Source organism: Protomyctophum parallelum (assembly GCF_964188405.1).
Source record: "Protomyctophum parallelum genome assembly, chromosome: 2".
NCBI lineage: Eukaryota > Metazoa > Chordata > Actinopteri > Myctophiformes > Myctophidae > Protomyctophum > Protomyctophum parallelum.
Window position 1 is genome coordinate 53622306 of NC_139699.1, and position 71777 is coordinate 53694082.

General features: G+C 41.7%; 2 protein-coding genes across 2 annotated transcripts; one reads left to right on the forward strand and one right to left on the reverse strand.

Annotated features, from left to right (window-relative positions):
- Window positions 1-19017: 19017 nt before the first annotated feature.
- ca7 (carbonic anhydrase VII) lies at window positions 19018-28952 on the reverse strand (the record flags this gene model as incomplete). Its single annotated transcript, XM_083760159.1, has 7 exons — window positions 28832-28952; window positions 27905-28102; window positions 24205-24323; window positions 23019-23114; window positions 22650-22712; window positions 22396-22551; window positions 19018-19140 (listed from the first exon to the last, which is right to left on the reverse strand). The coding sequence occupies exons 1-7, from the start codon at window positions 28866-28868 to the stop codon at window positions 19018-19020; spliced, it is 792 nt and encodes a 263-aa protein (XP_083616285.1). The 5' UTR covers window positions 28869-28952.
- A 1248-nt stretch (window positions 28953-30200) lies between these two features.
- nae1 (nedd8 activating enzyme E1 subunit 1) lies at window positions 30201-40789 on the forward strand. Its single transcript, XM_083792391.1, has 20 exons — window positions 30201-30326; window positions 31695-31798; window positions 32191-32251; window positions 32338-32368; window positions 32530-32601; window positions 32845-32924; window positions 33225-33334; window positions 33609-33718; window positions 33809-33871; window positions 33969-34032; window positions 34490-34581; window positions 35389-35448; window positions 35673-35806; window positions 36111-36186; window positions 36274-36313; window positions 36625-36711; window positions 36900-36992; window positions 39282-39396; window positions 39535-39584; window positions 39694-40789. The coding sequence occupies exons 1-20, from the start codon at window positions 30277-30279 to the stop codon at window positions 39801-39803; spliced, it is 1602 nt and encodes a 533-aa protein (XP_083648517.1). The 5' UTR covers window positions 30201-30276; the 3' UTR covers window positions 39804-40789.
- Window positions 40790-71777: the final 30988 nt, after the last annotated feature.

Sequence of the window (71777 nt, forward strand, 5' to 3'; positions counted from 1 at the left end):
TATGTTTTCATTGTTTAATTCGCCGTTTTTGATAACTTTTACGTTTTCCTCGATGACGGCACACGTTTGGATCACATGACCGGAAAAGATCACTGATGCTGGCTTCTCAGGGCTTGTGGGTAATTGAGGCACAATGCCTATGTCTATGGAGCATAATGGTGGCATCCATGTCGCTCTGTTCCTCGTTGTTTGTTGTTGATCGGGACCGTGGAATATTTTTGGACACTATGACAAACGATGGCATCATTTTAAAGGGCCTTTCAAGCGGGAAGCGAGGAACGTCCACGTTGTTGCTTGGATCAACGAGGGGTCTGCTACAGGTCTTCTCAAGAGGGGCGTGACAATGCAAGCGTAAAACAAAAGCGAAACAGAATCCAGGTCTGGTGAGTCGCGGGCGACCGGGCGTGTGCATGAAACAAGCATGCACGCAACAAATTCACATAATCGCGCTCACGTAAATAAAACGCAGGTCTCATTGGAAATAAACTATACGGTAGGTGTGTTCACTCAGTGAAACTATTTGGACGATAGTAAACTTAAAGCACTGTAAGTGTTGTCCTATAATAGATGCAAGTGTTAGATCAGCTATTTTAAAATGTATTTTAATGTTTTAAATATGTAATAGATTTTTTTTACATTACTTTTTACAAGTCATGTCAGATTGAAAGTGGTAAAAGATTCTGCAAAAACACGTTTCGGTTTCTCTCCTACTTTGAGTGGCCATCTCGCCAACTTCTGTTCAGATTACTAGCATGAGATACATAAGATATGAGTCAGGAAAGTCTCCCTCCATTATCCAGTAGTTGGAATTTAAGCATTAATTAAATAATACCCATGCCTGCTGTGGATTTTAGAGGCATGATAGGCATGAAATTCAATTTGTTGCGATTCCAATCTTCTATAAGAGGCTGAACGAAAGGTCACCACAGAACATTCAACCTTTATCCTTTATTCTATTACATTTTCACAAGAAGCAAATTAAATTAAGTCATTTAATACACAAATGCATATAAGTCTGTAGAGTTCAGGGGATTGTCTTCGTTTAATGTTCTACCCAATATATTGTGATGCAATATTAACTATGTTGAGCATCATAGAATTTCCACTGAAGCCTTCCCCCTTGAAATGACCAGAAGAAAAGTTGCAACCAAGGGAGAATAGCATAGGAGTGAACTCACTGTTAGTTATCAGGCTTTAATAGCCCTGCTTGCTCTTTCAGTAAATTAAGTTTGACAAATATAAATTGCCTGCAATTACTGGCATTTGGGAAAGGTCATGGGCCATTAGGGATTTCCATGACACAGTAAATGGAGGCAGTGACAGCAATAGTGTTGTAAAAACAAAAAAACAAAAATACATGGTCATTACATTGCGTCATTGTGGCACTGTGCACTGTACTGCATCTGTCTTCATTAATTTGACATACGCGGTAGTACAGCATAAGAAAAAGCTTTGATAATACTGTAGCTTTCATTCAATATAGGCTAGTATTGATTCACCAAAATGTGTGAAAAATTTACATGTGAGCCGCAATTGGTGTAGCAGCATGGGATGGGAACAGAGATACTGTACATACAAAGATAGAGACAAACCCTGTTTTGATGGCAAGGCCCTCTCAGCACCATGCTGTGAAAACACCGCTATAATTTCCAGGGGGATCACAGGGTAATGAAAACAAAGAATGGAGGGTTTTGCATGGTCAAGCCTTCCCATCGGTGATTTGAAAGGGCCTTGTGGTAGGAAGAGATTGCAACGCTGCTTCAACCTCTGAACCTCGTGCTGGCAGCTTGAGAAGGTGTTAATCTTCTGTTTACTACAGCCTGTTCCAAAGTTAGATCAGGTCCAGGTTCCCAGCCCCTCACTATTGTTATAGCATGCTGTACACTACAGCAAGGTCACTTTTACTTCTCCATTAGCTTTTATAATGCAGCTTTGGTATTCGGAACATGGAACAGGTCGTACAGCCTCTAACATGGAATGATCTTTTGACAGGGTAGAATGTGTGCATCATCATTCATGCTATTCATGGAGTGTAATTGCTTACATTTAGACCATCAACACATGAAGCTGGACATCTCAATTACAATCAGATTTCCACTCATTAATGCACCCCTTCCACAGCCACGTGGAACCACAGGCTACAAAAAAGCCACAAAAAGGCCACAAAAAGGCCACAAAAAAGCATAATTGGCATAGGTTTAAAAGCCACAATCCGTATGTTGTATGGCCATTGTCTTCCTCTTCTGACAGAGAGAGGCTACCGAGACACTGGCTTATCTAGGGCACATTCATACACGCAGCCTAATTAACACTTAATTATTCCTTAATTTACGATGAACTGATAGTATGTAAACATTGTGTTACCAATACCTTTATTGTGTCAACCAGCATTGATGTTTCTCAATGGAAGAGTATAGACAAATTCACAGAGGCTTGCCTGGGTGCGGCCATTACTGAGGTGTACCATTAAGTGCAGCAGCACTGATTAGCTAAACCTGGCCTACGGAGCACCTGCTCCATGGATTACACCTCAGTAATGCCCGCCCAGGGCACCCCTCTGTGAATGCGTCTATAGGGAGACGAGGGCAACCATGTGGAATGACTTACAGCTTAAATTAAAGATCTGCTCTCCCATTACATACGGTCAATTTAATTTAATTTAACTTTGATTGCAGACTTACCCCCAAGTGTTTTTTTAATTAATTTTGCTTTAATTTTGTTTTCAACGGGGGGAAAAAATAATTTGAGTTACTCCACTGCATGCCGACTACCGATATTGCCAAGAGAAAACCTTCGAGAAGATTTATCCTTCGGGTGAAAAACAATCCCTTTCTGGCCAAAAAGTGCATTTATACGTGTGGTGGGGGGCTCAAAGTGCATCCACTAAAGAAGGTAGGCTTTCTAATTACACAACCCGTCTTTGTATTGGTGAGTAGGTAAAACATTATTTTAATGTTTTTTTACAGAGGAGAGGCTGGTCTGCATTTATGCCCGGAAGTCGACAGTAACATAGCTCTAAGTGCGACGACATTAGAGCTATGGACCAGAGCTAATGTATATGGAAGTATGGAAACACAAAACAAAAGTTGGAGGTATGTCAATATTAAAATTGTTTCAAAAAGTTTCATGTATAGTACTCTGATTTGTGAATTGAAAGCAATTCCTCAGAGCAATAACATAACACAACTGTGTACTGTAGCTGCTTGTGTGGTATATGGTGAAGCATATAGCATATTTCTCTAGTTTAGTCAGTTAGTTATGTGAAAATACACGACACTTGCATTCCACACTCCACTTGTGAAAGAGCAATGTGACAGTGAGGCAGCTACAGGGGGCTGCGGAGAGCAAGGTGTTCTTTGGAGCTCAAGAGTGGATAGCGACAGTGAAGAGGTACAAAACGTTTCAACAGACAGTGTCACACCGGGGCTCAAGGCTCTAGAACAACAAATGCGCTGTGAAACCTACATTACATAATATTCTATGATAGTCATCGTGTGCAGTATGAGAACAAGAGTGTGTACAAGAGTACACACGTGAAGAGAAGATGCAAGTTTGTCAGTGCCATCTGAAAGGCAGGCACAAAACATTGACCAAAGCATGTCTATCTTGTGGTTTGCTCCCATCTTCTCCTCTATTCGTTCCAGTTCCTATAGTAACAAATGATCAAATCATCGATAGTGGAAAAAGATAATCATGTACAGTCTCCAATTGATCCAATGTACTTATTACTTAGTCACAAGCGCTTGTTGCTACTTCATTGCTAATATTTTTGCTACTTTTGTGTGACACTGTAGTATGGTATGAAATTATTAAAAGTTGAAACACGGAGATACAAGGTTTCTGCCCAACAGCAATGCAATGGAGGATTCAGTGAAGTTTAGTATTCTGCACATGAATCAACCACCAGACATGCAGACGTTTCATCTGCAGACATATGTACTGTACAATCTTTTGATTAATGTAGAATTTAGATTTACGTCTACATTGTAGATGTAATGTAAATCTTCTTTAGGCCACTGCTCAAAATACTTAGTTTAAATCACTTTTTGTCATCCAACAAAAGTGTTGGCAGAAGACATATTTGTGCACCATGCACCCCGTACACACATGCACACTTTCAACACTACACCTACTCATAATGTCTGAGTGAGCAGAGCACTATATACTCTTCTGCCAGGGTGACACTTGAGTGGGATGCTTGAGTAGTGATCTATTGTTCTTGTGTGGGCAACGCTGTTGAAATTCAGAGCAAAAAGAAAGTGTTTAATCATACAAAAGAAACAAATGAGAAGGGAGGACGGAGTAGAGAAAAATTACATACAGTATAGAGTAAAGACAAAGGTTTCATTCCAGAAAGAAGTGACCACTGAAGCCGGTTCAACCGGTTGGCTTCGTGGCACTAAGCTAGTTGACCTTCAAACTTGCTAAGCATTGTGCGCTTGTCGATCTGCTATTTTCACTATGACATGCCCGAAATAGGGATGCCATGGGTGTAGGTGGGTAATGAATGGATGGTTGAAACATGTGTATAATGTGTCACATACAATAGATGTATGGGCGTGGATTGAGATGCATTCAGCACCGACCTAAAATCAGATCGGACTCCAAATTATGCCGCTGATTATGATTGATTGATTGAATACTTTATCAACAGTTCAGGGGTACAGTAATAAAATAATGGACAATAATGGAATGAAGGCCTCAGAGCTTTTTGTGTCCTTTAGGAAAAAGCCTGCACACACGCACACACGCATGCACACACACACGCACGCACGCACGCACACACACACACACACACACACACACACACACACACACACACACACAGGAAAAACATAATTTCAAAAACATCAACGCCATTTCTTTTGGCAAGCTAGCTATACTTGAAATGACTAGGTCCAGTTGCAAATTGTAGACAGGTTTTGAAGGAGGGTAGGAGGGTATCAAAGGACCCTGGGGTCCTTTGATAAGGTAACAATTCTGCAAGGCCTCTTATATTATTTTGAAGGCCTCTGTAAGCTCACTTTTCATCAGGTTCCGTTTTCTTTTTCTTTTCTTACATTTTTATCCCACGATTTTGCACCACATTTTTTCACCCAGTGTCAATTATCTAATGTAATCCTGGGCGCTACACTTCCTCTGCCAACCGGGGGGGGGGGGGGGGGGGGGGGGGCAGCGGACTGACCTCATGCTTCCTTCTATGCATGAGGAGTCCAAGCTGCTTATTGATTATTCTGATTATTCCATCAAAGCAAACGGCATAAACAATATTAGTTTGCCTCTTCTACAAAAATAAAAGTTATCGTTCTCTTGTATCATACCGATACTACTTGTAGTATTTCCCACCACGGAGTAACCTCGCATCAGACTATCCAGCATAGTGTCGGTAGGCCAATCGGAGGCAGGCGGGGCGTTACCATGTCTATGCTCGGACACAAACGAGATTCACGCGTCACAATGACATTGGTTGAGTGCTCCAGCCAGTGTCCTCAGTGAATTCCTACTGACCAACGAGGAGATCCTGATTAAGAGACAGGGACTTTCCTCAGCTTTCCATTAACAGTGTCCCTAGGCGGTGAAATCACTTTCCACCCATGACCCCCTCTCTCTCTCTCCATGCCGTGCTGTTCCTTTAAAGTGAAGCACACAGGCTTGACTGACCTAAGCCTCCCACAGGAGGTGGACAATCAGTGGTTTCAATTCCCAGGAAGAACGACTCACAGAGCACTGTGTTACAATTCCATTCTATTCCCTTTAGATGTTTAGCTTAGTATAGTTCACGTTTGGACACAATATGTCAGCTGTTAAATGGCAGATCTCTTGCAAATCCCTAGCCCTATCGTAGCCTTAGCAAACATGCACAAACACTTGCAGTCGCGCACACACACACACCCACACAGCACACATGTGCACAGTGCACGCGTGCACATGTGTGCATCAGGGTATTATGCGATGATCAGAAGGTGCTATACATTTCGTGACATTGTTGTAGCGATTGACTGCGATTAGCAGTATTTAAATAAACATTTTGAGCTCATAGATCTGCTATTTTTGGTACATGTTCTCCTCAGAATGAGCATATGTTGGGGTTCAAGTGGATAACTTGTTTGGTAGGCTACTGTTTTTCTTTAGCATGCTTCCAAAAAGCTTGAAGCTTCATTTGAACTGGTTTGATTCATTTGCGCACGCACGCACGCACGCACGCACGCACGCACGCACGCACGCACGCACGCACGCACGCACGCACGCACGCACGCACGCACGCACACACACACACACACACACACACACACACACACACACACACACACACACACACACACACACACACACACTGAAATCACTATTATGAAATGTTTAATCCTTGTTAAATTACAGAACCTATAATCCATGCTCAGAAATGGGCAATCTACAAGTGCACTTGAAATGTGGATCTGTACACTTGCAACTCAGGTCTGTGTCACTAAGAAACGACTGAGGGGTCAAGTGGTTAATAATACTTCTATACGCATTATCAAAATGTACATATGTAGGCTATATGATCACTCTTTTAAACCTGCATCTTCTATTCATACAGTAGCCTACATGCTTTGTTCAGAGGATGTGTCCTTTTTTCCTGTTTAGTTTTTTTGCCTAAAGAGTTGCTTACACTATACAAACTAAATGAACTAAATACAAGCACAATATACTGCAACAATATATTCTTAACACATCAATACAAGCTTTTGTAACTCCTTTTTTGTATCAACAATGTCATATGGTAGTAATGCCGCCAAGCCTTACTGTACAACAGTGGAAGCGGTTATCACTCATCTCAGCACTGTAAAATCCTCCATGGTTAATTTAACCCGGGGAAAAACCGCTTACACTCTCAGAGTTTAATCATTCCTGAGGATTTTACTGTGCGGATGGAAAGAATGTGAGGACCAGAGTCATCAAGCCGTTAACACAACGGCTGCTAGGGGATTTACATGACCGTACGTAAGGGATGCTGAACTCTAGGCCTGCTAGTGACTTGTTTTTATTTGGCGGTGCTTCCAGCCATCAGGGCAGTGCACGTGTGACTGTGACCAGTGGTGGAAGAAGTACTCTGATTTCTTAGTAAAAGTAGAAATACTACAATATAAAAAATACTATGTTACAAAGTTTGAAAGTAACAGTAAGTAAAGTATGCCTAAAATCAGCTATTTTTGAATAGCCATGGTATATTAAAGTATAAAGTATCCCACTTCACACTCGCGCCCCTCAGTGAGTGGGGCTCTTATCATCATACATCGCATTCCGTGCTCAGCCAATCAAATCATCGCAAATGTCATTCCGACCAAATCACATTTGGCGTACTTTGCTCAGCCAATCAAATCATCGCTATGGGGTGATCAGCCAATCAAATCATTACTTGCGCAAGCAGAGCGCGCAAGTAATGTGATCGGCCTGGTCCATTTGTCGTGACAGCCGTTCCGCCATTTCAGGACCCCCCCAGAAAAACATCAAATCTGTGCCCGTATTGCTGGACCAATGATGACGAAATGACCATATTTCTTACGTCATCATTTAGAGCTAGTCATACACGTATTTCTTACGTCATCATTTAGAGCTAGTCATACACGTATGTGTATGACTAGCTCTAAATGATGACGTAAGAAATATGGTCATTTCGTCATCATTGGTCCAGCAATACGGGCACAGATTTTATGTTTTTCTGGGGGGGTCCTGAAATGGCGGAACGGCTGTCACGGTTTTTGGACCAGGCCGATCACAGAATACCGCTAATCAACTTACAACTACACACTTTATACAGTATAGAGTATATATGTATACATATATAGTATATGCCTATATACTATATATATACTATATATATTTCTTACGTCATCATTTAGCTCTAAATGATGACGTAAGAAATATGGTCATTTCGTCATCATTGGTCCAGCAATACGGGCACAGATTTGATGTTTTTCTGGGGGGGTCCTGAAATGGCGGAACGGCTGTCACGGTTTTTGGACCAGGCCGATCACAGAATACCGCTAATCAACTTACAACTACACACTTTATACAGTATAGAGTATAGAGTATATATGTATACATATATAGTATATGCCTATATACTATATATATACTATATATATTTCTTACGTCATCATTTAGAGCTAGTCATACGTATACTATATACATAATCAATAAAAAATAATTTACCAAATTGTGCCTGATCTGCTGGGACCAGAGTACGTGGTGTGTATGTAAGAAATACAGAAAAAGTATACTGTATAACATATTTTAATTCAGTTTATATACCTTTTTTTTCAACACATATAAATGATTTATTTGTCTCTGAAAAACAAAAAAGGGATCCAGAATATATCTACAACAATAAAAGAGTATTTCTTATATAGATAGAAACTAGAATCATACTTAATACTAAATGTTTACATGTATAGTAGATAGCAAATAATTACATCTAAACATTAATCATTTCAAACGTTCGTTCACAGAGATACTGAGATTTGACAGTTTACAGCGGGCGAAAACATTACATGCGCGCTCTGCTTGCGCACTAGTTGGCCATTTATGGCCTACTAGTGTGCAACAAGCAAGTATGCACTCGACAGAGTGCAGTTCTAGTTGTGTCTGTGTTCACACAAACAGACAAAGCTGGGCATAGGAGGGGCTAGCGCCCCTCAAAAAATAGAAACACTCCAGTAAAGTAAAACTACCTCAAGATTGTACAGTACTCGAGTAATGGCACTTCTGTACTGTCCACCACTGCATGTGACCTATTGAACGGTGAGTGGAAAGCTTTGCAAGTAGCGCTGTCAACACCAGGACATAAATACAGCTAAAGATAGTGGCGACGTGGTCACACAGTCCAGTTTTCTAGTCAGCCCAGTGCTTTTTATAGAAACACTTATTTATAAAAGGCTAAAGGGGGGCTATTTTTTGATCCTTTGGGGGTTGTGGAGGGGGATGGACATGGGGGTCTTGGAAACTTCTGCTCGCTTCTGGGTTGCATGACTGACCCCTCTGACTCGAAAGTGTTGGTGGTGGCCGGCAACAGGGGACGAGGGAGTTGGGCAAGATAGCACATGTGGCGAGGAGAGCAAGGCTGCCAAAGGTCTGCAATGTGTTGGAGACTGGCAGGCAGGCAGGCAGGCAGGCAGGCATAGGCAGGCAGGCAGGCAGACAGACAGACTTAAAAAGCATCCTATACTGAGGCTAAAAATAAAGAAGTAGATAAATAAGGATCTTAATTTCAGCTAAAATAAGCAAAAGTATTGAATTTGTGTCGATCCATCCCCATCCGGTTTCCTGTTTTATCTCACCATGATGACTAATAAGATAAATAAGCTCCGTCAAAGGGGAGATAAACAGAGCCAGTCTTATCCTTTGAGACATTTTTAGACAATCAAATCATTGTTTATATTTAAAAAACTAAGAAAAAACACTCAACAACACAGGGCCCACTACTGCCGGGCTATTAGCCGAACATTTATCAAAAGCGACATTTAGAACCTCTCACCAACGTAATGTTGCGCATGTCGGCCAATTCTTCTTCTTTTTTTTATATGTTTTTTTTTGTGGCTTTCACCTTTTTTTTATAGAGGGACAGACAGTAAGCTGACAGGAAATGGGGGAGAGATATGGGGGAGTGACATGCAGTAAAGGACGTCGGGATCGGGAGTCGAACCTGCGGCACACTGCCAGACTCAGGCTTCCAGCCAAGGTGCCTGGACCGCTGAGCCACAGCCCAGGCCATGTCACTCAATTCTGTTATGATTTTTCCAATGCATTCATGAACTGTGCACTTAACATATTGTTGAGAGGTATGCCATTTGAGTCAAATCACTGGTGCACGACATTGATTGTCTAATAAAGTGGTTGAATTCAGTTGAATCCATACCCATGTTTATGATGAGCAGCAGCACGCGCGGTTTCACATACATGCTTTTCAACACGATGTGACTTTGCGGTGGACCTTATAGTAGTAGTAGCCTAAAGGATCATACATAGTCTGGATTCTCGGTGGTGAGGTGACCACCGAACTACAACATGACCACCGAACTACAACATGACCACCGAACTACAACATGACCACCGAACTACAACATGACCACCGAACTACAACGTGACCACCGAACTACAACATGACCACCTAACTACAACATGACGTCACGAGCCGCGGTGAAGAGCAAACCACCGCCACCGCTCCAGCCCTTCTCTCTGTTTTTACTCACCACCACATCTCAACGTTATTTCAGCTCCGGTGGTCACCTCACCACCGTAGCGGTGGTCACCTCACCACCGAAAATCCAGACTATGAATAGGCCTTTAGTAGTAGTAGTAGATATTTTTGCTTAACTGAACCATTTATACAAAATCACACCCGTGTGAAATGAAATGAGGGGCGCTCTTGTCATCGTACATCAATTTATGTTAGCAGACATTTTACATTCCTACATAATGTACATGAGGTGGTCCCTTATTGTTCAAGTGCTCCCACACTGCAAGTTTGAGGCCGTTCAGTCAGACGGCAGCTGAGTTATGGACACAGACACACACAGTTTTTGTGAATTAAGAGAGATTGTAGATATTGTAGGCCATCATCTGGGTACATGTAATCTGTCTAGACAGTCATATGCCTCATGACTGATTACAATGATGGACTTTTGGGGCAGAGCATTTTATAACCTGTTTAAACCTCTATTGAAATGGCTTTTGGTGTAAATCTCAGATATTCTAAACACCCTTAGACCTATGTAGTCAGCAGCAGGCCATAATTATGACAGTGATTTTAAACAGATGTGTATGAAGTTAAATACGGAAGGTTTACCGAGCAATGATGTAGTGCTGAATGTGAATGTGTTGCCATAGAAACCGCACGCAAACAGCGGATGTGATACTGAGTCACAGATTTTAGGGTCAAGCCGTCTATATAATCCTCTGTCATTCCCTTCTCGCAGTGCTGTGGACGTCTGCTGCCAAGCCAACGCATGCCCACGCGGGGTAACACAACACCCTCACCGTCACATGTGAGGGCTCAGTGTGTGTGAGTGACATACTCTACTAGACTACTACTACTACTAGGCTACTATAGGCTACTAGACTACTAGGCTGGGCCATATATCTAAACTGGCATTTAGAACCATCAACCGACTTCATCTCGTTCATGCAGAATCAGATTGATCAAATAGTCGAGAAGCAGGGTTGTGATTAATTTTAGTTTTATTTATTTATTTATTTTTAATTGTGGCTTTCGCCTTTATTTTATATATTTTATGGAGGGACAGACAGTAGGCTGACAGGAAATGGGGAGAGAGATTGGAGGAAGAAGATGGGACGATGAGGACGCAAATTGTGATTGGCTATAAATATTATGATGTATGATGATAAGAGCGCTCCTCACTTCACACAGGTGTGATTTTGAGGGGCTAGTCTAGCCCCTCCTAGCTTTTGTCCACATACGTCTCAAATTTGCCATTGACAATGAAGGGAGAAATTAGAATTAGTACATTTGTGGCAACACAAACATTAAAAGCCATTGACAATGAAAGGAGAAATTAGGTCATGTTCCTCAAATATGACATAAATTTGTGGCAACAAACATTAAATGTCATTGACAAGTAAGGAAAACTTTACGTCATATGTAGACGAACAAATCGGCCAACCAATCATATAAATTCAGTTGTTCATGAGAAGATGCATGATGATGCATTACTTCACACAGGTGTGATTTTTTTATGAATTAACACAACACACAATGCAACGTGTTGTGAGCTTATATATCACACGAGTGAAGTGAATACACAGCAAAATCCAGAGTTTTAACTTAACTAACTTTACTGTGTAGTAGTAACTTTTACAGGTAAACAGAATGAAGAAGGATGGAATATCACCAAGGTGAAACCACCGATACAGTATGACACATGCTCTTTTGTTAAAATAATAGTCCTCATCAAAGTGTGTTATGGTGTATATGTTGGCAGAGAAGGATGGAATCATGGTTGATATTGTGGGGTGACCTCAGAATGACACATTGTGCTATCATGTTATCATAATACGACCATGAAGAAACTTCACCCTTTACAGTCATGTGAGAATCCACTTAAACAACAAAAGGTCATTCATTGGTTCCTGAATGTTTTATCGTGCATACAGTATAAACCACTACAGTAGATGTTCCCAGCCTCCACACCTCGATTTTACGGCCGCTTTGAAGCATGAGAATTCAGATTCATATGGGCATATTACGTAAACCAAGACAAAGACTATCAAGTTTTGGGACCTTTTGCACCTTTTCCCCCCACTGTATATGTTTCTTTTCCCTTTTTACCTCCTTTATGATGAATTCCTGTTCTGTTCTGTTCTTTGTCTATATAGAAGTGTCTATTTGTACGTCTCTAAATGTTTTGATGAATTGAACATGGTGGACCCTCTTGTAAACAAGTGTAATGCTTAATTGGGTCGTCCACTTACAGTTAACAGTCTTTGTATTGAGTTTGTGCTTGAAATGTACTGTAATTCTGCAAACTGTTAAATAAATATTTAAATCAATCAATCAAACCTTTTGCACCCATCATGTGGCTCAAGATGCACATTCTGAGGAGACAGGCCTCTAGTGCAGTGGATGTCAACCCCCATGATAGGCATTAAACCGTGGACCCTACACTTAGTATCGGAGAAGCTGCCGATACAGATGGTATCAGCATCTGCAAGTATGCCTGTCTATGCCATTCCGATACCACATAATGCATTTTATTTACAGTAAACAATTTATCTATTTTGAATGCTTCAGTTTATGTTGCAATATAGTTTTATACTCTAAGGGCTATATATTGCACCACCCCCTTACCCCTTATCCCTACATTTATTTGCCATTTTTTACTATTTTGAAAGACATTTTAAAATAGTTCAAATAGATGCCTCAAAATAGTAAAAAGAAAAGGGGAATAAGTTTAGGGTTAAGGGGTAAGGGGTGGCGCAAGATAGGGCCCTAAAGGTCCTTGCGGTCTGGCCGCGTTACACATTGGTATCAGGTCTGGACTCAGTAATGACTGATACACAATTTGCAGGTATTGGAATCAGTATCGGGAAAGTAAAAATGGTATCGGTACATCTCTAGCAGACCCATTTGAAAATATTATTCGCCAGGGAGAAGATCTCAGTTGTTAGATTAAATGAAGAACATTATTTTATTTCATTGGTCTATAGTACTGTAGGTGGTAGAGAGAAATCTAAGATCTTAAAAATCATTCTTATTCTCTCACTGGATTATCTTCCAGGTTTCTTCTATTACAATGAAATTAAACACTTTGAACCTCAAATCTGTCCCAAGTGTCCACATAATAGGCAACAATTTTTGAAATTTCAAATGCTCACACCATTCCACAATCCAAAAATGTCTTCCACCAGAGACTCCCCATACATGATTTGAACATGTAGATCTGTAGAGGTTTGAAATAGTGCTTAATGTTTACACCGTTCCTTATTTTGCTGGGGAGCCCCTAGAACCCCACAAGGACCCACTTGGAGAACCATTGCTCTAGTGCAAGTCTGCATGACTTGCAGCAGTGACCAGCAGCACACAGACTACAATACATGCATATTCCTAAATAAAGCCACCAGGACATGCAAAAAGGCACACGTGTCACTAAAGGGGGTATTCTGGGGAAGGAGGCGTGAGATATATTTGGGTTTATTTTCTGACAAGGTGACGGCGATAGATCACTGGGCTCATTGAGAAGTAGTGGAGATATGAGCTGTCTGAGGATTTGTGTTGTGTTACATGTGCTGTTTGTAACCATGGCAACTGCACCAGGTCACATGATGGAAGGTAGAGAGGCTGTCCTCGACCTTACAGAGAACTTAAAGTGATTTACAATCATAGCCTCCTGTTTCCATCTTACCAGTATAATAGGAGACATAATTCAGTCTTTCTAGACAATGTCCTTGTAAGGGTTACACAATGCAAAAGTTATATGGACACTAACTTCGTACCAGAAGGCTCAAATATAGTTGTTTGACAAATAAGTCTGCATGGCTGGCAAATTTTAGCTTTTTCCATCTAATAAGGATTATAGTATATTATAATAAGGATTATATAAGGATTTGTGGCAGTCATATAAGTGCTGTGTGAGTTAAAAACAGATTATGTGGGTTACAAACTGTTATTAATCAGACCTGACGGAAAAACTTAAAATAGATTGCACTCAGGCGTGCCATGGATTTAAATTTCACAAATGGGTAAGATGTTGCTGTCTGAGGGAGAGAAAAACAAAGAACAAGCAGATAGTTATCCTGATGCCAAAAATAATTCTGACTGGATCTATTCCTGAGGTCCTGGTGCAATCTCTTATTACACGGCACATTGATTATGTCCATGGATGATGTGCTTACTCAGGTCTCAATAAAGCTCACAATATGCTATCTTGGGAGGATCATTTCAGAATGCATGTTAAATATACTCTGCACACACCCACTTTCACAGACTTTATTCATTAAAATACGAAAAGAACAGTTTCCATAGTCAGCAGTGAGACAAAAACGAAACCCGACAGGGCGGTGCGAGTTCCTGAATCCTGGACTCATCCATTTCTTACGCTGAAGCAAACAAAACATGATCAAGGTCAGAGTGTGCATAACCTATACATTCTTGTGATAACCTTATGAAGTGAAGGACTGCCGTCACCGAAACCACGACAGCGTACTGCATCCATCACCTGCCACAACATGCCATAAAACATTTTCCACAGGTGTCCTTGTGTTCATGATCAGTTATGTTCCATTTAATCCCATCTAGGAAGAGAACCATCAGGAGTGATCCCTGCATGGCAGAATAATGTTGGTAGATGCTGCCACCCAGTGGCAATTATTTACTCGTTTTACTTGACTGCCATAATATAGGATGATAAAAAAAAAAACATCTGCTGCAATTATACACACAAATGAAAACAAAGATACATCCAGGAAGGACACACTGGGGACAGAATGTGTGTCTGTCTCTCTCTGAGTCAGTACCGTTCTGTGGAATCGGTTACACGAAGGACTGTCCTTGCAGGACCTGATCAAGGTGGCAGTGCCATTGCTGGGTGAGAGGGACACATGTGGTCCGATGTCTTAATGGGACATTATGTTAATCTACTTGCATATGCGTGTCTGTTACAGCCTTTCTATTCCTAAAAGGCTCACCAGACAAACAAACTGATATTATTAAAGTTAATACACCATTCCGAGTATGGTATACCAAATATACCATACTCAAATAAACTATGAAAACAAGGGACAACCATGCGCTGGGCTGTTGGACCCAGTGCTTCCCGCTAAAGGTTAATACATATACATGCTCCTTCTAAGAAGAAAGAAAAAGGATGTCAGAGAGACAAGCTCAGACAGCACACGAGCGCCTGATATTAAAAATAAATATAAGTTTTGAATGATTGAGGGAATGAAAAAAGTTCAGATTTTGGAAGAAGCATGATAATAAGACAGCTGCATAGTCAAACAAATTTCATGTGGACAGTCCACAATGGACTCAATTTGTTCGGTTGGCTACAGACAATATAACGTCATTCTGAGGTTCAGGTGAGTGGGATCAGAACTTATTTCGGGTGTTCGGAGCCTCCAAGATGGTGTGACTACCCAAAGTAGTTTGGATGGCTACTGATCAGACACATCGTTATTTGTTACTGCATTCAGCCCAGCTTCAAGTTCATTCTGTCAGCAGTGAAGCGAGCGAAAAGCAGCATTAGTTTGAAACACAACCTCCATTCCCCACAGCACAATGCGATAGCCAGGTATTAATTTTAACTATCTGTTCCAGCCAGCAGTGCTGGCTTGTAGTGTACACACTGCTTGGCTCGAGCAAGTTGCCACCAAAAGTGTGAGCCGTGGTGTGTGGGGTCTGATAGTCGGAAATGCAGATGTCAGTTTGTATTGAGTTTGTGCTTAAAATGTACTGTAAATTCTACAAACTGTTAATAAATATTTCAATCAATCAATCAATGGTTCGGGGAGCCCTCCCGAACCAAACTGGACTACAGTATGCAGCTACTTTTAAACCAAAAACGAAACTAGATCGGAACTCAGTGTCCAAAACTAAAATATGACGAGACATAACTTAATTGGTACAGGGTAATACCTAAAGTAACCGATGGAGAATATTAAAGAAAGAAAAACAAGAATAAAGAAACAACAAAAACAGGTGAAAAAGCAAACAATGTGAAAACAAACAATGTGTCCCCAGCTTGGCGTCTCTCTTTGGCCACAGGTGTTGCATACCTAGATCAGGCAAAGGAGAGAGGGAGAGTCAGTGAGCAAAACTCACACCCACAAGCCTGAAGGTGCCCAAGGGCACCAGTGTCCAAACAGTCTCCAACGCTGGTCAAAGACACAGGATGTGTAACTGCTCTTGGTGATATAAATTAGTATAAGTCTGATTTTATGTTGATGGATGTTGAGGATTGTACACTCTGAACACCCTGCAAACCATCCAATACATTGACTTCTTTTCCCATTTCTCAGCAAACACTCTTTCTAAAACATCCAAGTGAACACAGGTGGTAAATTATTGACCATAATCACAGTCCGCCTACCTACTCTGGTTTCCTCTAGGCCCAGGGCTACTGGCTAGGTACTGATTACCTTGAGCTAAACCTTGTACTGCTTCTGACCAGTGAGAGGGAGTTTAATAAGTCCCTTGAATGACGCCTTTGGGAACACAGATACTCAGTCCAGGGTTCAATTACTACAACTTAAACAAAGGAAGTGATAAAGTTGTACTAGCACCCTCTTGAAATACTGTGCATTGTACAGGTAATTGTATTAATTTACCCACTCTTGACATCTAGGATCATGCTCCTCTACAATCACAAACCACCACATAACTTCTCTGGAACATTGATGAGCTCAAACAGAGCTCAAATAGATCTGGATCTGGATTGAGAGCTCAAACTAGATCTGATGCGGATAGAACAACTAGATTCATTCTTGTTCACAGAGGTGCCGATTTAGGGGTTGCTCAGGGCACCCTTGTAAAGTCCATTCACGTTAAACCGGTTTGGGTGGGGACTCGTGAACGCCCCCAGACCCCACATACGCACTTCACACCTAAGGTGTTCAGGTTCGGCACCCTCGGCCGTGACCAAATATTGGCGCCCCTGCTTGTTCAACTCATATCAGTCTCATTCCTGTAGCGAGCTCACTGGGAGTCTTTAGGTTTGCTTCAGTTCTTTTTAGTCCCACAAGGTGGCAGCATTGAGTAAGATGTATTAGTATAGTAGTTTGATGCTGATCTATTCTTTAACTGTATGGAATATAAAGCTTTCATGCCCTTCAGCTGAAGAAAACATTTGAGCACTTTTAAGTCAAATACATTTAAATCTTTATTTTATTCAGACAAACCATTTTACAACAAAATACTGTCTTTTAAACGACCCACCAATGTTTGTTTTCATGCAATTGTTGATTTAAAAAAAAACTAAAATTGTGAGGTACCACTTCTTACATTGCATTTCACTGAAGCTCATACTTAAGTAAATTACGTTCCCCCTCCCAATCTCTGAGGCCACAGAATCCAAGGTTGTCTAATAAGGAACAGCATTATGCAGATCTGCTATAACTCATAAAGCAAGACGCCAGGGCTTCCATTAGGAATTACATAGGGGGGCGGAGAGCAATCCATCTACAACTGCATATATAGTGGTGAGCCATTGATTACCATCCGTTTCACCCTGCGATACCTGCCAGCGCAGTACACAGCAAAGTGTTGACTGTTGATCTATCCGAGTGTGAACAGAATACAAATGTGTGCTAAATGGACCTTTGGTTCCATTTGTACCCGCTCAGAGTTCAATTAATACAGAGGATTTGACTGTGCAAAAGGAACTAGGCCAAGAAATCTGAAACCACATATTTAGACAGCTGTATTCTCTCACTGAATAGACAAAATAAAAAAGGTCACATAGTCTGCAGAGGTGTGTGTGTGTGTGTGTGTGTGTGTGTGTGTGTGTGTGTGTGTCAAGATAATGCCGAATTCACTGAAACAAAGTAAACACCTTTATAACAACAAAAAGGCCTGTAACTAATGCTAAAACCTTTTTTTTAAAGGAGAAAATAAGAAAAACACTGTTCCAGTCAGCCTTGCCTTTGAGCCCTGACTCTCACAGCCCCTACTCTCCTTCATGGGGCTAGTAGAGGAGCTTAGACAGCCACCACACTAATCCTATCCCACCTCCAGTTGAGGATTGTTGGGAGTGGAGGGGATCTGCGGCCACTAGGATAGGGAATCCACCAGCAATAGGCTGGATAAACAAGGATCAACCGGGATCAAGATGTAGTGAGACCACTGGCCAACAGGCAGGGTTATCGTGCCTCCAACAGCAGCTGTGCTAGTGTAGTGTTTCTCAAAACTTTTCATGTCAAGGACCTCCATAATTAATTATGTTCTGTATGTGGCCGCACACCCCCATCTGAAAATATTTCGTGCCATGGAGGGACCGCCATACAAGATTTGAGTTGCTAAAACATTTCAAAAACATTCCAAATCTTTGAAGAAAAAAAATCACGTTTCTTTTTTTTTGTCCGGGGGAAGGAGGGGAATTAGGGATAAAGTGGTTAAACTGATTTTATGCTACATTTTGCTGGGGACCCCCCAGGGCCCACTTTGAGGACTACTGTGTCAGGCATATGATATAACTAGCCAGATCTGAAGGCGATAGCACCTTGCACAGCATAGCAAATGTTGTCATCTTAGAAACACTGTGGGGAAGGGGAGGAAGGGTGACCATATCAGGACCGATTCAAAAGCTTTGATTTCCACACTTGATTGTTAACGTGTGTGACCTGAATAGGGCAATGCATGTCAATATAATGGCATGATAATTATATTGTAACATGTTGTTTTCCCTTTCTTCCATTTACAGAATCAGCAATCCCGGGGCCAGGATAGGCTACCTTAAGGTCAGAAGTACAGTCAAATTTGTGAATGCACTTGTGTTTTTCTACAGGTCCCTCTTACACATGGTCAGGTTACTTGAATGAGGCACGCACCGTCCTGCCTTTCAGTGGCTGAGGGGGCCTGAAGTTGTTCTCCATCCGCATCCTCTGATCCTCTTCCTCACCATTAAGCAGGAGCATTCGGAACTTGCCCATCTAAGTTTTGAGACAAAAATGTTTAAGCATAAATGAGTGGTTCCCATATGCCCATTCTGGACATGGGCAACTCCAAAAACGTTGCTACTGCTACCAGTCTGCACAGCCCATTTTAAAATCTCCTTAAGAACAATGTTGTGTGAAGACTGCAATAGAAACAAAAAACAACCCCGTTACATAAAGGCTTTCCCCCTGCTGAGTGCTCTTGGAAGCATTTCTCAATTAAACCGCTGCAAAACACTTTTACCCATTCAGTCATCCATCCATCAGGATAATCAGCTGGAGGGGATCAAGGGCTTCAGCCCTGGAGTCCTAGGTTGTGGGCCCAGTCGCCTAGCTTACTCCCCACCCTCATCCCAAGGCATGTCAGGGACATGGGTATGCAGACAGCGTGCTTATGGCTGTGCCCGAGGTGACTGTAATTAAAACATCCCATTCCCGATGGGCAAACATGAAGAGAAAGCCGGACAAAGAGCAAAGCTGGCCACCAAGTTGACAAAAAGTCTCATGATGGGGCAACAAGTAGTTACAGTAGTTCTACACCATCCTCAGCTACAGTTATGGGTTGTTTTTCTGACATCTTTCTGACCTGCTGATGGGGCTCTTTCAAACCAGAATAGTCTGTCATCCGTTTATTTTGTGATAATTTTAACAACTGTGTTTTCTGAACAGCTGAGTGGGCCATTTCAACACACATTATTTTGCTGTTGAGATTGTGGAAGGTTGAGATTTGGGGTGAGATACTGCAGGTTAAGTGGGAGCCTAAATGTAGGTGTGGTGTTTGTAGAGAGTATAGTTCAGGTCAGCAATTTGGAAAGGGCTGCTTAAAGGATACTAGAACTTCCACCATACTTTCTTTTACGGTCTCTGATCTCTCTCACAGAACGGTTATAATTTTAAACGTTAGGAAAGATTCTGTTTCCCATAGAATAGATTTACGGTAAATATGGAGAATATAGGAAACTGAGAATAGTTCAAAAGAACAGCGATTGGTTCCAAATGGTATCTAAATATTTATTTCTATAGATCATCAGTTTTCTACTGATTGAAGGTTTCATGTTTTCAGTTCATCCACACAAGGCAAAATCACTGCAGGTAGGGCTGGGCAATATGGATGGACAAAATATCACAATATTATTTCCAAAATACCACAATATTGATATTATGTATCAATTAATTAATAGTATCATTGATGAAAAACATAAAAATCACACTTGTGTGAAGTGAGGGGCGCTCTTATCATCATACACATACCTGACATATTACATTCCGTGCTCAGCAAATTATCACAAATGTCATTCTGGCCAATCACTTTTTGCGTCTTCACTTTTCTACCCTCACTTTTATCTTCAATATGTACTTTGCTCAGCCAATCAAATCATCATAACAAGCCGATGTTTGTGTTCACACAAACCCAGAAATCTGGGCATAGGAGAGGCTAATGCCCCTCAAAAAATCTGATCTACAAGCTTACAACATGCCACCCTGTGTTGTGTTTTAAACCATTTTTGAGCGGTGCCTCCGCTCCATTACGCAGCTATGCGTGTATGTATGCATGTATGTGTACGCGTCCCAGCACGGATGTGTGTCTGAGCATGGAAAGCTGCAACACGATAACTAATTTCTCGACCGTTTCGGAAGCGGGAAGGCTCCCCTGGCTGTGTTCCTGGGTGTCTGGATGTTCCGGGGATGCTCACCGGAACCGGGGCTTCCCCTGGGCGAGTTCCCGGGTGTCTGGATGTTCCGGGGAACCCCACGCAGTAACTCTGTCATTTCTCAAAGATTTCTTCCAAAAATAATCACATTATCTTGAGTGTACAGTGTTTGATGAGGGCCCAGGTAATTTTGGGGCCTTAATTTTGGGCCTGTTGATAACTCTAGTTCTCGCCGGCACGGCTGCACTAACTTTGGGGTTTGAGTTCAGATGTAGAGTTGCAGGCCAATATTTTTTTTTTAAGATATTTTTTTGCGGCTTACGCCTTTATTGATTTTTTTTTTAAGGGATAGAAAGTAGGCTGACAGGAAACGGGAGAGAGATGGGGGGATGACATGCGGTAAAGGCCGTGTCGGGTCCGGGAGTCGAACCCGCGGCACACCGCGACTGGATCACCAGTCCGGTGCCCAGACCGTTACGCTACGGCCTGGGCCAGTTGCAGGCCAATATTGATGACATCAGGGATCTCCATATATGGGATCAATTGCGACAGCAAGTCGCTTTTACTATGACATCAGGGATCAGCCCCCCTGATGATGTCATGTGATGTCACAAGACCTGGGCACCATGGGGGCTTGCCTGGGGTGACCAACCAACACACTGATGGGAAATGCACAATTCAATAGTAAATGAAAACTGCGGTCACAACAATAAATGTATAGTTGCACCGCACAGTTCACACAGGTCGACTTTCAAGTATAAAAAGGGATTAAGTAATTAAAACCAGGAAAAGACAACACTTATGCCATATCACAATATCCAACATCGCAGAAAATATTCAGTCTTGTATCACGATATCATATCGCTATATTGCCCAGCTCTACTCAAGGATAGGACATTCATTCATGTCCAGCTGACTTCTTCATGACTAAACCCAAATAAATTACTCAATCTAACAGATGTTTGTATGTTGCTTTTCATAAGCTAAAAGAATCAATGGAACATGGGTATAGAATGCCCTTGTCAACGAGTCCCTGATTAAATTCCCGGACGGTCTGACCATTTGCTGTATGTCAAATAATGGCTTAAAGATGGAGTGCCACAATTTTTGTATTTTTCATGTGTCTATGAGGTGACAGTACTTCATTAGACACCCTGGAGTCGTTGTTATGTGCAATGATGTATTCCCTTTGTATTTAGAGTTTCTTCCTAGAGGTTGAACCCTTGACAGTCAAACGTGCCAATGAAAAAAAAAAACAGTAATATAGTGACATAATAATAATCACATTATCAGCCCCTCCCCTAACCCCTCCCCCTTTATCATACAACTACAGCTGTGGGTGCGGCTTAAATTAAGGTGGATTACCACCCATCAGGCAAACCAGGCATACTGTACTTAATGAACTGGTGGGGGTGCCCACATAAAAACGACATTTTAACAAATACTATACACTTTTTTGAAAAACTTCTTCCTCCTTATATAACAATAAGACCTGATGATCATGTTTTAGTGTGGAAAAAAAATCATGGGACTCCATCTTTAAAATTCCCACCAAAAACTTTCTGCATCTTCATCACAGACAAAACTGACACACACTGACCTGTTTGTCAGACACCGTGATCGGTTCCTTCAGGACAATCCAGGTGACGCTCTCATGGAGCGGGGGTGTGGTCAGTGACCCTGGATAGGTCCAGTAGTGAGGGCTGCTGGGTAGGAGGCACTTCGGGTTGAAGCCTTTGAAGTCTGCGACACTTCCCTGTGGTGGAAAAACGACAAAAGCTTTATGTGCATGCAATAGAGTTGATCATAATAGGCATGGTAATAAAAAAGATATGAGATTAAAGGGTCACTCACCTTGAATTTAACCATGAACAATGCATCTGTTATCTTGTGGAGCCATCTGTGTTCATCTCCTGTCTAACAGTAAAGTACCAGTTTTAGGGAAATTAGGTTTGTATAATAATAAATCTATTTCATTGTCTATTTATAACAGACCAGAAAATTTGCGGCACAAAGTAATAACATGAACAGGTTGCAGCTAACACAATAAGATGTACTTAGCAGCAAATTAAAATAGCGTTTAATAGTTTAGAGAAGTTGTCAAAAAAAAAAACACACAGCTCAATGCTAGGCCCCTCTCCATCTTCAAACTCACAACTGCGTCACATAAAGTGGAGATGGATGTAGAAGTTAAGTGGGATGCCATACAGATTAACCCGTTACCTCTAAAAAGATGCCAAGGACAGCAAGACCATCAGGAGCCGACACTGCCTCCCCAAATGACTTGTACTTGGCTGCATTCCAGTGTACCAGGTGAAGCTAGAGTGTGAATAATGGAAACAAAGGAAGAAAGAGGTTACAAATGAGCTACATTCTTATTAATCTACATCAAGAATACCAGAGTTTAACCCATTCTGACCTGAGATCAGATTCATACGAGGTTTCCGCCGGACACACACTGGTCTGATGAACCCATTCTGACCTGAGATCAGATTCTAAAAATGTCAGTCGTTTTTTTAGATTTTTCAAAAATAGCAGACCTACAAGCTCGTATCGCGCCACTCGGTGGCGCGATATGAGCTTGTAGATCTGCTATTTTTAAATAGCTAAAGCATAACATGATGCTAACACCAAAATGGGTGCCCGTTCAGAATGGGTTAAGAGTAACTAAAGAGATACAATACCACAGTACCACAGGATATATGTGGGTATTTTAATCAGTTCTGTATATAGGCCTTTATTGATCCACAAGGGAAATATTGTCTCAATATAACTCAAGAACGGATGGTATGATTGTGTCAAGGTCAAATATATATAATTGATGGACTGGGCTGTCAACGTGGTGGTCCGGGCCCCCTAGGATGCAATGCATGTTGCTGGTTCGAGTCCCGATCCCGACGACCTGATGCGTGTCACTCCCCATCTCTCTCTCCATTCCTGTCAGTATACTGTCCTTACTGTCCTAAATTTAAAAAATAATAGGTCATAGAGATGGTGTAGAGTTGTGTGGGAAAGGTTTGCACCGCCAAGTCATTTTTTATTAAACGCTAAAATGTACTTAGTCTATATTAGGGTTGCTCCTATCAATATATATTTTATCGTGTCATGCAACTACAAGCTCACAATGTATCGAGATGTATTGAGAGTGTGTAGAATTGTAGATTTGAAGATTTTGTGTTCTCGATTGGATTTCACGGTGGGAGAGGGTAATCGATTTAATCGATTTGTTTTATTAACTGTTGCACCCCGTGTCCATTTATCATTTGATTCGTATAAATGACATGTATTTTGCACTGTCGTCATTGGCAGTGGTCTTTGCATCGTTTTCATTGCATTCACGTGACTTTTCTGTCAAACACATGAAAGATACAAACTATGACTCACTGTGACTAAAAGCTTTCACACTGACCTCAGAGGAATAACTCTTTCCAGCTACGGTGTGCTCAGAGCCGTGAGAACCCTTTCCACCCCAGTGGAAGTGGAACTGCTTCAGTCTGTAGGCGTTGTCAAGAGGACCACCTTTAATCACTGCAAATGCACACATGCACACACGCACACACACACACACAGAAGTGAGCGGCGCCCACTAATATCGGCCATAGACTTGGCTCAGTAAGCTGCCATATCACGTAATCTCCAAAAGCAACATATTGGAGGCTAGCACCCCTCAACACTAAACTACACTTGACCTTATTCTCTCTCCTCTCCTAGTAAGTCTCAAGTCAGTCAACACAGCAGGGCATCATGATGATTATGACTGGCCCATGCGCCAGTCATTAGAGGTCAATGGTCGTTATTGACAAAGCGCCTTTGTCACAGTGACTTGGGTGACTGTATATGACTGTACAGGTAATCCTGTCTGCAACTACTTACCTAACGGTAACCTAACCTCAAATTCCCAACCCGAAAAAAAAAAGAAAATCCACATAAGGTTGTTGATTTTTCAGGTTTATACTATACTTGTGGGGACTATTCCCCCACAATGAACACTAAGCATCTTAGAAGGATGGCATCACCCAGACAGCTTAATATACTAAAATTGTGGGGAAGGCCGGGCACACACTCACACTCAGACATTATGAGTGGTCTCTGTGGACACAACAGACTGAGAGAAATATACCAGCCAGTCAGTAGAAATTCTCTGGCACAAGCTTCAGTTTGAGACAGTCAGATCTTTGTCAAAACCTACATTTCATTTAGTTCCTTTTACAAAGGTCATTTATTTCAGTTGTATTGCCCTGTGTGGTGTATTGTAATGAAAACTAAATTGCACATTATTGTGCAGAGCAAATCAGACCTATGACCAGGCCTGGAATTTCATAATTTTAGGGGCAAGGCCACTCCTCCTTTGGTGTTGAGCCATTTTTGAGGGCACAAATGCCAGGGCAGTATGGTAATAATCATTGTCTATATCAGGGGTTCTCAACGTTTTTGGCTGGGGACCCCTGGAAATGCTTTGGCCATGTCTCGCCATGGGTTAAGGATGATTTCAAATTGTATATAGTTAGACCATCAGCTTATTTTAAAGAATAAAGTAATGGTATTCACAAATTACCAATATTTGTACAAACTCCTGGTTCAGTCCTAGACTAATAAGAGTCACTGGACTAAAGTCAGAATCTCAAACAAAAGACTAGTGTCGGGAATCATATTGACAGGAAAGACGCAGAGGAGACTAGAAAAAGTGCCCTTCTGCACAGGTCTCTACCAGGAGTATAGGAGTGTGTGTGATGTTTGGCTAAATGTGTGTGTGTGTGTGTGTGTGTGTGTGTGTGTGTGTGTGTGTGAGAGAGACGCAACTTGGCCTGTTGTAGCGCTACCATGACGGATGACGCCGATTTGAAAACTGGAATATGCATGCACAGTTTCACCGCAATTGGACACTGCGTTGAGGAGTTGTGGTGATTTGTACAAAACGGGTAAAAACACTAATTGGCCAGTTATAGCGCCACCATGAGGCTGAGTTGAAAATGTTCCAATGGCATTTCTTCCTCGGCCTAGTGGGAATGTGTGTGCACAATTTCACGGAAATCACACGATGTGTTCATGATTTGTGGCGGACGGAGTGCAAAACATCCCCATGCCTTTGGCTTGGTGGGGCAGTGCAGGCAGGGCCACTGAGGCCCTCAACCTTTTGACTTTTTAGAGGCATAAGGCCAAAACTGAGGGGGCATGGTGGCCATGGTCTTTATGGCATCCAAGAAATTCCTGGCTGCCTATAACCTATAACCAACCTCTTATTATAAAGTAAGTAAATAGGATGTGTATTGTCTGTATTGACCGAGAACGAGCTCAGGGTGTCCGTCTATCCCTGCTGAGGTGGAGCGAAACACCAACTATCAGCACCTAGTACATCCCATACATTTTAGTCACCCAAGCTAAAAGGTATGGTTTGGTATTGATAGCTCACTTTGGCAGGCTGCCACCTCATCACCATTCAACCCACTGTGTCATCGGCTCCTCCAGCAAGGTATGCTGAATCTTTGGAAAACAATCAATCAATCAATTATTCTATGGGCCAGCCCATAAGCATTTAAATCCATCATAGGGCTGGCCAATCAACCAAAAATATATAGACATCGATATAAGAACCAAGAATATGGCTCGTGTAGGTTAATCAAATAATGGAGAAGCAGGTGTTTTTATATACTGTATATAGACACCATTTCTTTATTTCTTATAAATCAATTTGACACAAATACATTCTAATAGATTTTTCATAATCGACTAAATGGATTACCGGTAGTCTGATTAAATACTTAACCCTGTATTATACTTTGTTGGACAATTGTGGCATACAAAAATAGACAATGTACACACAACACGTTGCATCGCTGTGAGCTTGTAGATCTGCTATTTTCACTATATGTATATATTTTTATAATAGTTAATTAATCATAATCGAGGCAGCATTGTAGGCTCTTTTACATGATACAATGACTTTTATCAAGTCAGGTTTTTTTTTAATCAAATATCATATACCCACCCAAGCCTGTTACAGACTGTGAGACAAGTGCTTATTCTTCTGTGCTACTTATTTTGTAGTACTCGAACCAACCTGACGGCACATGGTCACATATTTGATGTGCATTTCAGTTCATTGTAGGGCATCATAGTCTATAGACAGTCAGAGTGACTACCCTTTCTGTCTGGTTCAGCCTTTCTCTGTGTACAGTACCTACGTTACCCCTTTATGTATTTCGTCTGCAACCAAGAATATACAGTCTAACTGGCCAGTGGCCACGATTACATCAACCCAGTCAATCTCAAGTAGAAATGTCGGTGAGGTACTTGAATCACAGAGTAGTTGTGTCAGGATATTTATTCTTTTACTTAAGTAACCACTGAGTTTTAGTGAATGACAATTTGCTCACTCAGCGACAAGTGTCTTAGCCAAACAGTCTCACATTTCAGGGCTTATCATGCATCGATGGTAATGACTGGGTGGTAGACATGGATCCACCCAATGATACGGGCAAATAGGATCATCATAACCATGGAGATCACCTCATGTTATTATACATCTGTCCCAGCAGACACACTCTCATAGAGTTAACTGCCGCCTTCACTTTCCTCCATCATAATCAGAGGGTTATCTTTACCCTTTGATTAGGGTGGGTTCACATGCACTTCATGCCTTTTAAACTTACACTGCTTATCCCACCTTTCAGGCAGAAATTCTGTAGACCTTTAACTTCACTGATAAGATATCAGTTAAGTGATAAACCCCCTCCCAGGTCTATAGTACATAACCTGTGATCCACAATCCATCCATAGCACCATTTTGTGAGTTGACTTATATGTACAGGCTTTCAGTTTCAGTAGTATAATAATTATTAATTATCATGCCTAAATGTGAAAGTTGATGTGCAAATTGTCACATGCATGAACAGACTGGATACACACATTCCAAGGAATTACTTTCAATCTCAAAGAATACACAAGCCAATAATAATTACCTTAGTCATAAAGCAACTTTGAAATGAGAAATAGTGTAACCAATTCCCTGACTTATTTAAGATTTGGGATGCAATAACAATGTAGTGGTATTTCTCAGAGGACAGACAAAAGTCACATCATCACACACAAGTATAAATATTTCTGCTCACCTGATCGGTCATCCGAATCATCAAAATCCACCGTTACAGAATGTCCGTTGTTGGCAATGTTGATGGAGGTGCAGTGGTCATAGGACAGGACAACTGGTGCAAGGTTGGCATCATGCACAGCTTCACCAGGGACTATGTCAATGGGAGACTGGCGTGTTCCCTCTGCAATAGGGAAGTTTTTGTGCCATGCTGATGGACCTTTAAAATATGAAGAGTATCTATCAGTATATGGATTAACATCTGTTTAGTAATGCATGCCACTTCATTCCATTTTAAAGGAATTTCCTTGATGATTTTTCATCAAGGTCAATTGCATTCATGACCTATTTATTTATTATGCACTTGCATTGTATCATGCAGAATAGTCATACATTATGCACTTCTCTCTTTTAACTGCAATGATGAGCCTGCACAACCAATAATTTCACCCACCTTACTTAATGTGATATGCGACAATAAAGATTGATTGTAATGTGATGTGACAAAGATTCTAATCTAACAAAGCACCCAACAAGACCTGCAAGTACCCCAAATACATCTTGATTTCACTTAAGCTCTGAATTTATCACAGAAAGCAAATAGCCTACATTCTAAAATTAGGTCCTCCTTGCAAACACTGCTGAGCCTGAGTGAGACCTTAGAAGTCGACCGGATTGTTAAGGATAATCGGGCTAATCTCGCATTAACATATACAGCACCCAACCATATAACCACAAAAGCTTCAATGAATGAATGAATGGCTGAATGAATTCAATGGTGCACTTGTGGCAACGTATTAGCACAGCAGACGCTCTTCCACCAATAACTTGCATGAACCCCAGTGAACAAACAGGGCAGGCCTAAATGTTCACAAATAGTGCAAAGAAAACAATCAGCTACAAACAAAGTACCTGCATCTGCATATTATAGGACTTATCAAACCGTTACCGTTCTCCTCTCCGTATCCCCAGTGATTCCCTGTCATTGTAGGTAGTTTCAAATGACTATAGTAGTTGTGCAAGCTTGAGCTGTGCGTACAGGTTCATTGACGCGCGCCGTGCGTTGTTATTATTGATGAGGTTTGTAGTGGTGAAGTGGGACGGCCAATTAGCCTTTCTTGCCACGCCCCTTAGTTGTAATTCCCTTATCTAAATCCTGACCTGACCCTTGCTGTTGCTCACACAGCCTGATTCGCCTTGTGGTAAAGCAAGGTAAGACAAGTTTTTGTACTTCAATAAACATTAAGCATTAAGACACCACAGAGCAAAATGTTAATCTATGTTCTGAATCAGAACATAGATGAAATTAAATTAATTTACAGAACAGATTACATTAGCCTACAATTTGAAAGATGACACAGACAAGAGAAGTAGACCTATGACTCAAATTAACTTTCAAGTTCAACCACCAACCGTTGCTACCTAGAGATTGCTACCTAATGGGTGCACTGCAAGCAGTTGTCTAATAGGGAATAGGGCTAGATCAATAAGTAGCATTCGTTTGGCATTAAAACATATCACATTACAACGTTATTAATGGATTAGCCTGCCTATTGTGTATTGATATGTTATGATATAGGTTATGTTCATTAGTATATTATATTTTATTAATGTAGCCGCCTAGTATTTTCTTCCTTTTTAGACTTGATTGGTTAAAAGAAAAAAAATAAGTTAATTATCCTGCCATTGCCACAGCAACATCAGCTAAATGACAATGGAAGATTGTGCCCAGCTATGGCACAATTATCGGTCCAAACATGGGTCCAAAACCCTTGACATAATGTAATGGTGGTATCTTCTTCTGTTTAGTAAACAGAATCAAAGAGCTCAGGCTACAGGATGAATACAAAGAGTAGCCTACGAGTAGCCTACTAGAGTAGACATTATTGATTGAAACACTATCAAATTGATAAAAATTGTGTTCCGGTTGTCAATGATTAGTGCCAGAATATATAACTTTTTAACGAAACAAATAGGCATACAATAAACAATATAAAAATAGGTCTAATAGGCCTATAGAAACAAAAACAAAACAAAATCTTAAATAATATTTGGCATCTAGGTTTTTAGTATGCCTAGTTTTTGGATGTGTTACCTTCTGGTTCTTTTTTTCCTACTGGATTTATTTGGGGTCTAGGCTAGCACACCAGACTAGCACACAAACAACATGAATGCCTTTTACATCGATAAACGAGACCTGTCTCATCCATGGTCTCAACTCTCATATTCAATCACATACTCTAAAAATGGTCTAAATACTCCCCCTAGTGGCCAAACTTTGTGTCGAAACTACGGATTAGAAACACAGCAATGACATAATTTCTGCGTGTCGAATCCACCGTTTTGAACGGTAGAACTAGAATGCATTTGTAAGGCTTCCCTGTAGAGCTTACCATGGCAGCCACCAAAGCATCAAAAGAACAGAAATACGACAGACAACTCAGGTAAAAATAATAACGGAGTTGCTTTGATGTATAATCCATACGTTGTTAAATCAATGTAATAAGTATTCCCGTTAAATAACGTTACCATTGCTGGGCATTTGGTTTGACAGTCCAGAACAACGCTAGCTAGCTAACCGTTGTTATGATTGAATGATATGATATTAACTGACTGGCTGACTGACTAGCCTAATATGTTTGCCATCATTCATTACCGTCAGTTTAACGTGACAATTTCTGACAAATAGAACGACGACTACCTTTTTAATTATAATAGTCCTGGTATGAAGAATGGAAGGCGTTTTTTAGTTGGTGCACTGCTAGCCCTGTAAACATGACTCTCGTATTCATACGAGAGTCATGACGCAACTTCACCCTGGTTTTTGCAGACGCTACATTTACAAATAATTAAAATATATAAACATTCGCATTTCAAATATAAAGTACTCACAAAGTGTCCCACGGGTGTTAGTTAGTAGCAGCGCCAGCGATTAGAATTTCTGCATCCCGCGTTGTTTAATAAAAAGCATTTTTATCCGAGGTGTTATTTTGCCATTGGCTTTCAACTACGCGCCCCTATCGGTCGGGAGGAGGGTGGCACTCGGTGTGTTCGATATAGGTACGCTGACCGGCCTGCCAATACAGACTAATAGGCGAGTGCGCTCCCGGTGTGCAACTGTGGATTTCCCAAACGAACCCCGTTTGAAAAAACTAGCCGAAGAGCTCGGACAAAAATGCTTTTTATTAAAGAACGCGGGACGCAGCAATTCTAATCGCTCGCGCTGCTACTAACTAACACCCGTGGGACACTTTGTGAGTACTTTATATTTGAAATCTGAATGTTTATATATACGGAAATCTTGTAAATGCAGCGACTGCAAAAAACAGGGCAAAGTTACTGCATGACTGTCATGATAATTATCATGGCAGTCATGTTCCAGGGCTAGTGCACTGCAAACTACTACATGTCACTATGGCAATGCAGTCATAACAACCATGGTGATGGTGAATGGTGATGGACAAACTACTCCAGTACTTGGTCAAATATTACTCAACTACAAGTGAAAGTTGCTCTGTCAAATTGTACTTTTGTAAATGTACAAAATATACTTGAGTAATAAAGTTCTGGAGTACGAGTACAAAAATATCAATAATAGTGAAATTAGCAGATCTACAGTGTCGCACCACATCGTGACACATTGTGAGCTTGAGTCTATTTCGTTATATTTGAAATGCGGCCTTAGTGGTTAATTTATAATTCATTTTTCCCCCCTTACCCAAAACTTACTATAAGTACAGTACTCAAGTGAACAAAACGTACTTTTACTTTACCGCCTATCACTGATGATAACATATTTGATGTCCATTCAGACTGTGGGGTGACCATGGTCAAGAGGCCCTTGAGAATGCACACGTGTGTCTCATCAACGCCACTGCAACTGGGACAGAGATACTGAAGAACCTCGTTCTTCCAGGTGAATGTGGTTTATATATGATGATGATGATACATTTAAAGGGTGTTTCACTTTAAAACACTTCTGGGTTTATTTTAGCGTCTGCAGTGCTCAGGGTTTTGTGTGTACCCCCAGGTCCTCTGTTGCTTGATTCAAATTCAATATTTAGATATTTATGTTAATTTGATCAGACATGCCCCCCTCTTTAGTTATTATATATGAACCCATGCAACTTCAAACTCCATTTTAACAATATTAGACTTGAAACACATTCCTGGTTCTAGTGACTTCCAATGCAGGATGCATGTCAAGTGCAAAATGAACATCTGTGTTTTTCAATAAATAACTAATAATAAAAAAGGATATTAATGTCACTTCTTGCAAGATTACAGTGAAATTATTGTTGTTCACAGGTATTGGAGCTTTCACCATCGTCGATGGACACATTGTTTCCGGGGAAGATGTTGGTAACAAGTAAGGCAGTGGTTTTGATTTCACCCTTTGCAGCGCTGTGGTGTGTTGTTCTGACTCTGAATATGTATGACACTCCTCTCTTTCAGCTTTTTCCTCACCCACAACTATATAGGAAAGGTATGTTCTGCTGATGTCTTTGCTTTGCCCTCTGTCTCTCTCATATCCTTCCTCCCTACGACTTCATTATAAACACTGTTTGTAACAATCAGTAAAACATGGACACTCCCTAAGTATTGGTATACTTTTGGTGTGTGCTGACCTTACTTGTTATCTCTCAGAACAGAGCACAGGCTGCCACTGAACTCTTGCAAGAGCTGAACAGTGATGTCTCTGGAAACTTTGTGGAGGAGGTTGGTTGTTTCTGTTGTGTTGTTACATGAATGTAAACAGGAAAATATCAATCTCCCTCTTTTTGTTTTGTATCCTCCGTTGTGCATATGTTGTTATTTGGCCGCAACACCTGCCCATTTGATTGTATTATGTTAAGAATTTGTTTTATGCAGATGTGTTCATTGGCTTTTTCATTTTTTTCTATGTTGCTAATTAATATTTTTACACTCATGGCCTATATGTATCACCTGTTTCTCCTGCAGACTCCAGATAAGCTCCTGGACAATGACCCAGAGTTTTTTCACAGGTTCAACCTGGTTATTGGTGTTCAGTTGCCAGAGAGGTATTGTAAAGATCTGTTGTATACAAATTCTCATGATTTTGATTATAACAATGCACTTTGAGAAATGAAAGTGCCTTAGTGTCTAGCTCAGTAGCTTTTTATTTGTCAATCTACTATTATTGTAAGTCGCTCTGCTCTGCATAAGAGTCTTCTTTTTAGTTTTTCTGTAGTTTTTTGTTATTGTTGTTTCCCTCATAATTTTATAGATATCTATTTTATTGTTATTATCTTGTAAGTAATCTTTTGTGAAATTTAGTTTGAGTTGTTAATATATTTTATTTGTCTGTATAATTTCAACAGCACATGCCTGAGGCTCGGTTCAGTTCTGTGGAGTACATCTGTACCGTTCCTAGTTTGTAAAACATATGGCCTAGTCGGCTACATGAGACTAGTGGTGCAAGAGCATACAGGTGAGTTGCTCCAAGTCCCTACCATTAGTGGTACTCTTAAGTATATTCAACAATAATAGTTATAGTGAAAAATGCATTCATTCATTCTGGTGAATATCATTCCTGATCAACTTTTATCTTTGACTCGCCAAAGAAGATAATTTATATCTTGAAATGTGCAGCAATATCTATCAATGGCTGGATAACTATATGTAGACCAATTAAATGCATACTGATAAACACCAATTTAAATCTAACTGGAGTTCAACAAGTTCTATTTTTCCATCTCCTTAAGTGGTTGAATCTCACCCAGACAATGCCTTGGAAGATCTGCGGTTAGACCAGCCATTTGCTGCCTTAAAAAAACACATCCAATCCTATGACCTGGACAGCTTTGAGAAAAAGGTGTGTGTTTGTGTCTGCTGTGTTTGCCTGAGTCAATTTTGGACAATTTGTCACATAACTACCGGTAATGATTTCTCTCTGGGCCAATAGGATCATAGTCACACTCCGTGGATTATTATTGTTGCCAAAGTCTTGGAGAAGTGGCTAACTGAGGTATAGTAATATTTCTGTGGCAAAAGATAAACGTTTGATACCCTGATTTCATCTTTATACAACAAAGGAATTACATTTTTGCTTTTGTTTGTTCTAGCACGATTATCAACCACCAAAAACGTACCCAGAGAAGGAGGCCTTCAAACGGCTGATTCGGGAAGGTATATTCTGTGCCTAGTAGTCTTTATTTGCCTAGGAGATGCTATTTGTTTCTTTCCTTATACTCCCTTCCTTCTGTCCATCTTTACTTCCTACTTTAATTTATTCATCGCAGCAATGCAAAGCTGTGTTCATGGATTTATCATGTATTGGCATGATATCGTTTTTCTTTTATTTCTTTTTTAAAGGTATATTCAGTGATTTCACTTAATTCAAATATCACTTATTTTTTTGTTTTGTTGTGATAATCCTCCCTACTATAGAGTGTGCTGGCCATATAAGGAGTTCCTCCCTGTGCCCAGTTAACCCCTGGGGGTCAAAAAACCGTAGGTTTCGTTTTTGACTCTCTATCCTGATTGGACGAAAGTCTGGGTCCCACAGCCAAAAACGAAACCTAAGGTTTTTTGAGTGAAATCACTGAATATACCTTTAATCGGTTGCATATGCCTTTTCCTTTAGGGATTTTGAAGAATGAGAATGGCGTTCCTGAAGATGAAGAAAACTTTGAGGAGGCTATAAAGAACGTCAACACCGCTTTAAACCCTACCAAGGTGACCACATCAATACCTTTTCATTGTATCACTTTTAGACAAAATCCGTGGTTTTGAATGAGAAATACATCACCTACAGATCTCGTACAGATCTGATGAGAAATGTTTTGTTTGTTTTGGGGGTGCTAATCAAAGTGAAAGACTTATGTGTGCCTACATGAAGTGAAAGAGTGAAGCATGCCTACTCAAAAATGAAAGATGCATGCCTACTGTCCTCTGAGTAGAAGGTTTTGTCATGACATCATAAACTTTCTTCCAGTGCCTACTCAAAACGAGTGTTTGGATGCTGAATGTGTGATTTATAAGACTATTATGCATTGGTAGTAATAATAATACACTTTTCTAAATACTCAGTCACTTTACAGAAATAAAATAAAAACAACTTTATAAAAAGAAAACTAGTCAAAAATGTTAGAACTTAAGTGGTTAAAGAAATTGAAAATTTGAATTGGGTATGGAATGGAGAAAATGCATAAAAAGTTAATACAAAGTTAATTCTTTGCCACAAAGAAATAAACTATGTATTCAATCAATCGTATTGTACGGTAGCCATGCTTTGCTGACTTATTACAAAGCAACATTCTACCCAGAGCAGACCTCTGAAGGGTCTGTCTTCTCCTTTCTCTTAAATCCTTCTCATCTTTTTCACCTGTAACCAAGTTCCATCTCTGCATTAGTGTCTAATATCTATTGCAGTAATATCTAGCAACCAAGTATAAATCAGGCTCTAGGTTGTTGTCACAGTTCTTCAATGCCACAAGTAAAATCAGACCGCTTGCACTCCAACCTCATATCTTATCACTGCAGATTCCTAGTGAATTGGATGACCTCTTGAATAGTGAGCCGTGTAATAACATCACATCACAGGTACGTTTATGATCATCAACATTTTACACCTTACATCAGCTGTACACAAATTCCACAGCAGCATGGGGATGAACGCATATCTCTAGAGATAACACAGTAGATAAATACCCAGGGGAAATCCACTTTTACTGAATGAATGAATGAACCACAAAACGCACATTGTAAAATGTAAATGCAGAGGTATTGTTTGTGTGCATGTTTGTTTGTTTGTTTGGAAATACCAGACCCCATCCTTCTGGGTGATGCTGCGAGCTGTCAAAGAGTTCATTCAGAATGAAGGCACTGGTAACATGCCTATGAGAGGGACCATCCCAGATATGATTGCAGACTCTCAAAAGTTCATCAACCTCCAGAATGTGTAAGTGTGCCCAAATACTGTATTTTCCTGATTGAAAACAATTGATAGCCTTTGCAGAAGGCATTGGAACAGAAGCTCCTTTTTGTTGTTGAGTTAGGGTTGAGCACATGCATCAAAATGAACAGAAATGACCATTACCACAGTTGCATTGAAGTGGCATACTTAAATATGCAATAGCATCCAATGATTAAAATGATGCTTCTTGAACCGGGGAGCTACTAGCCAGTGTCCCTTAGATAAACACAGGCCATGCTTTGTGTGTAATTATGTTGTTGCTGTGTGACATGAAGACATGTGTTTCTAGTTACAGGGAAAAGGCCCTACAGGACACTACTGCTGTGTCCAAGCATGTTGAATGTATCTTGCAGTCTGTGGGAAAGGTATGTTGTCCGACCTGTTTAAGGATTCAGTTCATTTTGGACAAACATGATTTTTAATTTAAATGGTTTATCGTTCTTTCTCACTAGCCACCGGAGAGCATCTCTGAAAAGGACATCAAACTATTTTGTAAGGAAATATTGCATGCACCAACAAACCATTTGTGTATGTGTGGAGAGAAACTCCTGTGCACGCGGCCACGTGCAGCCGTGTTAATTTTGTGAATTATGTAAACTGCCCCTGCATTGCACCTTGCATATAAATCAAATCTTATTGATTGAGCTCAGAGCACCATTTCAATCAGATATTTCCATATTACAGTAGCACAGTTGTTTAAGGTTTTTGAAGGCATGAATTTCCTATGAGAACTGCTGCGGTACATTTGAAGACGACAGCTTGTGGCCTGGCTGTATAGTAGTACATAATACTTTTGTGTCCAGGTAAAAATGCAGCCTTCTTGAGGGTGGTGCGCTGCAGGTCTCTTGCAGAGGAATACAGCGTGGACTCAGTAAATAAAGATGAAATCAGTAAGTTGTAATATAAGCCCCCAACCCCATCTGACTTTCTTTTTAGTCAATCCTTATCAACTCCTTCAGTCATTTGTTTTTGCACTTCCTATTATGCCTATCCAGCTTAAGCGAGACCACTGAAGATATCTACATATTGTATTGGCAGGATATTGTGATGATCATGTTTGTATGTTTTGTCTCACCAGCCTCCTGTATGGACAATCCAGACAGTGAGATGGTTCTCTACCTCATGCTACGCTCTGTTGATCGCTTCTTCCAACAGCATTCCCGGTACCCAGGTTAGACTCCTGTGTTGTGCCTAATGTCTAAACAGAACTCCTTTCATATCCACCCCACACCTACAACATTGTCACACAGGATGAAATATGCAGGTCGATTTTGAAGGTGCGGTTTACCAGGTCGTGATACATAAATTGGCCTCGCTCTGCGCACATTCGTATTATGAAAGGCATATCGGCCCGTGTTGAACGCACTCGGCCCGTGTTGAACGCACACACATTTGGCATACCGCGTCCCTGAATATTTTAGCATTGTGGGAGTGTCCATATGTTAATTATTCTCGCTTTGCGCAATTTGCTATTAAGCCCCTTGACCTAAAGACACTCAGCGCATAACGATTAGACGTGGGTCTGACCACCTCATAAACGCAAAAAGCACTGTTTGATTTGACACTTGAGCGGCTCTGGAAGGCTGGTAGAGTGTTGCCATGTCTGTTTATTATAAGCGGCTTATTTTTCTGTAAAGTTGCTTTGTGTGGTTGCTTTTCTTGTTTCTAAAGTGGTTATTTGGGCTTTTCTCCTAATGTTGTTTAAACCAGTGATCGTCACACAGCACATTCCCATGTCAAGGATCCCCAGATGAATGCATTTGCCCAACTAAGGACAGCTAATCCAAAAATTAAATAAAAAGATTACTTTTGAAAATAGCAGATCTATACCAGCTCACAATGCATCACATTCATTCATTAAAACTATGAACTCTGACTGCAGGGGGATATATAATGATCATTATAACAATGTGCAAGAACATATTTAAAAAGAAGGAAGAACTTTATATTTGTGGACAATCAAAATATGTTTTTTTATTTTAATGTGGTGTCATTCAAATTAATCTGGATATGGCAGACTCACTATTTAGAAAATAAAAACATGGCACTTCATTTAAAATAGGTTACAGACCCCTGTTATATGCGCTTATTTTTATAGACCTATTTACTTGTTTCTATGAGACATGGCAGTTTTGCGTCTTTAAAAAAAAAAAATTGAGATTAGAAACGGCCATAATTCTTTCATTTCTCAACCTTAAAAATAAATAAAAACATCTCCATAATCCGTGGGAAATGTGCTTTCATATGCTGTATCACACCCGATTCAAGTCTTCTTCAATAAAATGCTACGAGCGAACTCAGCGAAGACCATACCATCGGGGCCACAGCATTACGCAGCACGCATTCAACTCATTCCTTCGTCGTGACTTGAATGAAATAAAATATAATAAACGTTATTTTACTGGTGTTTTTCAATAGAAACAAATAAAGAGCGTGTGTAGGCTACTGTGTGCAAGTGCAACAGTGCATATACATGCATGCACTAGGCTATATTTCTTCCGTGTCGGGATGGTGATTGAGCTCTTCAAGTTCACAGCCCGTTTGGTCTTTCATAAAAAAACGTTGATATTAGCCTATAAACACTCATGGTTCTCTCATTTCTCAACCGTTTTATTAAATGTAAAAATCTCCATATTCCTTAGGAATCTTGCTTTCATTCGCTGTATGGTACATGGTTCTATCGTTATCGAATTAATTAATTACGCATGGATTGGCAATTTGCCAATATGCTGCTATCTACTCGCAATTCCATTCCGATCTGAAAGGTGGGTCTGTTCTTTTGAGGCATAAAGGTGACAGCATGCAGTGCAATAGGAATAATTAACCCAAATGTGACAAAGGCATGTCATGTCTTCTATGGTGCCAGCCTGAAGAAATGTCATACCACGACCCCCAAAGTGCGCATTCCGTATGTGACATCAGCTGACTGGTAAAGAGAATAGTACGGACATGTTGATTGGGTACGTCTCAAACACGCCTTAAACACACCCATGACTAATTCAAGGCCGTTTTGCGCACCCCGCGGGGTGTCAAAAGCGCTTCTTAACATGCCCAAAATTGCAATATGACATACTACACGCCCCCAGATCATAATACTGTAATTAGATTAGTAATATAGAAGTAAGTAACATAGAAGTCCTAAATCGACCCCATGGGCTCCTATGCCAGACCCAGTGTTAGGATGGGGGGGTGTCACCCCCTCAACCAGACCATCTAGCCCCCTCAGTCAAGACTGCCAGTTTAAAATAAAAACTTCAAGCCTTCCTCAGCGTGCTGAGAAAGTGGTCTGTGGTGTTATGTGTACCAGGAGGACCTGATAGATAGACAGACATGACAAGGACTTCAGCTGCTATCAGTAAAAATAAATAATAAGAAAAAAAGCCCCCCATACTTCTCAGGTCAGACTTTGGATGTTTTATTTGTGTTGATATTCATACATGTGTTCTATCTCTCTTCTCAGGGGTTTACAATTACCAGGTGGAAGAGGACATAAGCAAGCTGAAGCTGTGTGTGAACAGTCTGCTGCAGGAGTACAGCCTGAATGTTAACATCAAAGATGATTATGTCCACGAGTTGTGAGTTCTTGTCGCTATGGAATTTATGGATATGGCAATCCCTGCAGGCTGTGGTACATTGCAAATGTCATATTGTGTCATTTTATCCTCCAAACTGATGTAATTCCCCCCTCTCTCTTTTCTTTTTGTAATCTATAGCTGTCGCTATGGTGCTGCAGAGCCTCACACAGTCGCTGCGTTTTTGGGAGGTGGGTCTTTCAGTATTAATCTCAAATTGACTTAAGATTCTAATGTGGCTTCACCTCTTGTAGCGGCAATGCTCAGACAAATAATGTATTTTGTATCCGCTTGGTTTAGGTTCAGCTGCTCAAGAAGGAATAAAGATCATTACCCACCAGTTTGTACCCTTCAACAACACCTTCATATACAACGCCATGTCTCAGACATGCGCTACCTTAGAGCTATAGAAGAAAAACAAACTGTCGCTAACATTGCCTGCTGGAGGAAAAAGGGGGTTAGGGTTATCTGTGCAAGTAGCATAGGCTTGAAGGAAGAGTCACAGGTTGTTGTAATAAACTACATTATACACTACTCTATCATCCATCTCTGAGTGAAGATCCTAAGTTAAAAATTCAAATAGTCTGACTGTTTCATTAGCCATTCAACATTTTACCTTTGTTGTTGAACTTTCTGAATGTGTTTCAGAAATACAATGTTATTTGTATTCGTATCTTACCGTGTTCGCAATTGTGTGCTTGCGTTTGTTCAGAATTTTTGTATCCTTTTATTGTGCTATCACTACAACTAACTGATTTTTATTTACCTCAGATATTAGTTGTTTTGGTTTCAAGCCTGAAAAGTAAAATTTCTGACTTGCAGTATTTTGTTGTCTTCATTATACTTGTTGCTGTCGTGCAGAAACCAGCTATCCATTTTCCAACTTTTTTGCGTGCGAGTGCGTGCGAGTGTGTGTGCGTGTGACATTGAACCAATTAAAAGTGCTTCTCCATTGGATCCTCAAACTGTTGGTCAAACCACCCAACTCAACTTAAAGTGACCACTTGAGCTGGATTTGGTGATGATGATAATAAGGCAAAGTATGTCACAATGTTAGTCACCATACCAACTTTGACAAGAATTGGACATAGCTGGTTTCTGGCCGACAGCAGAGAATACGAGTTTCAGTGTACCAAATGTTTTGCTTTTAGTTTGTAGTTTGACTGCTAAGTTGAAGCCCTTTTTTGTAATTGAATGAAACCACCTCTCACGCTGGAAAACTTGTGAGTGAGGGCCCCATGCACTGCCATCGTGTTCAAATTAAAAATGAGCTGCACGAAAGGCAAAATTAAGTTTTCTAGTTTGTATTACAACAACCCATCACTTGTCTCAACAGTCAATGACCGTAAAGAATTAAATTTTGTTCTGAAATGTGATTAGTACACTTTCTACAATACACCGGAAGTCTTTGTGTTTGTTTTTAATCCTACCAATCATGGCTCATTTCCTACTACCGGGTGGCCTGCTGCTTATCTCGTGGTACAACTTAAAGTGGCGTGGGTTCAGCATACTTAACACTATATTGGTTATGTCACTGTCATTAATGTGTATACTATATTTACCTGATAACAATACATGCACCTTTTGATAAATAGTTAAAGATGTGTGTGTATACACAGAGACAAAGTTATCTTAATATCCAACACTAGAGGGCAACCTTTTCCATGTTTGTGTGTTTATGGGTTTGACATACTACACAGTTTGTATCTGATTGCTGAGTAAATAATTCCTGAATGCTGACCCTAGCATACATGCTCCTGGGATATAATATGTTGTGGGATGTCAATGAAAAGCTAGCTGTGTTGATTAGTTACCATCGAGATTTTTCTTAATGTCCCAGTCTCAGCTGCTCAGTAATGCAGAGGGATTTCATTGCTAACATATGATCAGAATTCTTATTGCAGGGTCCTTTTGTTAGAAAATGTTTGTGTACAGAGGGCTATTGTTATGTAACTGTTGGGCACTGTCATGGTTTTCATTTGTTCTGTTTTGCCTGCAGAATTTGGCTGAATGGAAATTTGCCCTCAGCAGATTTTTCCTTGTAAGAAATACACCCACCAACCAAGCCCCCCTAGCCCCTCCCGACCTGACATCTCTCTCTTCCCCTCTTTCTTTCACTTCTTCTGTCGGAGAATAAAGCAGCTATAGGTTGCCAAGAAGTACTTTGTACCATTTCCTAAATGAAGATTTCATCTACTGCCTCTTAAGATGATCATGTCTGGAATGCCAGCTTTATTAAGTAGCCTACTAGTAGAGTAGAGTACTAGAGCGTCTGCATGTACAGTTGGAAAAGGATCACACAAGACTGTTGAAAGAAAACATCTCTCAAGCTCCAGTGAAATACATGAGATAATAATGAGGTTTTGCTCAGAGGTGGTGTACAGTAGATATTAAGACCCATACCTCTGGCATTACAGATAGTCCCAGTGGCCTTGGTTTTAATTAAGCCAGAACTGTTGTCTTTCATTTTATCCGGTATCTCTCTCAGGGGTGTTTCTAGGCATAGGCAACCTAATGTAGGTGGTCGTCTAGGCCTAGGGCAGTGCATGGTTCTCAAAGGGGGGTCCTACAGGGGATCCTCACTCAGCTAAATTCGTGTGTTCATATTGTTCATTGTGTTCATATTGCAAGTGCAGATGGTGTGTGGGTCATTATGTACTTTTTGTGCATTTTGTGAATATAGCATCAAAATCAATTTAACCACTTTAACCCTATAAACAAATGCAATTTGAAAATAGCTAATCTACAAGCTCACAATGTGTCAAAGATTCTTCAGCGTCCATTATCCTCAGTAACAAAAACAGTGGAGTCCCTCCTTTAAAAAAACAGACATAACTGTTCTCAAAACTGTCAAACATAATATGTTAATGATTATATTGTTTACACAAATGTCTGTCTCTGGAACACCATACTAATCCAAGACAGAATCCATTCATTTTCTCCATATTGACAGCTGAATTGTCTGTGCTGTTTTTTCTAGACTCTACTAATTAGTATTGCTAATAACCAAATTCATGACTAACATAACATTCATATAACTGTAGTGTGCAGGTGCATGCAAGCCTGAATCCTGACTAACATAACATTCATATAACTGTAGTGTGCAGGTGCATGCAGGCCTGAATCCTGACTAACATAACATTCATAACTGTAGTATGCAGGTGCATGCAGGCCTCCTGACTAACATTCATAAATGTAGTGTGCAGGTGCATGCAGGCCTGAATCCTGACTAACAACATTGATAACTGTAGTGTGCAGGTGCATCATGCAGGCCTGAATCCAATTCCAGCTCTTTTCCAGGCAGCCATTCAGAGCTACAGTAGCATATTTGTATAATTCCTGTCTAACAGCCAATTCACCCTTTGTCAAGTCCCGCCCCTGGTTGTGCCCCTATTCGCACCTATTGGTTGCCGTTTCATGGTTGGACAAAAATCCTTTCTCTCCATTAAATACCATTGAAATAATTGTGTTTTTCAGCTGTTTCGTATTGATATTCTGTGCATTCAATTCTTGTTTTAAACTTGTCAGTAAAAATGAACATCACAGGTGCAGCATGGTGACTGGGCATATCTTGTTTTTGTTGTTTTGTTTTTAGTTTTTTCCAAAAATTATGTTTTAGCAAATTCAACATGAACAAAGTGGAACAATTAAGGCAGAAAGAGCCTGCTGGTAGTGGTTAGTCAGTTAGGGACCAATCAGAAGGCTGACAAATGGTGAATTCAACTAACTAACTTTATGCTAAATGTGTTTAATTTTGTATTTGTTTTCTTTTTCTTTTTTTGTCTTTCTAATAAAATGACATTTCCATGAACTGAGACTTCCAGCTGAGAAGCATAACATATTGTGTGCGACTAACAATAATAATATACAGCTGTGTCAACAGCACAACAAATATGCAAACACTGGCTTTAATTACCCATAGTGTAGCATTTGCTTCATATGCTCTCGACAGTGTGTAGACTATTTTAAAAGGCTTTCATTCCCTTAAGACGCCACTATTGTTGTACTGATAAGACACAACTGTAAAATAGACAAGATCGAGGCACTCTTTTGTGAAGCAACAACTTCTTTATGGCAAGGGCCTTTGTTGTTGAACTATGTGAAAGATGTGAGTTATGGTGCACTTTGTGCTGAATTAAAATACTTGATGCTTTGTCTTAAAATCATCATTTGAACCATCTGGATGATCATCTCAGACTTCATGTTGCTAGCCTGTGATGTCATATGACATATCTCATATAACTCCAAAATTGGGCAATTAAGGTATCAGCCTGATCAGAGCTTCATTAACTAAAATATCCTATTATAAATGTACCATGTTTCTGTGTGAACATGTGTACTGTATGTCTGTATAGTCCACGTAACTCGAGAACCCCAGCGACTTCAAATTCGACACACACGTTCCACACCAACACCGGGAGGCAGTGCCCGCAGCCTTGAGTCGGTCAGACACACAGTTGTCCAGAACCGCCACAAAAGGCCTCTGCCCAGGATCTGGACAGGCCCCAAATTAGCAAATTGGTCACACCTGATCACCCCTAGATCTCCATATATGGAGCTGGCCTGTTCTGACATTACAATGACGTTCTGACTCCTGCATAGACTCAATATTTGGGCATGCCTGACAAAGAAGTCCATAGGGCATAAAAGGGACACAGACATAATAACTGGGTGGGGCATTCATTTCCAACTTGCATCGTTCCAAGTAGACCCAACGGGCACCGCTCTATAGTCCTTTACTAAATGCACCACGTCTTTGTACGTGTGTATGTACGTCTGTAATCCATATAACTGGAGAACCGTTTGCCCCACCCACTTCAAATTTGACTATTTACTCATGGGGCAGTTTCGAATTGCATTATTTTACACAGAATACAATGTTTTGTGTGGTCATTGGTCATGATTCACCAGGAACCTGGATGGCTTGGTTGCAAGTTTAAAATAATTCATATTTTCAGAAATCTCTATGGGAAGAATCTATGGGTTTTCTATCTGGCACCACAAAATGACCACTTGATATGGCTATAACATGACTGCCGGCAGAACAGTCTCTCTTTAATAATGCCATTAGGACCAGAGCAACAAGATGATGCCGGGGTAGAGAACACAGGACTCACATTCTCTTCACAGAGGAAGAAACCATTACGCACGTGCTGGCATTCGCCAAGGTCTCTTGACTGATGCTTGTTTTATTTTCCTCCCCCCCTCGCCTCGCACACTGTGATTACTAAGAAGACAGAAAGAAGTGACAAATGACAAATGATGCAGCTAGGTGCGTCACTCACAAAAAAAACAAAACAAAAAAAAACACCACGTACACTTCTGTTGAGTAATCCAACCAGCATGGACAAGTATGCCTCAATATTCTTATCTGTCATGTTTTACTTTGAAAAGATATCCTTTCGATGTGCTATTATCTATCCTGTGTCGTTCTTTTATTCAAAACGCCTTTGATGTGGGAACCCTGTTTGCCAGGAAAACAGTTGATAAATCTGAACCAGTGACAACTTTATGAGTTCCTCCCCCCTCAGTGGAGGTTAGCGTGCTGCTCTGTTGAATACATACATAATAATGTAGCACGTGTGCTATCTGTGAGGCTGTGATTTATGATATGACACCACCATACAACTTAACTGCCCACACAACATGTGAATTTGTCTCACTGTAATATAACACAAGAGATTCAAATACAATCATTAGATCATTTTGTGATGATATTAAGAAACTGAAAAGACTCCCCCACCCCCCAAATTTTTTGAAAATAAATAAATAAAACATATTTAAAAAAATAAATCTTATATTAGCCTATTCATAATAATAAAAATACGTTCGCTGTTCACAATACGATTTGAACTCACAACCCTACAGTACATGCAGGAAGGAAACAGGCCTATCACTGCTGTGACGTCAAACAGTGCATTTTAGAGCTCTTTGGTGGTCTTGGTGTCCAAGAATGTCTTTTGCTACTACTTCATAATTAACAGAATCCTTGAAAGAACAAATATTGGCAGAGGGGGGGGGGGGGGGGGGGGGGGGAGAAGAAGACGATATTTCAGCCTTTCAAGGGCCTGATAATCTTCAAGATAGCCCCATTGATTAAAAGTATAGTGCAAAGTGCGAATCACTTTATAGATTACCATTGTGGACCAATGGACAAAGATTTCATGAAACAATGGTGTTTGTGCAATTTTAGTAACTTAAGCTATTGAGTGTATCTGTGTGATTTGATATAGATTTCCTCTTTAATCTCATTAAGTCCTTCAGTCCCATAAATAAATGTGATAGAATATGGAAAGCTGTCTTCCCTAAAATATTGAGGAATTGTGTTTGGGAATGCCTCTGCATTTGTTGTGTATTCAAAGCTCATAATGGTCACAGAGTCAAACATACATCAAAATGAATTATTATGGGGTGGCTGTAGCTCAGGAGGTAGAGCAGGTCGTCCAATGATCCGTGGGTCGGCGGTTCGAATCCCGGCTCCTCCTGTCTACATGTCGAAGTGTCCTTAGGCAAGACACTGAACCGTACATTCATTGCCTCCAGTGGTTGCCACCATTGGTGTGTGAATGTGGGAAGTGAGGACGCTGGCAATAAACAGTTGCTTCACCTCCCAATGTATGAATGAATGGACCATTGTAAAGCGCTTTGAGTAAGCACGTAGTGCATAGAAAAGCGCTATAAAAATGCAATCCATTATTATTAGATTACTATTAGTTGAATATACAAAAAGATTACAGACCGTTTTAATGCAAATCAATGAAATCATACATTCACATAAACATTTTATTTAAAACTGTCTCAGAACTGGGTATAGCAGTTATCTGATCATCAGAAGGTTTCCAGGCCAATCCCATGGCTCCTTCTGCCATTGTGTTGAAATGTATGTCAACAAGACACTGAACCCTTGAACTTGAAGAGCAGATAGGTGTCTTGCATTCAAACTTTCAATGGTGCTACCTTGCAGATCATTGTGTTATGGCCCCTGAAAGCCTGGAATAGGCTATGCCATTTGTTCTTTCATGGCTTCTTTTGTCAATTATATAGTTTAGTGAATGACAAAAGATATTGCAACAGTGATACTATCACTATGTGTAATAAAAGCATTTTGGTTCCAAGTGTCACCCTATATCACCCCCCTGAGTTCATCATCTCACACTGACTGAATAAAAGTTTGAGAGTTATCATGAAGAATGCTCAGCGTTTTGTTTCTGGTTCTAAGGATGTCTAGACTCTAGAAGATCACTCAGCTGGGTCTGAGGATTCCTCACTAAATTTGTCCAGTCATGCCAACGATTCTGGCAAGCTTACTTCTTAGTCTGCAATTGAGGTTGCCAAGCCATGATGTAAGGTTAAACATGCACACGCTCGACCAGAGTACCGCGTGCACACATTTTAAAATTGGTTGGCTCACGTTAAGGCTGTGATTCGACGATAAAGGTGTTGTGAGCATTTCTTGAATTCAGTGTTTTCAGAGAAGCTTGATACAACCCAAAACTGTACTCGAGTACTTGAAGCTGCCTACAGTTTCAACAGATTAAGTAAAAGTGCCGTTAAGACGCCCCGATGAGTAAATGGTGCATTTATATAGCGCCTTTATCCAAGGCGCTTTACATAGATTGTGCATTACATTCACCCATTCATACACACATTCATACACCGATTGCAGCGGAAGCCATGCAAGGTACCAACCAGCACATCGGGAGCAATTTGGGGTTCAGTGTCTTGCCCAAGGACACTTCGACATGTAGACAGGAGGAGCCGGGATTCGAACCGCCGACCCATGGATCATTGGACGACCTGCTCTACCTCTTGAGCCACAGTCGCCCCATGAGTATGATCAGTTCTTTAGTTCTACACCACTACTTTGACACCATGTTTGAGCTTCTGTGTGCGTCAGTTAACCTTCTTAACTTCAATAACAGTAATCAGTATACTTGCTCAAACTGTAGCATTGTTATGGATTATGATTTAATTTGTATACAAAGAAAACAACAATACAGGGTATAGAACACATTCTTGACACAGAGTTTATGTGGTTAACAGTTAACTCCAAGTTCAAAAGAATGAGTTTTCATTGCATTTTAAAGCAGAACTAAAATCTAAAAATAGCACTCAACCTTTAGGTTGCTGAATATGTGTTGTAACACTGTTAAGCAAGGTTAAGATGATATAGTCTGTTCCTCTATCCTATATAAGGCAGTCTAAACTAGCAACATAGGAGGTTAAGATATTAAAACTCTTTTCATGGTCTGGCACAGAACAATAACAATAGTAAGTGCTACTGTACTGGTTGGAAGTCATGGCAAGGGTTGTGCAACCTCCTCCACTTTAATGCTATAGGAGCGGTTACAGGAGCACGGGTGCATAGTTGATCACATTCTGCACTATATTTCTGCACTCATTTTGTTAAAAATAATTATAATTATAATAAAAACAAAACAGATAATAGACACCAGTGTCTATTTGCTCAGCCACTATGACGTCAAATGTTCCATTCATTGTCAATGGGTATGATGTTTGTGTAGGACAAAGTTTGTGAACATACACTAAAAGTTGGATATAGGAGGGGCTGGCGCCCCTCAAAAACTGTGATTTAACATTTGTCGTTCTTCCCCTATATGTAGTGGAAGTGAAATTGCCTTTGGCTCCACTTCTTTAGAGGCCCCTGTGTCAGTACAATTTGGGGTAGATCGGATCAGTTCATGATTTATGCAAAAAGCAATTGGCCGGATTGCAATTGAGGATATACAGTGAGGCCAGAAAAGTGAGGACGCCAATTGTGATTGGCCGAAATGTGATGATGTATGATGATGTATGATGATAAGAGCGCCCCTCACTTCACACAAGAGTGATTTTTAAGGTGCGCTAGCCCCCTCTATAAACAGCTTTTGTCCCCGCCTGTTTGCCATTGATAATGAAAGGAGAATTCCAGTCAAATGTCCGCTAAATCTTGTCCCCCCTGCCCGTCTCAATATTTGCCATTGACAATGAATGGAGAAATGACGTCAGAATTCCGCTAAATATGACGTAAATTAAACATCAAAACATTAAACGCCATTGACATTGAAGGGAAAACTTACGTCATATGTAAACGAGCAAATCGGCTAAGCAACCCACGTTGGTGGGAGCGCTTGACCAATAAGGCACCATCTTATGTAGCCTACCTTATGTAGCGCTAACATAAATCGATGTACGATGACAAGAGCGCCCCTCATTTCACACGGGTGTGATTGTTGTCCTCACTTTTGGCTTCAATGTTTGTGTTTACACAGACACCGAAAACTGGGCATAGGAGGCCCCTCAAAAACGAAGTAGTGTCGGAGTATTTTGAAGAAAACGCAAAATGGTGGAAAATGTACGGTGCTACAGTTCAAGAGTTGTGGGCCAAAATGTGAAGCAGCCTGTTATAGCGCCACGATGATGTTATAGCCTGTTATAGTGCCACGATGATGCCCATTTGAAACATTTGAGCTGGTCTTCCTTGGTCTACTGGGAGTGAGTGTCCAAAGTTTCATGGTAATCAGTGCAATGGTTGCCGAGATTAACTGGTCACACAGACACACGGATGGATACTGTAGATGGATGGACAGACGGTCGAAAACATAATCCCCGCCTCTGGGCCATTCCAGCCTGTAAAGTAAACTGAAGTCGATAGCAGTTTATCAGAATGGGCTCCACAGGAGTCCCGGGTTATTTAGAACAATGAACAGGATTAACAGAATGAACGAATGAATGAATGAATGAATGAATGAATGAATGAATGAATGAATGAATGAATGAATGAATGAATGAATGAATGAATGAATGAATGAATGAATGAACGAATGAACGAATGAACGAATGAATGAATCAATGAATGAGAATCATAACATGGCAGTATGTCCTCAACCACAAGCATCACAACACTGGCTCTTTCTTGTCAATGACGTCACATTCGATTGCACTTGACACAGCCTGGCCGAAGATAAAAAAATAAAAGAAAGACAAAAAATAAAAACATTCAGTTCACTAGCAAAGGATTGGCTGGTGTTTGCAGCTAATTCCTTTTTTACTGGCCCTGCCCATAGTGCATTGGGACATTCCCAAGCTTGTCTCACACCTGTGAATACGTTTTTTCCTTTCGGACCATACTTGTTGTATCACTTTGGTTGCATGCTTCTTTCACTTCACAATAAGTCCTGTACTTAGGCAAAAGGTGAACAACATGGGGTGGTCTGCACACAGCTATATAACAAAATACATACATACATGAATACACCTGGGACGTATCCTCAGTGATGTATCACAAGGTCATCAGGGTTTCGGGTCTCCCAACATCATACCCCTCACTCAGGTGACCCAGCCGGGGTGATCAAGTCCCGACTTACGTCAGTAGCTACCCTCAATCAGTCCCACTAGGGAAAAACCAGGGCCACACAATCCGTTCCTCCTGAACTACTCTGCCGGGCCTGCGAGGTACCATTCTGGCGCGTGGATGGACTAGGCTCTGTGGGTTGACTCCTGTCCGGGCCCCTCCTATACGTCTCACCAGGTCCACTCCTGCTCTCACCAGGTCAGGCCCAGTGCGTTGCACCAGACTCCCAGCACCAGGCACTTTATTCAGGAATGGTGGATTCTCAAGCTGCAACGGTTCCGCAGGCTCCACCTTGCCCTTGGTGGTGCCGCAGGCTCTGCTTGAGGCTTGAATGGCCCTCCTAAAGGCCTCACCGTGGGTTTGTTGGGCTTCTTCCTCACGGAAGACACAGGCTGGGGCGCCAACCCATACTGCTCCCGGGTGCCGTCTACTTTCCGGCTGCCTGCACCCGTCTCTCCGGTGGTCACCAGACTATTCCTGGTTGTCACGTAGTCTATTCCTATGAGCCATAAGCATCTGGGAGAGCCTATATTCCCAAAGCACAAATACAGTGCTAGACTAGAATGAGTGGGACAGTGTAAGTGTATACTACTGAAGGTTGGGCAGGTGTCCAGTGTATACTACTGAAGGTTGGGCAGGTGTCCAGTGTATACTACTGAAGGTTGGGCAGGTGTCCAGTGTATACTACTGAAGGTTGGGCAGGTGTCCAGTGTATACTACTGAAGGTTGGGCAGGTGTCCAGTGTATACTACTGAAGGTTGGGCATGGTGTCCAGTGTATACTACTGAAGGTTGGGCATGGTGTCCAGTGTATACTACTGAAGGTTGGGCATGGTGTCCAGTGTATACTACTGAAGGTTGGGCAGGTGTCCAGTGTATACTACTGAAGGTTGGGCAGGTGTCCAGTGTATACTACTGAAGGTTGGGCAGGTGTCCAGTGTATACTACTGAAGGTTGGGCAGGTGTCCAGATAGAATGAGTGGGACAGTGTATACTACTGAAGGTTGGGAAGGTGTAGAATGAGTGCGACAGTGTATACTACTGAAGGTTGGGCAGGTGTCCAGATAGCTTGCAAGTATTAAAACCTTCAAGGACAAAGACTGGTTGATCCAGAGAAAGGTTGGGTGAGAGTGTGCATTGTAGTAAGTTACTCACTGTTCTCTCTGTGAATGCTTTATTGTCCAGGCCAGGTATATAATATAGGCAAGGATTATAGTCCAGAAATCTTGCTCAACTCACACTGGAGGTACAATGGTATATGAAACTGTTAAAAGGCTATTTCATGTGTGTTGTGTGTGTGTTTATATTTCTGGCCATGAGAACCTTCATGTTACCCACTCATTCTCATGCGTCGTCCACCTCCTCTATTGCAACAGTACCAAGGCTTCAGCCTCCCGCCCCCGCTCGCAACAGCTTTATCTCCCGTCAGGGGAGGCTGGACAATGGATGAGTGTGTGTGTGTGTGTGTGTGTGTGTGTGTGTGTGTGTGTGTGTGTGTGTGTGTGTGTGTGTGTGTGTGTGTGTGTCGGGGGGGGGGGGGGGGGGGGGGTGCGTTTGTGTGGCGGGATTGTTAATGCTAAAATCAATCACTGCATCAGAAACACTGACTCGACAGAAGGGCCACATTGCCAGCGATTATGTTTTTATTCTCTCACTGTGGTGGCTTCTGAGAGGGTGATGAAGGGAGTTGGGGGAGGGGAATGAGGGAGGAGAGGACAGCAAGAGCAAAGCAAAAGAAATGGGGGGTGCAACAGTGCAAGGCAAGCGCTATTAATGCATTCATGCAAAAAGTGTGTGAGGGAATATATATGTATGTATATACTATAATTGAAATAGGACATAATTTGTTAATTCATAATATAATTTTATCTTTGGTCCCAAGAGTCCCTTTATAGAACTTTCACTCAAAATTACAATATTTCTATTTAAAATGTGGAGAGAAAGTCCAAAAGAGGAATACTCGAAAAGTAGTCCAGTAAATGTAGCCTATATATACTTAGTTACTGTCCACCACTGGTCACATGGCACAGATGATGTATCCCCCTTGTCCCAATCTGAAACTGGATAGAACACTCCCCTCCTGTGAGGCTGTGTGCTTTGTAAACAAAACATGAAGAGAAGGAGTGAGAGGGTAGAGCTGTTGGAGGCAGAGAGAAAGTTGAAAGCATACACTTCATACTTCGTCATACCAACATTTTGCTCTGTGAGAATAACAGGTTTATGAGTGTAAAACGTGACACGACGGGGGGGGGGGGTGGTTGGAGCATGATGCCTTAAGTTCTGATGGCTCACGATTATTAGTTTGAGATATTTACCTGGCTACGGTCCAGCCGGCTCAGCCCCTCTTCATGGGGCCCGAGAGGAGCTGAGCTGAATTAAAACAGGCCCTGCTGGAGCAGAGCACAGCGGAGAGCTCAGTGTGTTTACTGTGAGACTGCAGGAGACCTGCATACTTTAACCCTCGCAGGGTTCTGCTGAGAGGCTCCAAATTCTTCCCACTACCAGATGGAGCTGAAGGCGGTTGTAGTGCAGTGTGAACACTACAAGTAGAAGCACGGAGGAAATAAAAACCTACGGCTCAGCTCAGGCATGGTATGGTGTGGCTCAGGAGATGAGAAGGACCAGGCATGGTATGGTATGGTGTGGCTCAGGAGATGAGAAGGACCAGGCATGGTATGGTGTGGCTCAGGAGATGAGAAGGACCAGGCATGGTATGGTGTGGTGTGGCTCAGGAGATGAGAAGGACCAGGCATGGTATGGTGTGGCTCAGGAGATGAGAAGGACCAGGCATGGTATGGTGTGGCTCAGGAGATGAGAAGGACCAGGCATGGTATGGTGTGGTATGGCTCAGGAGATGATTAGGACCAGGCATGACTAACTTCGTATGGTGTGGCTCAGGAGATGAGAGGACAGACATGATTAGGGTTGTGTGAGGGTCGCAATTATCATCATACATCATCATACATTATCTCAGTGCCCAGCCACTGCAGCCAGCCTCATCTTTCTGACTGCAGTGCCCAGCCAGCCTCATCTTTCTGACTGCAGTGCCCAGCCAGCCTCATCTTTCTGACTGCAGTGCCCAGCCACTGCAGCCAGCCTCATCTTTCTGACTGCAGTGCCAAGCCAGCCTCATCTTTCTGACTGCAGTGTCCAGCCAGCCTCATCTTTCTCACTGCAGTGCCCAGCCAGCCTCATCTTTCTGACTGCAGTGCCAAGCCAGCCTCATCTTTCTGACTGCAGTGTCCAGCCAGCCTCATCTTTGTCACTGCAGTGTCCAGCCAGCCTCATCTTTCTCACTGCAGTGCCCAGCCACTGCAGCCAGCCTCATCTTTCTCACTGCAGTGCCCAGTCACTGCAGCCAGCCTCATCTTTCTCACTGCAGTGCCCAGCCAGCCTCATCTTTCTTACTGCAGTGCCCAGTCACTGCAGCCAGCCTCATCTTTCTCTCTGGCCCTATAGAGGTCCACATTTCCGATGTGGTCGTCCCATGTGATACCATGTGCCATTTGGGCATATATTATATAGTTATATAGTTATGTCATATGTGTATGTTGTTTTGTAATCTTTTTTGTCTGCTTGCCTGTCGACCAGCTCACCAGACTGTCTATAGATCTCTCCACTACTTGATATTTTTAATTGTGTATATACTTTCACCATCCATCCATCCATCCATCTGGAGTTCCATTAGCCGCAAGGCCTTTAACGAGCCTCTCAACCAGCCTCTCCAGATGGGATCACAGTCCTCTGTCTATAGGTCTCCGCAAGATCTGAGTGTCAGATTACACCCTGCGCGCACGCACGTGCACACACACACACACACACACACACACACACACGCACACACACACACACACACACACACACACACACACACAGTATACTGTATGCCCAAAGTGTGCGCTACCACATACACAGAGAGAGAGAGAGAGAGAGAGAGAGAGAGAGAGAGAGAGAGAGAGAGAGAGATACAGTATATATACAGTATGTGTATAGTGCACACACCCTATCTGTAGTAGTCCCTTTCTCTTGGCACATGTGAATGTCACATGACTGAAACAATTAGAACAAAGGTGAATGTCGAACAGATGGTTCCGAGGTTTATCAATATCACCTCCTATACTTCTCCAAAGTAATGGCCCAGAATGTAATGCAATAAAAGCTGTTTAATTATTTATTGTTTTCTTTAATACTTAATTCTTTATTACTCCTTTATTTTAACCTTCATTTTCAATACTGTCAAGTTATGTTGAAACATTGGCATGACAGTACAGACAGCCGGTGTGTGATTCAGCGTGATCATTGTTATATCGTTAATATTTGGTGATAAACCATGTGTAAACAGGAATGTTTTTGTTATGTCAGCTGTGTGCGTGCGTGCGTGCGCACGTGTGCGTGTGTGTGTGTGTGTGTTTACGTGTCTAAGATGCATACATGCGTGTGTGTATGCGTGTTTCTGCCTTAGGGTATCATAGCAGGAGCACATTCTCCAGGTGCCATTCTTATCTCTGACACTGTTCACCGGCCTTCTCTTCATCTGCCATCGCTAAGATCTCTCGGCGACAGGCAGCCTGGAATTCCATTTGAAAAAAAACCATGGGTTGTGTGTGTGTGTGTGTGTGTGTGTGTGTGTGTGTGTGTGCGTGCGTGCGCGCACGTGCGCGTGTGTGTGCATGCGTGTCTGTCTGTGTGGGTGTGTGTGCGTGGGTGTGTTTGACTGTGTGTTTTGAACTTCTGCCAGGCATAGACCCGTCACAGTGAAACACAAGTTCATCTGTACGTGTCCTCAAATATGCAGCAGCACTTGTCAGGCAGACAAATAATTTACCTGTCTCTCCTTCACAGAGAACCAGCAGGCCGCCATTATTTTCCACAAAGGTTGTGTGCGTGTGTGCATGTGCATGTGTGCGCGTGTGCACGTGCGCGAGTGTGTGTGTGTGTGTGTGTGTGGTTAGTTACAGCACTGAGGCACATACACACATGGCTCCCCTTTAGATGTAAAGCCTTTCACCCTCCTTCATCTGTGGAAATTGAAGAGGGGCCCCTATAGGTGAGAGAGAAGCACTGACTAAACGAACGGTTTGGAATTTCTGGAGCTGCTAATCCAAGTCGGACTTCTTCAGCCATAAACTGCTAGTTGTAAAAACGTTGTGCAACATTTTACAACCAAATCCAGAAACTCTCCCTGAGGCCCTGACACACATCTTCACCCATTTCTCCACGCTCAGAGTTACTGTAAGGTAACACTGAGGGTTTTACTGAGCAGTGACAGTCTCTCTTCTCATTTTTCACACAAAACCTTGAATTAGCAACACCTGTTTGTGCAAGGCCACAGCATTCAAAACACGACGGGAGAGAGAACTATGTGAGTTATGTGAACAGGGGCATGCATGGAAAACTGGAATTTGTGGTATGTCCAGGATTTGAAACTCTGACATGTCAGAGTTTGTTTCTTCTACGGTTTCTCGTATACAACAATAGCTTGTATAACAAACACTTCATCACCGTGTGTGTGTGTGTGTGTGTGTGTGTGTGTGTGTGTGTGTGTGTGTGTGTGTGTGTGTGTGTGTGTGCGTGTGTGCGCGTGTGCGTGTGTGTGTGTGTGCGTGTGTGTTTGTGTGTGTGTGTGTGTGTGTGTGTGTGTGTGTGTGTGTGTGTGCGTGTGTCTGTGTGTGTGTCACACGTGCAATGTGCTCCACAGGACAGTGTTGATGAACAGGAGATGGCCACGGTGAATTCCACAGATAAGTGGCATGGTACCCTCTGCTGCTTAGGGTGAAAAAGGGCACAGGACCCCAGAGGTGGCCGCACACATGCACAAAATTACACACAACTCTTAGACACATATATATAGTCTCTGTTGGTGCAGAATCCTCATATCTCCATATTCCAGAAGTTGTGGGTGTCTGTGGGTTTTATAAATTTGGAACCAAAGAATTATTAACAAGAGCTTGTGACTAAATAATAACTTAATTGGAACCATTGTAGTCACTCGAGCCAGACTGTTGACTCACACAATTTAAAAACTCTTCCGTCATACAGTCATACAGTCATAGTCATACAGTCTGTGAACGGAAGTGATGAAAATGATACTGGTGTAAAATGGATGCCCGCCTTCCCCGTTTCCATTTCATCTTTGCAGTTGTCCCAAATTAGTCTCAAATGTCAATCAAATGAATTGATGCATAGTGCATACAGCTTGCTGCTAGCGGAAAAGATTATATATATATTTTTTTAAGATATTTCTTTGCGGCTTACGCCTTTTATTGATTTTTGAAGGGACAGACAGTAGGCTGACAGGAAACGGGAGAGAGATGGGGGGATGACATGCAGTAAAGGCCGTGTCGGGTCCGGGAGTCGAACCCGCGGCACACTGCGACTGGATTACCAGTCCGGTGCCCAGACCGTTACGCTACGGCCTGGGCCGGAAAAGATTATTCTAAACGTTATTTTGCTGTCTAGCTTGAGACTACACAAGGTTTCCACCCTATAGCGACAACATGTTGCCCTAATACAGCTCCTAATAGTTAGGATGGGTTAAATGCAGGGGACACATTCCAGCTATATGCACGCTTCATGGCCAATACCCCGACAACAACATGGACCACAGCTGCACACATGCACAACAACATTACTCACACAAATAGTAGAAGATTAGATCAGGGTATACATTACTGTGTGAGTGAGTGAGTGAGTGAGTGAGTGAGTGAGTGAGTGAGTGAGTGAGTGAGTGAGCTATGAGTGAGTGTCAAATAACTGGAGAAAGCAAACAGTCATAGAATAAGCAGCTTTTCACCAATTTATGCTTCCAAGATTGGTGATTTATTTGTAATAAACTGGTGCACCCAAGAGCAAGGTCAAAATCGTGCATAACTTGAGCCACATGTACACAGACAGACTTGCATGCACACACATGCTCACACGCATGCACACACACACACACACACACACACACACACACACACACACACACACACACACACACACACACACACACACACACACACACACACACACACACACGCCACAAAATGGGGTAGCCTAAATCAGATGCTGAGGAGGCCCTAGCTGTGGTGTCACATCAGAGCATTCTTCAGATTCTTGCCTGTAATTACACTGGCAGGTCTGATTCAGCCCTCATGTCTGTTTTCCCCACAAACAGGAAGGACGGTGTTGATCTCCATGTGATCAGTATCTGTCTGCCGTAAGAAGAAGAAACGTGTGAAAACAGTGAAAAGACTGCGTCGGCATAGAGAAAGCATTGGACATCACACAGAAGAAACAGAGGTGCGTTTACTGCCCTGTGTGCGGCCACTTAAAACACACAGCACTTTAGCACAGCCATAACCACTGTGCACGTGCACGTCAGTGGTGTACAAAGTACTCAACCCCAGTACTTGAGTACAGACACTCCAGACACTCCTGGTCAAACATTACAAGTGCAGGTTGCTCAGTCAAATTTGTATTCAAAAGTATAAATTACAAAGTAGGCCTATACATTTGTTCCAGAATATATTTCATATGTACTTTTTTTCCCTTCCTAGAAATTGAGTTGAGTCAAAAGTACAATATTTGTCTTGAAAAGTACAGTGCCTCAAATGAAAGAATCTTGAAATACAAATACTCAAGTAAAGTACAGATACTCAATGTATACTGTATATACTGTACTTTGTTATTGTCCACCACGCACATACACGGCACGCATGGTTGTCCATTACAGACACGAGTATACAAGTTCAGCATGCTCTGCATGTGTCAGCAGGCTGGGAGATGCTCTGTGTTGCTTATAAACCACAGAGAGCCATAACACAGCAGCACGCCTGACAGGGTGGGGGAGGGGACGTCCTGGAAGAAGTACTCTGATTATTATTTGTTGCCAGGTGCTTCAAAAGCGCCTGGACTACATTTGATACTTCTCTACTAGTGACCGTAGCGACCTTAGTGGACACTTTTTCATGAGTGGCTGCCTCTAGGCTGCCTCTAAGCCAATGGGAGACTTACCCATGAAACCGATAGTCTGAACAGGATGAAAAACCAAACCCTGTTTTGTATTAATAATCGAGTAAAAATAAATAGTACAATATTTACGATGTATAGTGGAGAAGAAATATAAGGTATATTTTCTTTATATACTATATATATATATATATATATATATATATTCTTTTTTCCACAATACGGTATTTAATAAAAAAAATGGAAATACTCAATAGGTATCTCATGAGTAAATGTACTTACCATATTTACTCTCTGCCACTGGGGCGGGGCTGGGGAACAGAAGGAAGGTGGGGGTGTGGGCGAGCAGGGCAACCTCAACAGGGGACCAGTCAAATATGTGGAGTCATGTCCTCCCATTAGACAGCAGGGGGCGTGCGCTGTAATCTGACACCAAGAGATGGTTTCACTTGCATCTCTGGAGAGAGGCTGAGGCCTGGCAGTCAGAGCATTAGAGAAGATGTCTGTGGCTAGGATAATACTATCAAGACACGCACACACACGCACACACATGCACAAACATGCATGTACACGTACAGGCAAGCAAATGCCGCACACAATCACTGGCAAGTACATTGACAATAATAAACAGCAGACATTTTGTGATGCAACAGTAGTATCCTTATAGCTGCAGCCTCCGGCTCGCCCTTTCTCTACCGTGCACGCACACACGCACACACACACACACACACACACACACACACACACACACACACACACACACACACACACACACACACACACACACACACACACACCCTCACACACACACACACACACACACACACACACACACACACACACACACACACCTCTGCCTCCCATCCCTGTCTTTTTCTACCCCCACTCTGTCTCTAAGCCAGCCCCTCCTCTCTGTACCCTCGCTCATGCAGGCGCCCTTTGAAGCAAAACACAGGACGTCTCCTTTCAGCAGAGCTCTCCATGTTCTGTGGCAGGCTGACTGTGCTCACTGGAATGCCGCTCCCTAGGTTTTATTACAATAAGATGCTAAGGCTAACTAGCAATAAGCTTATTCCAGGGTGATTTTGGATTGAATATTGCACGTGCACACACATACACCCGCACACGTGCGTACACGCTCGCGCACTAATGTTATCATGCTCCTTAAGCCCCCTTGTTAAGTCAATACAGTGGGGGTCAAGAGAAAGTCAGGCGGCTTGTCCTGTAGTCATATACCAAGTTTACGGAGGATAACTTAATGTTATTGTTTGGAAAGAAACTTATTGGGTGTCTGACCTTGAGATGAACCTTCTTAGGAGGTACACAACTCTCCCCTGGCCATCAGCTGAGCGGACCAGTTCACTGAGCAGAGCCCGGGAACCGGGCCCTTTGGCTCTGGATGATTCCTAGAGACAATGACAGCTGACCGCCGTCTCTTGAAACCTATATCAGAGATTGAGAGCCTTGGATCTGGGTCTGAGTCACTCTGCTAGTTCTACCTGTTGACAAAGTCACTGGGCCGGTTTGTCAGACAAGGGGAGTAAGGGGCCAGCTCTCCTCTTGTCTGACACTTGTTTATACTTGCCCCTTACCACATTCTCTCTCTTCTCCTTCATACGTTCATTCTCTCTCAGTCCTTTCTGGCGTCCATCCAGTCAGTCATTGCTTTGTCTTTTTAAAGTCTTTAAACTGTATCAAACTGTCAAGGCTTCAGTGTCTTGTTCAACGATGCAAGGTACCAAACACATGTCAAGGCTTCAGTGTCTAGCTCATGGACTTTGACACACAGCCAGGAGGAGCTGGGGATCGAAACGGGAATCTCCACTGAGCCACTGTTATTGTCTCCACCAGGCCGAAGGCATGGGGAGTGTTTTGCACTCTGTCCGTGTGTCCTTGTGTGTGTGTGTGTGTGTGTGTGTGTGTGTGTGTGTGTGTGTGTGTGTGTGTGTGTGTGTGTGTGTGTGTGTGTGTGTGTCCGTCTGTGGACAGCTAATCTCTGGCACCGTTGGCTTGATCGCAGCCAAACTCTGCGCACACACTCCCTGGATACCAGAGCTGAACCGCAGCTCCAATTTCTTCACATGGGCCTGTTATAGTGCCAGGAGGCCGATTGTTGCAAAACACATTTTTTGATGGTACAGATTTTGTCCAAACATCACACAAATTGGTACACAGTCTCTCTATAGCCATCAAATGAAACGGGTTTGATTTGATTTGATTTGATTTATTTAGAAAAGCAATCATAATACAGCATTATAATCAGCGATCCAAGGATTACACAGTAAAGTCCAAAGACTTATTTCCACTGGGGTCCTCTCACACTGAACAGAACAATACTTTAAAATACATCACAAATACATAACAGTACATATACATTACATGCACAACACAACAAGTACGTCCCTATCCATCCCTCTAAGATGACCCTTTATAGGGGAACCTTTTCCAGTAGCCATTTCTTTGTCTTCTGTTTAAATGTCCTCAAATTGGAGGTCAGTTTAACACTGGATTCCAGGCTATTCCACTGTGTGGCTCCTATATAAATGAATGAGCCTTTGCCCACTTTACTTTTAAAAGCAGGGAGCACCACATCTGCAATACTAGCTCTGGTGAAATGGTTGTGTACCTCGTTTACCTGCCTGAAACATGTTCTTAAAACTTCTGGGACCTCTCCGTATTTAATTTTATGGACCATGTTTAGTCTAGCCATTGTAACCTTTGATTCAACCGGGAGCCAGTTCAGCTCTCTGAACTGGTTCCTTCCTATATGGGTTCTGGGTTCCATCCCTAGTATAACCCTGATCAGTCTATTTTGAGCTGACTGTAGCTTTGTTTTAAAAGACTTAATCAAGCCCTCGAACCACGATGTACACGCAAAATCAAAGTGGCACAGGATAAGGGAGTTTGCTACCACTAATTTTGTCTCCCTATCCATGTATCTTGCTGTTCGAGCTAGAAACTTAGTCAGTCCGGAGACCTTGTTTAGCACCTTGCTGGCCATATTTCGGCCGTCTAAGTTACCCTCTAAAATACAACCCAAGTATTTCACTGATGATTTTGCTGCTATGTATTCCGAATTTATTTTGATCTTGAAGTCTGTGCTTCTTCCTAATTTGATTTTCGAGCCAAACAGAATTGATTCTGTCTTCCCGGAGTGTAAAGATAACTTATTATCTATAAGCCAGGAACTAACATTGGCTACTTCCTCAGTCAGGGAGCTTTCTAATGTGGTTTGATCCTTGTGGGACATTAGCAGTGCAGAATCATCAGCGTACAGGAACAAATCACAGTTACAAGCATCTGTCATATCATTCACGTACACTGAAAATAGGGCTGGACCTAGAATGCTTCCTTGTGGAACTCCACATTCCATGGTGTTTGGGTCAGATAAAATGCCATTCACCTCTACCCTTTGTTCGCGCCCCGTCAGATATGATTTGAACCATTTACAGGTTGCCCTGTCCGCCCCCAGAGCCTCAAGCTTGCTCAGTAACCTACAGTGGTTCACTGTGTCGAATGCTCGCCGTAAATCCAGCAGCACCATTCCACAAAGTTTTCCATTGTCAACTTCTTTCCTAATTTGTTCTGTTAAATATAATAAACATGTATCGGTTGAGTACGATTTTCTAAAGCCAGATTGGAGTTTATACATTAGGTTATTCCTATTTAGGTATTCATTTAGTTGCTCATTAATCATCTTCTCGAAGATTTTTGATACCGAGCTCAAAATTGACACCGGTCGGTAGTTACCGGGGTCATTTTTGGCTCCTTTTTTATACAGGGGGAGTATTTTAGCCTTTTTTAGATCTTGTGGGAAGACACCCTGTTCTATGGATAGGTTGAAGATGTAAGTGATATATGGAGCAGGTGGGTGAAGGTGGGTCTTTCAGATCAATTTAGTATACTCAATCCTGATTGGCTATAAGATTTTGCATTTCATTCATAAATTGTGGGATGCCAATATAATGCAGAGTAATCACTTAATTATACCTATAAGTTTCAGCACAAATGCCATAAAGAAAAGTTATGTTTGTCACTGATGAACATCAGTACTAAGAGTGTGTGAGTGATGGTGTAGACCAGAGTGGTCGGATTCTCAACACAGAGATCCCATGTTCTCCTCCTTTTAACGCTGTTTCAACTTCATTAACCGAAGGCTAACATACAATAGATCACTTCGAAATTACCAAGAGTCTGATAATCAGACTCTCAGTACAGAGATTCCATGTTCAAGTCCCATTCCTCCTATAGTTCAATGCTGGAGTGTTTCAACTTTACTGACTGAAAGCTTGTCTGTCCTGATGAAGGTCTAATCGACCGAAACATCGACCTAATAAAGAGCAACATTTTGGCAAGTGTCTGACAGTGTGCGGGACCGTTTCTTTGTTTTTCAAAGATACCCTTTTTTAAGCTCTATTGCCCTACGCACCTGTCACTAGCCTTCTGAGGTGTGCAATCGCCATCGGCAAAACTAACTGAAAGACTTTCCTTGAGAGTGTCTGAGTGATGTGGTCTAATGACCAGACTCTCTGTACAGAGATTCCATGTTTAAGTTCCATGAACAGTTTATCGAGTTTTTCAACTTCACAAACGTTTTTTTAACAAAATAATTTACCCCTCCCTGCCACTATTCAGAGAACGCCGAATCACATGGTGTAGGTCTAGAATTTTTCCGACCTTTAGAAAGTGGTTAAATAGTATGTAGCCTACTATGTCGAAAAACGACATAGACTATGGGTGCGTTCGGAAATGCGCACCGGGAATGTGGCCAGTTTGTTGAGTGTGGTGGGCGGTGACGTCACAGAGTGCGTTCAGTGTGCCTTATTTACGAACGACCACAGCTGTGACGAATTCACACCGGACAACCCCAGCTTCAGGGTAGGGTCGCTCAGTGCGGGCACTCGGCACACCCGGTGCGCAGCACACTAGATTTTCGAACGACAACGCACCGAGTGCACTAAATAAACGAACAACAAGAGAGCACACCAGTGCGTTCAGGGCGCATTTCCGAACGCACCCTTTATGTCGTCAAAAAGCATGATTTTAATAATTTTTTTATCGTCGAAAACCATGAAAACCGACATACTACGTCAAAAAATAACATACTATACTATGTTGTGAAAAGCATGATTTTCATTATTATCTTTTCTTTACCTCTTCCCTCCACTATTCGGAGCACACCGAATCGAATGGTGTAAGTGTAGGACCTTTAGAAAGTGGTTAAAGTCAAGTGTTGAAATATTTCATAAAAAGAGAAGGATCCGGGCACACAAAGTTAAAAAATGAGGAATGCCTTTATTGAATTAAAAGGCAACTGCCAACATGTTTCGACCTAACAGGTCTTCATCAGGGCAAGAATGAAGGACAACATCAAACATACTCATTATATAGCAACAGGACACACAGCTTTGCAATGACATAATTGGCAGTGTCAGAGGCACAGTGCCCATTGGTTAATACAGCCGTAACTAGACAAAGTGCCAATCGGCACAGGTCTCCACCAGGGCAGGTCAGGTTGTGGCCTCATGGTGGCGCTATAACAGGCTGTTGAGGAAGATTTGGGCCGGAGGTTCGTGTTGGAGGGATGCAGGTACAATGTTTTTCCATGTGTGCATACATAAGTTGTATACAGATCGATGCAGTTATAGCTAAAAACAGGAATTGGCCTGTTATAGCGCCACCGTGAGGCTGATTTTGAGGAAAAAATTGTGGCATGTCGTCCTCGGCCTAGTGAAAATGTGCGTGTATAATTTAACGGAAATTGCACACTGTGTTTGTGATTTGTGGCCTTTTTTCTAAATGGACGAATCGTGTGAGCTTTGGAAGCCAAACTTAGCCAATCAGGATGGAAGATGGGAAATGGTGCCGCTCCGTGTTGATCACATGACTATGGAGATAGTGTATACCGATTTGCGTGAAATTTGGATAAAATCTGAAGGAGTAATAATAGAAAATGTGTTTTACATATGTCGGCCTCCTGGTGGCGCTATAAAGAGCAGATGTGAAAATTTCCAGGCAAAGGTTTTTCCTTGGCCTCTAGGGAGTTGGCATACAAAGTTATCCACAGATCCGTGCAGTTAGAGGTAAAAACACTTTTCGGCCAGTTATAGCGCCACCTTGAGTCTGAGTTGAAATTGTTCATGTGGCATTTCGTCCTCGGCCTAGTGGGAATGTGGGTGCACAATTTCACGGAAATCACGCGATGTGTTCATGATTTGCAGCATTTTGTTTGAAACTGAGCACTCCTGTGAACTTTGGAAGCCAATCTTAACCAATCAGGATGGAGTCTGAGAAATCTGAAAGACCAGTTTCGTTGAATAGCTCTAGAGAGACTGTGTACCAATTTGCGTGATGTTTGGACAAAATCTGTAGGTGTACTGTGCAAAAACTTGTTTTGCACAAAGCAGCCTCCTGGTGGCGCTATAACAGGCCGTTCTGGAAAGTTTGGGGCAGAGGTTCATCGTTGGCATCCAGGGAGTGTGTGTGCAAAATGTGGCATCGACCAGGTTAACGGTGGCCGAGATTAGCTGCTCACGGACACACGGACGGACGGACGGACACACGGACGGACACACACGGACGGACACACGGAGTGCAAAACATACTCTCCCCACATGCCTTCGGCCTGGTGGAGACAATAACATGGACATGCCATTGCCAGGTCTTAATGAAGATATTGATTTTATGTGTTTTCTTTAGTTTTTTCGTTTTCCACTTTGTTTACTGTTTATTATTATGGTTTTTTAATGATCTAATAAAAAGTGTTCTTTTCCCTTTGTTGAATATTTTGGTGCTTGGCTTTTTGCTTATATATTCCTCTGGCTGTCACACACATGTGTGGCGTCATCTGTTGATTGAGTGCCTAATGGCATGTCCATGTTATTACGGCTGTTAACCAATGGGCACTCACGTGCCTCTGACACTGCCAATTATGTCATTGCAAAGCTGTGTGTCCTGTTGCTATATAATGAGTATGTTTGATATCTTCATTCTTGCCCTGATGAAGACCTGTTAGGTCGAATTGAACATGTTGGCAGTTGCCTTTTAATTCAATAAAGGCGTTCCTCATTGTTTTACTTTGTGTGCCCGGATCCTTCTCTTTTTATCATGTATTGATCCCGTTTTTTGATCCGTGTGAGCACCTTTTTATCATTATCACATCCTGCTACCTCCATTGAGCACCTGGTTAGTTCCTCTTTTTTCTCTGTTGAAATATTTCGTTTTGGAAAATGACATACTATAGTATGTTGTCGAAAAGTATGATTTTATTTTTTTACAGTTAATTACTTCTCAGGAAACAGACCATCACTCAGACACTCATGCAAGGTCTCTTGGTAATTTTGAAGAGATATTTTGTATGTTAGCCTTCAGTTAGTAAAGTTGAAACACTCCAGCAGTAACCTATAGATTAGAAGGACTGGGATTTGAACATGGAATCTATATGTTGAGCGTCTGGTCATTAGACTCTAGTTGCGAACGCAATGAGCACTAACTATGAGACCATGCAGATCATGTCTGTCTGTGTGTGTGTGTGTGTGTGTGTGTGTGTGTGTGTGTGTGTGTGTCTGTCTGTCTGTCCCGCTGTAACACCACCCGCCCGCCACCAGAGGGCGCAGCTGTAGCACAAACACACACACACACACACACACACACACACACAAACAACCACACACACACACACACACACACACACACACACACACACACTGCAATTTACGAGCTGCGTTCGCTTCCCGCGTTTGCGCGTCTTACTTGTGATTCAGACACTCAGCAAATGTCTCTTGGTAATTTTGTATGTTAGCCTTAATAAGGTTGAAACACTAAAGTCGGTGTGTTAAGTTGAAACTGCGATTATTATGGATGTGTCCGATGACGTCAAAGTTTGTAGGATTGGTCCGTTTGGACAAAATGCCTCAAATCATGAACGCAGCGTGTGATTTATATGGCATTTCGCACCCACATTTCCACTATAGGCCAGGGAAGAAATCCCACCTTTTCAGCATTGGCCTCTTATAGCGTCACCAGCAGGTCCATTTTTGCAAAGGTCATTTTCTTTTGAATAAAATGCCTCAAATCATGAATGCAGTGTCCAATTGCCGTGAAAGGCGTAACACGAAATGCCACACTTTTCACATTGGCCTATTATAGCACCACCGGGAGGCCACAATAACCTACCTGCCCTGGCGGAGACCTGTGCTCCGAAGAGGACTTTTTCTAGTTGTTGTTTTCACCATGGGGAGCTTAATTATCTGCCAAGAAGCCTGTTAAATATGAGATGTGGTCATGGCCATGTCCACAACCACATTAAAATGCTTAACAGCCAACCTGTCTGTCCCCATCAGTGTAAAACAGGGAGACAGCAGTTGATGATAATCTGGCCCTCTTCTCTAGCCTCTCTCGTTGTCCTCTCTCATCCATTCATCTCACCCCACCCCGGGCAAACTGTCTCCTGCTAGGACCCAGCTGCTAAGGTCTGCAGACGTTCTCATCCACAAGGCTAATCTAACCACGGACGTATTTGATGGGGTGGACACGGGGGGCTGCGGACCGGCAGGGCCAGTATTTGGACCGCACAAGGGCCGAGAACGAAAAGGAAAGAAAAGGCAGGAACTATACTATAGTGCCTGCCTTTTCTTGTGTGCCTGGTCCTATAGTGACTATAGGACCAGGCGGCCGCTCGCTGCCGCTGACACACCAGGTCCAGGCAACACTGTTTTACTCCAGTATTGACAAGAATTACCAACATAAACAAACCTACTACAGCAAAATAGGCCTACTGCAAAATACATTTAAAGTTGGCTAATAATATTAAATAATAATACATGTATATTTACACATATCATAATCATAATAATTAGCATAAAACTAAAAGAATCGAATGGCCTCATACACGTCCATTTGGTTACATTTGTAAGTTTCTAATTTAGCTGTGTAAAGACAAAATGAAGGAAAGTATTGGAGGAATCTTTCATATAAAAGGATGGCCTGGGGTTATATCAGCTGGCTTGCAGTTTTCTTTTTTTCAAGTAATAGGTGGGGATCTCTATCCGAGTGGCTGCCAATCCCTGTGTGGTGGACATATGGCAATACAGGGGGCCAGGGGCGATGTGGGGGTAGAGGAAATGCAGTGTGTGTGTGTGTGTGTGTGTGTGTGTGTGTGTATGTGACTGTTTGTGTGTCTGTGTGTGTGTGTGTGTGTGTGTGTGTGTGTGTGTGTGTGTGTGTGTGCGTGCGTGCGTTCTGTATTCTGTAATTGAGTTAAAGGATTTAAATGGGGCACACAGAGTGTCAGTTACAGAAGTTGGTCCCAGACATAAAGAAAAGTCATTCCCTGTGCATTCATATGAAGGAGGGGGACATCCTAGTTCCTAGTTCTTGAAAGAAAACAATGTCTCCCTCCCCCTCCCCCACAAACTTTCCCTGTCAACCCTTTTGTCTAGCTTCCTTTTAGCGTCAGTTTCTTTCCGTTTTTACGCGTATGCATGCAGCTATTCAATTCAATTCAAAGGGTTTTATTGGCAAGAGAAAACATACGTTTACATTGCCAAAGCAACAATTGGAACAATACAATCAAAGAAATATATACAGTATGTAGCCTACAATTGAAAGTAAGAATTAACAGATCAATTTGTACCAAGGTCACTTGATGCATACAGTATAAGTGCAGACACACTCACAATGATTAGTAGTAGGTGGTGTTCCATTTGATATGCATGCACGCGTACGCACGCACGCACACACGTGTGTGCACACACACACACACACACACACACACACACACACACACACACACACACACACACACACACACACACACTACTATACGGAAAATATGTATTCAAGTACTGTATTCAATTCGAGGTAATATTTCACTTAATTAAGTACTTTATAGCTGAGTATGTGTGTTGCACCCATGAAAAATGAAAATATCAAAATATGTATTTTCAAAAAGCAGTGAAAATAGCAGCCATATATTAAGCTCACAACACGTCACAATGCAACACGTATGAGCTTGTAGATCTATTTTAGCTATTCTTTGTAAGACGAAGTAAGGCTTAAGTGATTAAATAGTTGTGTGTATATTTGCGTCAAATTGTGTGTGTGTGTGTGTGTGTGTGTGTGTGTGTGTGTGTGTGTGTGTGTGTGTGTGTGTGTGTGTGTGCGTGTGCGTGTGCGTGCGTGCATACATGTGGTATTCCAACACATGGCTGTCTGTCCACTGTGTCCAGGCAGTGTGACAGCATTCCATTTTTCTGGCTGTTGCCTGTCCTGCAAACAGAATGTCATGTGCAAAATAACATGTTTACATGCACAACAGCAGTGGGCTACATGAGACAATATCAATTATATCATTAATGTGCAACGTGTATGTGCTGGTCATTAATGTGAGGAAATCGCATTGCTCTAACTTGGTATGTTCACTATGGAGCTCTGTGGCCGAATAAGAGCACCAGTGTCACACATTTACAGATAACCATTGTTTTTAAAGGGGGGGAAATGTATTCACTGTTTTGCAGCGATGGTAAAAACATGTAATCTTCTAAAAATCCAGAAATTGCTAATTGTCTTATTAAAGAATAAACTGTGATCACCAGTTTGACAAATAACCATCCATCTTGTGCACTACTTACTACTTACCATGCACACACACACAACATACATGTGCATATTGCATAAACATGTGCACACCAAATCGATCTCATGTTTTTTCTCGCCAATCTGACAAATAACCTTTTATATCATGTCGTACACAGCAGTGTGTGTGTGTGGGACTGTGTGTGTGTGTGTGTGTGGGTGGGACTGTGTGTGTGTGTGTGTGTGTGTGTGTGTGTGTGTGTGTGTGTGTGTGTGTGTGTGTGTCTCTCTCTCTCTCTCTGTTGACATAACAGGAGGTGAAAGGCTAGAGTGAGGGGCTGCCACAGCCCTTACAGCTCTGCACATTTAAACATGACAAGCTTAGTAAAATAAAATCTCTGGTTTAAATTATTTAAATCTACCCTGTAGTTGATTCAGACATGCATGTACTGAGTCCCTCAGAGATATTATACAGTAATGTATTTAAAGCTGCAATCACTTTTACAAAATGAACGAGTATCATTTACTTTACTAAGCTGTTGCACTGCCTTAGTTGTTGCACATTAGTGCATGGGCACTGCACAGTAAAGTCCAGGGTCTTGGTTTGACTCTGGGACAGATAAAAAGGAAAGGAAAGATCTAGTTAATCCTATGGAGAAAATGAATTTATTTTCAGCTTCATCCAGCTGATCACTGCTGCTGCTGTGTCTTGCTCATAGACACTCGACACATAGACAGTGCTGAGAATCAAACCCAGGCGGCCTCTTTATTTCCCAGTTAATGTTACTGTGTGCATGTGCCCTTGAGCACTTGTGAGCTATTGTTTGCTTTGATCAAAGGAATAGAGCAGGTTCGTACACTATAGCTTCCTCCAATAAATTGTATTTAGGCATCCACTTGTGACATTTTGATCAAACTGCTGGACTAGATAAGCATGACATGACAAACAATCCAAAATAGAGCAATACAGGTCATCATGTGATCACCTGATAAGAAAACCGGTGTGTAACAATATAGATTAACAGAAATATACAAAATCAATAATCCAATTATATATGATAAATGCTCACTATATGATACAATTTAATTCATGACCAGCCTATGTATGGATTTGTGTACATATACACACTATACACGCTATACATATCATGGTCATCTCATATTGACAATATCTGTAAGAGGATACAGCAGCGTATGTACTCCCTACGCCGACTTATAGATCGTTTGGTGCTAGCAGTCAGATCTTGTCTCTTTTCTATACGTCTGTTGTTCAAACTGTGATGTTGTACTGTAGCACGGCCTGGTTTAACAGCCTATCAATGGTATATAAGAACAAACTGTATAGTCAAATTAAGATCTGCGCTAAAATTGTTGGTAGGGTCGTGTTACGTTCGTGTTACGTTCCTTTAAAGAAGCCCAGACTCTTCGCCCAGACTGGCGAAGAGTATCTCCTCTGACCCCTCACATGTTTTAAATGATGAATATCAACTGTTGCCCTCCATGAGGCGGTTTAGAGTCCATACATTTAAGAAAAACAGACTAAAGAACTCATTTGTACATCAGTCTGTCTTGCTTCTAAACCAAAATCGCTAAACCAGTGGATGTTCTCGTTCCTGATTGTTTCTGTGATTTTTGTCCTGTAATGCCTACCATTTTGTAATGTACGTCTATGTCTTGTCTGTTTCTTGAACGGTGACGTCATGGACGCAAAGCAAATTTCAGTGTAAGCTGACAATAAAGTTGTATCGTATCGTACATTGGGAGTTCATTGCCATTTTGTTAAACATGGCTGATGTGTTCCTTGTCACGAAGCAGAGAGAGTCACAGTGTCTTCTACAGAGAGATATATAATATCTCTCAACGTTTTGTTACATCAGTGCTGTTCATCTCTGCACAGTAACTTGACAGTGGGTGAGACATACCTTGAGCAGCTATTTCCAGTTGGTCGCTAAGAACAACCAGAGGCCCTGACCAGGTCTGCTTTTCACATAGACCTGCAACAGACCTATTATCAGTGACCTCATATATTAGCAGTGCACTATGCATGGGTGTGTTTTGTATAGACACATTGGTGTATGGTGTGCTTTGTGTGTTTGCATGTACACAGAGCTCAGCTTCTTAACCATCTATACAATGCTATACTGTGTGTGTGTGTGTGTGTGTGTGTGTGTGTGTGTGTGTGTGTGTGTGTGTGTGTGTGTGTGTGTGTGTGTGTGTGTGTGTGGGTGCGTGCGTGCGTGCGTACGTGCGTGCGTGTGAGCACGTGTGTGCATGGCTGCATGCATGTCTGTCTGTGTACATGTGTGGCTTAGTTAAGTGCGTGTGTGTGTGTGTGTGTGCTTGTCTGTCTTGGTGGGATGTGGCATGGTGTGGGGTGTGACAAGAAAAAAAGAACATGGAGGCCTGGTACTTTGCTGACAAAACATTGTGAGCCAACCATAATATGTAAAGAAATGTTTATGTTTGACACTAGGATTTCACCTTTCTACTTACAGTATATGGACGAAGGTGTGCTACTACAGGAAACTATGTTTCCATAACATTTGGAACTGCCGAACCTCAGCTAATGAAATACACCTATGTCTTAGTATTAAGAATATGTTTTTGGATCCTTTGAACAACACAAGTGGTTATTTAAACTTAAATGACCATGCTGGTGGTGTTGCACATTTATCCCTTTGACTTTCATTGAAGGTATACTTGACATTAATGACGACCATTTTCCATGACTTGTTTTATTTTTGAGGAAGCCAGACCATTAAAAATGTGCTATAAAAATCTACTTGCAGATCTACTTGCATCCAACACATAATTGCTGTTATATTTTGTCAAAGTTATGTTATTGTTGCATTTTAATTATAGGAAGATTAAGGGATTTTTCGAACCATTTAAATTTGCTTTGTGCCCCCCTCCCCTACACCCCAAAACAACTCAATAATAATAATGGTCGTGTTCGCAACTTGTGTTGTCTGTTGTTGTGCATTTGTACTGCATCCTCATGTTTGAGCTCATTATTAAATTGTATGTGAAATTTGCACATGAGACTCTGGTTTGTATGCATTAGTTATAGAGGTAAACCAAGATGACCAGATTGTGTGAGTGAATACATTTTGTAAATTAGGATGGCTGAATTTGTGCTTTTGTCCAGGGAACCACCAATGCTGTGGACTCACTGTAAGCAGTCTTTTGAGATAACATTGAGCCTCTCGATTTCACTGGGATGAGCAATACCACATCACAGGCAATAATGGCCAAGTGGTTAAGGCGAATACCATAAATTAGCTCTGATGCAGTTTAACAGCATTCTCGATGCTGATGGACCTTTGCTGCGTGTCACTCCCGAGTCTCTCCCCATAGAGCGTTGCAGTCCCGCCCGCTTTCATGACGACGAGCGTGGCCTGGAAGAGAATTTGCATTCATTTTTCCCATAGACGTTTCAGAAAGTATTTATTTAAAGAACTGTAAGCCAACTCGGATGGTGACAACTCATGACAATAAAACAC

What these genes read in the sequence shown, in the direction of transcription:
- nae1 (XM_083792391.1), top strand. Translation starts at nt 30,277, where the DNA reads ATGGCAGCCACCAAAGCATCAAAAGAACAGAAATACGACAGACAACTC. An exon ending in CTGGAAACTTTGTGGAGGAG is followed by an intron (nt 32,602 to 32,844) that starts GTTGGTTGTTTC and finishes TTTCTCCTGCAG; the next exon opens with ACTCCAGATAAGCTCCTGGA. An exon ending in AGTCGCTGCGTTTTTGGGAG is followed by an intron (nt 39,585 to 39,693) that starts GTGGGTCTTTCA and finishes CGCTTGGTTTAG; the next exon opens with GTTCAGCTGCTCAAGAAGGA.